The sequence below is a fragment of the Leptonychotes weddellii genome, chromosome 1 (assembly GCF_054177405.1).
Source record: "Leptonychotes weddellii isolate Sample4059 chromosome 1, ASM5417740v2, whole genome shotgun sequence".
NCBI classification, from domain to species: Eukaryota; Metazoa; Chordata; class Mammalia; order Carnivora; family Phocidae; genus Leptonychotes; species Leptonychotes weddellii.
This window is the reverse complement of record NC_138369.1, coordinates 151,865,124-151,933,344: the sequence shown is the minus strand read 5'-3', so window position 1 is coordinate 151,933,344 and position 68,221 is coordinate 151,865,124. Positions and strand designations below refer to the sequence as shown.

The 68,221-nt window shown below is 36.8% G+C and overlaps 3 protein-coding genes across 3 annotated transcripts; all 3 read left to right on the top strand.

The window, feature by feature from the left end:
* Positions 1-8,616: 8,616 nt before the first annotated feature.
* Positions 8,617-9,545, top strand: OR5H2 (olfactory receptor family 5 subfamily H member 2). The gene is given in 2 exon segments (XM_031027419.2): positions 8,617-8,929; positions 8,932-9,545. Coding segments are annotated over 2 exon segments (924 nt in total). The 5' UTR covers positions 8,617-8,619.
* Positions 9,546-24,959: 15,414 nt separating this feature from the next.
* LOC102747364 (olfactory receptor 5K1-like) lies at positions 24,960-25,952 on the top strand. The gene has a single exon (XM_031027423.2). It carries the CDS (start codon positions 25,023-25,025, stop codon positions 25,950-25,952), a length of 930 nt encoding a protein of 309 aa, XP_030883283.1. The 5' UTR covers positions 24,960-25,022.
* Positions 25,953-60,308: 34,356 nt separating this feature from the next.
* On the top strand, positions 60,309-61,277 carry LOC102745554 (olfactory receptor 5K1). Its single transcript, XM_006732680.2, has one exon. It carries the CDS (start codon positions 60,309-60,311, stop codon positions 61,275-61,277), a length of 969 nt encoding a protein of 322 aa, XP_006732743.1.
* Positions 61,278-68,221: the final 6,944 nt, after the last annotated feature.

The following is a 68,221-nucleotide window of genomic DNA, read 5'->3' as shown; positions in this document are numbered from 1 at the left end:
TCTTGGGACTTCATCAAGATAAAAAGCTTTTGCACAGCGAAAGAAACAGTCAACAAAACCAAAAGACAACCGACAGAATGGGAGAAGATATTTGCAAATGACATATCAGATAAAGGGCTAGTATCCAAAAATCTATAAAGAACTTCTTAAACTCAACACCCAAAGAACAAATGATCCAATCAAGAAATGGGCAGAAGACAGGAACAGACATTTTTCCAAAGAAGATATCCAAATGGCCAACAGACACATGAAAAAGTGCTCAGCATCGCTTGGCACAGGGAAATCCAAATCAAAACCTCAATGAGATATCACCTCGCACCAGTCAGAATGGCTAAAATTAACAGATGTTGGTGGGGATGAGGAGAAAGGGGAACTCTCTTACACTGTTGGTGGGAATGCAAATTGGTGCAGCCACTCTGGAAAACAGTATAGAGGTTCCTCAAAAAGTTGAAAATAGAGCTACCATACTATCCAGCAATTGCACTCCTGGGTATTTACCCCAAAGATACAAATGTAGGGATCTGAAGGGGTACGTGCACCCTGATGTTTATAGCAGCAATATCCACAATATCTAAACTGTGGAAAGAGCCAAGATGTCCATCGACAGATGAATGGATAAAGAAGATGTGGTATATATATATACAATGGAATATTATCAGCCATCAAAAGGAATGAAATCTTGCCATTTGCAATGATGTGGATGGAACTGGAGGGTATTATGCTGAGCGAAATAAGTCAATCAGAGAAAGACATGTATCATATGACCTCACTGATATGAAGAATTCCTTTTTTTTTTTTAAAGATTTTATTTATTTGACAGAGAGAGAGACAGCAGGAGCAGGAACACAAGCAGGGGGAGTGGGAGAGGGAGAAGCAGGCTTCCCGCTGAGCAGGGAGCCCGATGTGGGACTCGATCCCAGGACCCTGGGATCATGACCTGAGCCGAAGGCAGACGCTTAACGACTGAGCCACCCAGGCGCCCTGATATGAAGAATTCTTAATCTCAGGAGACACTGGGGAGGGTATGATGATAGTTCTTATGAGACACAAATATCTTCATGATTTTTGCCCATTCAGAGAGATATGCTTACATACAAATTTCCTTGTCTTCAATTTCCTAGTAATATTCCTTCAAAGTCTCTGATCATCCAAACCATTAGTCATGACTCATGGGTTGGTACATCTGGCCATTTCTCCTTCCAAAGTGAACAACCAGGTGCACTGCTCCAAGTTGTGTCATGTGGAAGATTTCCATTCACCTCTCTCTTTCAGGAATTTCACAGAGAGGGGTTGTAATGCTGCAGCTGTCCACTTTTGGATGATGTCTGCATTTTGTGCAGAACCATCTCTACACCAGGACCCCATCTTTTCCCCCCTCTGTCAACTGATCATAAAGAATTCCCCCCGAGACCATTGGTGCAGGCTAGGAGAGAGAGGCCAGTATAGCAGGAATAGGGGCCCTGAGCATTTAGGCCACTTCTTCATGCAACTGCTTGTGCCTTCAGGGTCTGCTCTGGCTCCTACATGCATACAGCAGTTTCATTTCATTGCACAGTGGAGTGCTCCTGTGAATGCCCAACTTAATGTCTTGATAGATAAAATAACACCCAGCTTGTAAGGGCAGATTTGGTTGCATGTTCAATTAGTGGCCCATGGTTAAGCCGTCAGTCTAAACTAAGAGCCTGTAGGAGGCCAATGGCTGTTTCTTAAAACTAGAGTAGTTATCCACTGAGGATAGCTGGGCTTGCTCCAAAATTCTAACGGCCTGCACTGTGGCTCACCTATAGAGGCCTATCAAAGGCTCCAAAACCTCCCTACTGCATCTGCCACTTCAAGCACCATTGGCTCTGCTGAATCACATGGCCCAGTTGGCGGAGCACCATGAACAGCAACTTATACTTGTTACAAAGCCTTCTCTTGTTCTGAGCCCACTCAAAACTAGCAGTTTATCTGGTCACTTGGTAAATGGGCCTGTGTAATACACCCAAATGAGAATGATACTGTGTCCAGAATCCACAGGAACCCACTAGGTGTTGTGACTCTTTTTTGGTTGCAGCAGAGGCCAGATGCAACAACTTATCTTTCACCTCGGAAAGGAAATGTCCACATGCCCTATATCACTGACCCCCTAGGAATTTCACTCAAGTACAGGGTCTCCTAATTTTTCTTTAAGTAGGCGCCATGCCCAATGTGGGGTTTGAACTCACAACCCTGAGATCAAGAGTTGCATCGTGTATGGACTGAGCCAGCCAGGTGCTTCGAATATTGTTGGATTTATTTCTCACCATCTGTCATGCACATTTCTTACCAAGAAGCATAGAACAGTTGCTACTTCTTGATCACTGGTATCAAACATCATAATGCCATGTGTGTAATGGGCCAATTTGATATCTTTGTGAGAAAGAAAGGCAATCAAGATTCCTGAGAAATATTTGCACATCATACATCTGATAATGACTTGTACTTGTATATATGAAGAATTCACAAAACACACTAATTAGAAAATAATTAACTCAAAAAATTAACTCACTTAAAGAATTGGCCAGGATTTGAACACATAGCTCACCAAACAAGATATAAAGATATCAAAACAGGACATAAGAAGATGCTTTATACAATGTGTCATCAGGGAAATACATGTGAAAACCACAATGAAATACCACAACACACTTGTATAAATGACCAAGAGAAGACTACTCGTACTAGAAGCAGCATCACAGACCTTTTGTGCTTATGTTGAAGCCACCTCTGCACATCAGCCTGCTTATTCCACCCTTCCTCTAAGTTTTCAGAATGACATTAATTTTATCAATGCTGTTTTCCCTCCTCTATTTTGGCTTTCACAAGCAAAATGATAAGGAAGCAAAAAAATTGATTAATCAGTCTGCCAAAACAGATGTTGTTTGCTCTCCCCTAGCTGCCAATCAAGTCCCATGTGAAGGTTGAACATTTTTCTACTCTTCAAATATCAAATCACAATGTCACAAATAAGTATATTTTTATTTTTCTGAAGGAAAGTTCATTGACAACTTACTTTGCTAATACACAAAAGGCAAGCCTGAACATGTTACCACCATGTTCAAAACCCCTTGTTTCCTTTAAGTTGGGGTAAAAAAACAAAATCTCTGAACTAGCTTCCAAAGGCATGAGTGATCGCACTCATGCTGGCCTCCCCAGCCCCATCTGGTTACTTCCAGCTTCTCCCTTTTTACTCTATCACACTGTGCTTCTCCCATGATCTGCGCTCTCTGAAAATCCAGACCCTCCAAGGACAAAGGCCTTGTGGATGACAAAAGCCCAGAGACAGCAATCACCATGTTAGAAATGAAGACCCTCAGGCCCTACCCAGACCTTCTCACACAGAATCTGCATTTTAACAAGATCTCTCTCTGGGAGATTCACAGACATTAAATTTTGAGAAGCACTGAGCTATGGCACCTCTCACTGTGGTTCTTTATCTTTGTTTCCCTTTTCACTTCCCCTGACCTTTGCCTACTAAGATTTTTCATCAGATTTCAGCTTCAACTGTGGAGTTCAGGTCTGGACTGTGAGCTGCAGTCTGGAATGTGAGCTGCAATTTCTGTGAGAAGGACAACTTTCCTTGGGGTTGGTTCCTGTAGGGAATCTAAACTCTGGCCTCAATAAAATCATGTATGATTAGCTCAGATAAGAACATATTAATCAAAGCACTCAGAGCAACACCTATTTTATAGATAAACTGGTAACATTTCTGGTGGAAAGCAGTGGCATAAAGTGCCATTTCTGGCGGAAAGCAGTGGCATAAAGTGCATTTTCTACTGTTGCAGCTAGAACTGTATACGTGACACGATGTTTATGATCTCGCAGCCTGTAATGCCCGATGGGACTCCTGGACTTCTTGTACAGATTCAAATCTGCAATGCCCAGAAGAACAGCTTAGTTTTGTCCTAAAGGGAACCCTTGGGTGCTATTAGGGGAATTTTAGCTCTTCATGCCTTCCTCTTCTGGCAAAAGCAAACAGTTGTTCAATTGGTTGACTCTTGTATTCAAGGCAAATTTATATAAACAGCATTTTGCTGAGTTTGGTAAATGAAGCCTCCAAAATGAATCAGTGTCCAAAGAGTCGCTGCCTATGTTATGGTCATTCCAGTGCCACTCTAGTTTTTTCTACTTTTGAAAGCCTAACACTTTGAAGCGATTTCCTCAGATCTCTTATAAGATATGGGTAAGACAGAAATTATTATTTTTTTTAAAGATTTTATTTATTTATTTGAGAGAGAGAATGAGAGAGAGCACATGAGAGGGGGGAGGGTCAGAGGGAGAAGCAGACCCCACGCTGAGCAGGGAGCCCGATGCGGGACTCGATCCCAGGACTCCAGGATCATGACCTGAGCCGAAGGCAGTCGCTTAACCAACTGAGCCACCCAGGCGCCCCAAGACAGAAATTATTTTTAAAATATTCATTATTCTTTATATATAAAGTTGAAATACTGTTAAGTTTATAATAATTTCATATTGGAATTACACATACCAAAAAAAAAAAACCAGGTGAATAATGTAAAGCAAATAGTGAATAAGTTATATATTTTATGTTTATAGCCATAATCTAGATAAGCAAAATAGCTCTGAGACTGAATTAATCTCTTTAACAATGTTTTATCATCCCTTAACATCACTATAATGACTTTATAAGTGTAGTGAACTAAAATGTAAAACATTTAAAATTTAAACTGCATTTAAGCATCAGGGCTTAAGGATTCCTACATAAATCTTCCTGGTCATTCTGATTAAAAGGTCCATTTTGTTTAACTGATCACATTTTCTGATTAAAATTTTTAAGGTAAGCCACTTGTATATTAACTCTATCCTTTATCCCACTTCTGATAATAATTTTTTTGATATATATATATATATATATTGCAAGAAATAGGCAATAAGTGTCCCCTTGTAGCTCCAGCATTTATGCCTTGGTAAGTACCACACACAAATTGAACTTGAGAATTTTCAATTGTTTAGTGATTTGGGATTGCATGGGAAGAAGTCCTTTCCAAATAAATATGCCTTTAATGACTGCAATTACTGGCTTTGATTATCTATGTCCCTTATACTTCACTCTGGTTTTTGGCTCAATTTTATTCTGCTAAGAAAACTGATGGAGAAAAAGTGCTCTCAAGTAAAACCAGCAGGATTTCTACAAAAATCAGTTCTAGTCACTATAATAAAAAATATAAAGCAATTTTTAAATATGAATGGAACTATCAGGCAGTGCTAGTATATATATATATATATATATATATATATATATATGAACAGCACAAAGTTTATAAAGTTAAACTGAAAAACTCTTGCATACACATATTCTATAGGAAAATACATTTGGAAATTTGAAAAAGAGAAAAAGAAAAGATTCCAATGTTGACAACTTTAAATGAAAACCAAAGTTAAAATAAACATTTACCCCCAAAACTCTCTGGGCCTTTCCTATTTTGTTGTTCATAGCCTTTCCCTGATGTCCGTCCTCTTTTTTCTCTGTAGTCTTTCTCACACTTACCCATCCATGTGTCTGTTATTCTCTGCCTATTTCTCTTCCTTCATCTCCTGATCTTTTTTTTTAATTTTTTTATTATTATGTTCAATTAGCCAGCATATTGTACATCATTAGTTTTTGATGTAGTGTTCAATGATTCATTAGCTGCGTATAACACCCAGTGCTCATCACAACACATGCCCTGGAGTTCAGAGTTTCTCATAGTTTGTCTCTCTCTCTGATTTCTTCCCTTTCAGTTTCTCCCTTCCCCTGTGGTCCTCCGTGCTATTCCTTATGTTCCACATATGAGTGAAACCATATGATAATTGTCTTTCTCTGCTTGAATTACTTGACTTAGCATAATCCCCTCCAGTTCCATCCACGCTTAACTGACTGTCACTCAGGCGCCCTCTCCTAATCTTTTCACCAACCTTTCTCCTTCTTCTTGTCTCCTTTCTCTTCTTGATGTCTTCCTTTCCATTTCTCTCTTTTGAAAACTTTATTAAAACAATATTAGGGAAAAATGTTCTATTTGTCCACCCACAGCAGACATCTAACAACTATCCTCCACATTCTTGGAGTATTCGATATCGTTTCCCTGCTCACTGTTGTGCAACTTGTTTCACATTCACTGCTCATTATTCTCTGGCCTCAACTGTATCATATGATGGAAACTGCTCACACTAAAGCCACTAAAAATCTCTTAGTTTCCATGCTCAGTCACACCTGTTCACTCCTTGTCCTACTAGAGCATTTATTTTAAAGTGATTGGCACCATAACTTTCTTTGTTTTTCTTGAGTATCTTCCTCTCTTTATGTTTGTGACACTCATCTGTTCTGTTTCCTTTCTCTTCTTGATCATTCTGCTCTGTATCCTATCCTGGTCTCTCCCTGTCTTTTATTGCTTGCAGTCAGAACTATTAGTTTCAACAAGAAAATATTTTTTGGAATGGAGTCTAATATAGACATGCTGGGAGATTAAAGGAATCAGCTGGGGAAAAAATGGGCAGCAACAGAAGGAAGCAAGGCAGTCTGTCAACAGCAAAAATCATGTCCCAACACTGGCTCCATGAGGGCTGCTGTTAGCGCTGCTGTGTGGGAATGCCACTGTTCACACTGACAGAGTCATTGGTGTGGGTGCAGGATGCATTTGCTGGAACCTTCATATCGCCTTGGCTGCCTTGGCAACTCAAATTCTCTTTCCCTTCTCCCTTTTTCTCCCTCACTCCAAATTCCAAATCCAGTGTAGATGGGTTTCAGTTGCCAAACTTACATTGCAATTCCCCTCACTGTAGTTGTTAGAGCAATAGGAAGGTCAATTGTAGCTCTTTTGGCTCCTAGAGTGGGTGGTAGACTGCCTGGCTCCATGATTATGTGGTAGAAAGAGGATTGGCTATCTAAAAATGACATATATCCTCCATAACCATGTTAATATACTTTGTCAGTTTAGTTCCTCACCCTTCTCTTCACTTTGTGTATTCTCCAATAGATAGGTCATACATAAGTATGCCTTGAGCTACCCCACTGACTTCCAAGTCATTGTATGTAGTAGACTTATACTACAAAGTATATACCACATGGATGTTCAGAGGACACTCTCTCTACAAACTGGCACTGCATCCTAATTTCAATGATTTTTTAAAAATTTGAGTACAGTTGACACACAATGTTACATTAGTTTCAGGTGTACAACTTAGTGATTTGACAAGTTTATACCTTATGCTATGCTCACCACAAGTGTAGCTACCATCTGTCACCATACATTGCTATTACAATATTGTTGACTATATTCCTTAGGCTGTGACTTTTATTCCTGTGACTTATTCATTCCTTAACTGGAAGCCTATATCTCCCACTCTCCTTCACCCATTTTGCAAATCCCTCCACCTCTTACCTCTCTGGCAAACAAGTTGTTTTCTGTATTTATAGGTCTAATTCTGCTCTTTGCTTGCTATTCATTTTTTTAGACTCCACATATGAATGAAATCATACAGTATTTGTCTTTCTCATTCTGATTTATTTCTTTTAATGGAGTAGCCTGTAATAGCCTATTGTGTCAAATGGCATGATCTTATCCTTTTATTTTTATTAACAGCTATAAATAATAAAAAATGTATATAAACACACACACACACACACAGACAACATCTTGCATATTCATTTGTCTATAGATAGACATTTAGGTTGCTTCCGTATATTTGTCATTCTAAGTAGGATGCAGTAAATGTAGGGGTACATGTACCTTTCAAATTAGTGTTTTCATTTTCTTTGGGTAAGTGAAAATCTACCCAATCACCAGGTGTCTCCTCTATTCTTCACTGACCTCCCCTTCACCTCCAATGTGTCACAGAAGTGGTGTCTCTACATTCTGAACTCTTCCATCTCTCTTTTCATCTTCCCCATCAATCCCAATGTCATTTTACCCATGGACAAGCCATGTGACACATATTTGAATCACTTGGGAAGCAAGTGTAAAATGCAGATTATTAGATTTCATTCTTGACCCACTAGATCTAATTCTAAAGAAAGCCTCACGATCTATATTTTGTACAAAAGTTCCTCAGAGAATTCCAAGTTTGAGAACCAGTGGACAGTAGTAACATCTTCCTGTCTAGTATTCATGACCCGACTTCACCTCCCTGCAGCCTATTTTCTACACTACTATATATTCATTTTAAAAAATCTTACAGCACCACTCTTTTTCAGTGCATGTTTCTTTCCTGATGAACAATGTTCAAGATTCTTCACATGCTATTCAACTCATTTTATTGCCCAGGTTCTTCAAGCTTCTTTCCCCTTCTTCCTACATCCATGTCCTAGATACAGAATTTCCCTTTCATATTCAATCCTATCCCATAAATTTAGCACTTACATACAATGTCTTTCATTTTCCCAATTCTGTTCATTGTGGAACATTTTAAAAATTGAAATAATTGCATTTATTTCCAAGCCCCCCCAACAATTCCATCTATTACAGAGGTAACACACAAAATTGAGAGGGTATTTCTGAGATGCATAATTTTATTTCAACTCTCCTCCCTATATTTCATGTTATAAATTGAATGACTTTTTGTTTTCATTTAATTTCATTTCAGGCAATACCCAGTGAGGACATGGAAAAAGAAAATGCTACATTGCTGACAGAATTGATTCTCATAGGACTCACATATGAACCACAGTGGCAAATCCCCCTGTTCCTGGTGTTCTTGGTTATCTACCTTCTCACTATTGTGGGGAACCTTGGTCTGATTGCTCTCATATGGAATGACTGTCAGCTTCACATCCCCATGTACTTATTCCTTAGGAATTTGGCATTTGTGGATGCTTGGTTATCATCCACAGTATCCCCCAAGATGCTGGTCAAGTTCTTTGCCAAGAGCAAGATGATCCCTCTCTCTGAATGCATGATACAGTTTTTTTCCTTTGCAGTGTAACCACAGAATGTTTTCTGTTGGCAACAATGGCATATGATTGCTATGTGACCATATGCAAACCATTACTTTATCCAGTGATTATGTTCAATGCACTAGGCATCCAGCTGATGCTTTTGTCATTTTTAGGTGACCTTCTTCATGCCATAATTCATAGTTCTTTTTTACTCAGATTAACCTTCTGCAATTCCATCATAGTACATCACTTTTACTGTGATATTATACCATTATTTAAGATTTCTTGTACTGACCCTTCTATTAATTATCTGATAGTATTTATTTTCTCTGGGTCAATGCAAGTCTTTACCATTTTGACTGTTCTTGTCTCTTACACATTAGTTCTCTTTACAGTCTTAAAAAAGAAGTCTCTACAAGGCATAAGGAAAACCTTCTCTACCTGTGGAGCCCATCTCTTATCTGTCTCCTTATACTATGGCCCCCTTCTCTACATGTATGTGCACCCTAGATCTGCACAGGCAGATGATCAAGATATGATGGACTCTCTATTTTACACTATTATAATTCCCGTGTTAAACCCAATGATCTATAGCCTGAGAAATAAGAAAGTCATAGATTCACTGAGAAAAATGTTAAAGAGAAATCCTTAGTATTCATAGAACATCTGTTCTTCTTCCATTAGAATATCATGAAATGTGCAAATTAGATGTTGCTATGTGTTGATTAGTGTTCAAAGGTTTTGGCAGTTATAATTGCCCTAGCGTTCAAATGACTTAAGGTGGGACTACAAATAATCATTTTTAAAAAAGATTTTATTTACTTATTTATTTGAGAGAGAGAATGAGAGAAAGAGAGAGAGTACACGATAGGGGGGAGGGTCAGAGGGAGAGGCAGACTCCCTGCTGAGCAGGGAGCCTGATGCGGGACTCAATCCGGGACTCCAGGATCATGACCTGGGCTGAAGGCAGATACTTAACCAACTGAGCCACCCAGGCACCCCCAAATAACCATCTTAAATATGTGTATATATTATTGAAAAACAGAGAATTTTATTCAAGTTTTCTTCATGTCATACTAAAATAATTAAGAAAAATATTTTACATGTTTTAATGTTTTGAACATGACTTCATAAATGCATTAAACACTGTAATAGTGTAATTCCTCTGAAAAAAATTTGAATTTGAGTCTTTTACAGACATATAGTTGTGTAGCTTGAAGCCTCACATCACATTTCACTCCACAGTGGGGTCAGGTTTGTGTTTGAGTGAACAGAGGCAAAAAAATATAATGAGTGATCCAATTACCGTCTACCCCTGTCCTTCCTCTCACCACTGGTTCCATATACAGCCCTGCTGATACCTCTAAGGGTCATACACTAAAACTACTCACATCAGTCATTTGTTATATTCTTGTTACTTCTACATCCTGTTGATATTCTTTTATTTCCCAAACATTTCTGTCAAACTCTTCTTCATAAACAGAAGTCTAAGTAATATCCCTCTTGAATAGATTTACAAGGATTGTCATATTTACCTGATCATGTGTATATATAGCATACGTATCTAGAGCTCTATATATGAATATGTGTATATTTAATGTCCATGTACATGAATGGATTACATAAACACATCTACATCTATATATATATCTATATCTATATTACCCTGCATTTGTGACCCTGGTAGTATTTGAGGTACTGCCCAGTGAAATCTTGATTTGACTCTGAAGTCTCTTTCCTCATAATTCTTCTACTGGACCCTGTGTTTTACCCCAAATAACTTACTGAAAGCCTTCTGGACACCTTCTTTTGATATATGTTCTTGTTCATATGGTTTCTCCACATAGAATGCTTCCTCAAGTGTGCCTATCTTCATGTACAATTGAAATGGTGTCCTTTCTTCAAGGTCATTCTTAAATGTTCCAGCTTCCTTGATGCATGTCCAGATTACATTGAAAAAGATAAAAATGCTCACTCATTTGAAATATTGCATATTTTATTTATTCTTTTAGGCCACTAATGGCCATATGTAATACTGAGTTTTCATCTGTAAGCTTTTTTATTTTTTATTTTATTTATTTTTACTTTTTTAAAGTTTTTATTTTAATCACCCAGTGCTCATTTTAAGTACACTCCTTAATTCCCATCACTTATTTTACCTCCCCTCCCCAACCACTTCCCCTCTGGTAACCATGAGTTTGTTCTCACTAGTTATTAACAGTCTATTTCTTAGTTTGTCCCTCTCACTCTCTTCCCCCTCCACTCTTTGCTTATTTGGTTTGTTTCTTAAATTTCACATATGAGTGAAATCATATGGTATTTGTCTTTCTCTGACTTATTCCACTTATCATTATATGCTCTAGCACCATCCATGTCCTTGAAATGGCAAGATTTCATTCTTTCTGATGTTTGAATAATATTCCATTGTATAGCTATATATATATCAATATACCACAACTTCTTTATCCATTCATTGATTGATGGACACTTGGGCCGCTTCCATATCTTGGCTATTGTAAATAATGCCCTTATGAACATAGGTGTGCCTGTATCCCTTTGAATTAGTGTTTTGTTTTCTTTGAGTAAATACCCAGTAGTGCACTTGCTGGATCATATGGCATTTCTATTTTTAACTTTTTGAGGACGCTCCATACTCTTTTCCACAATACTACACCAGTTTGCATTCCCTACCCACCTCCAACAGTGTAAGAGGGTTCCTTTTTCTCCACATATTCACCAACACTTGTTTTTTGTTTTTTATTTTTTATTTTAGCCATTCTGACAGGTGTGAAGTCATATCTCATTGTGGTTTTGATTTGCATTTTGCTGATGAATGATGATGAGAGCCTTTTTATGTGTCTGTTGGCTATCTGTATGTCCTTTTTGGGAAATGGCTGTTCGTGTCTTCTGCCCATTTTTTGATTGGATTATTTATTTTTTGGGTGTTGAGCTGTAAAAGTTCTTTATATATTTTGGAAACTAACTCTATATTTGATGTGTCATTTGCAAATATCTTCTCCCATTCTGTAGGCTGCCTTTTAGTTATGTTGATTATTTTCTTTGCTGTGCAGAAGCTTTTTATTTTGATATAGTCTCTGTAGTTTAATCTTGTTTTTGTTTCTCTTGGCTCAGGGAACCTATCTAGAAGAAAGTTGCTATAGCCTATGTCAGAGAAATTACTGCCTGTGTTCTCTTCTATGATTTTTATGGTTTCAGGTCTCACATTTAGGTCTTTAATCCATTTTGAATTTATTTTTGTGTATGGTGTAAGAAAAAGGTCCAGTTTCATTCTTTTGCATGTTGTTGTCCAGTTTCCCAACACCATTTGTTGAAAATACTTTTTTTCCTAACCACATTCTTGCCTCTTTTGTCAAAGATTAATTGATCATATAATTCTAGTTTTATTTCTGGATTTTTCTATTCTGTTCCATTGATCTATGTGTCTATTTTTATGCCAATACTATACTGTTTTGATCACTACAGCTTTGTAACATAACTTGAAGTCTGGAATAGTGATGTCTCTAGCTTTGCTTTTCTTTTTCAAGATTTCTTTGTCTATCCAGGTATTTTGTGGTTCCACACAAATTTTAGAGTTGTTTGTTCTAGTTTTGTGAATAATGCTGTTGGCATTTTGATAGGGATTGCATTAAATGTGTAGACTACTTTGGGTAGTATAGACATTTTAACATTTGTCCTTCCAATCCATGAGCACGGAACATCTTTCCATTTCTTTATGTCTTTAATTTCTTTCATTAATTTTTTTTTAATTTAAATTTTAGTTAGTTAACATGCAGTACAATATTGGTTTGTGGAGTAGAATTCAGTGATTTGACACTTACATACAACACCCAGTGCTCATCACAGTGCCTTCTTTAATACCCATCACCCATCTAACCCATTCCTACCTTCTACCTCCCCCCCATCAACCCTCAGTTTGTTCTCTATAGTTAAGAGTCTCTTAAGGCTTATTTCCCTCTCTCCTTCCCCCACCCCCATATAGTCATCTGTTTTGTTTCTTAAATTTCACATACGATTGGCATCATATGGCATTTTTCTTTCTCTGAGTGACTTATTTCACTTAGCATAACACATTTTCTCCATCCACAACATTGCAATTGGCAAGATTTCATTCTTTTTGATGGCAGAGTAATATTCCATTGTATATACATATATATGTATATGTATATATATATATATATATATATATGTATATATATATAGCACTTTTTCTTTATCCATTCATCAGTTGTTGGACATATGGGCTCTCTCCATAGTTTGGCTATTATTGATAATGCTGCTATAAACACTGGGATGCATGTACCTCTACAAATCTGTATTTTTGTATCCTTTAGGTAAATACCTAGTAATGGAATTGTTGGATTATAGGATAGTTCTATTTTTAACTTTTTGAGGAAACTTTAAACTGTTTTCCAGAGTGGCTATACCAGTTTGCATTCCCACCAACAGTGCAAGAGCGTTCTGCTTTCTCCACATCTTCACCAACACCTATTGTTTCTCGTGTTGTTAATTTTAGCCATTCTGACTAATGTGTGAGGTGGTATCTCATCATGGTTTTGATTTGTATTTCCCTGATGATGAGTGATGTTGAGCATCTTTTCATGTGTCTCTTAGTCATCTGGAGGTCTTCTTTGGAAAAGAGTCTATTCATTCTTCTGTCCATTTCTTAATTGAATCATTTGTTTTTTGGGTGTTGAGTTTGGTAAGTTCTTTATAGATTTTGGATACTAACCCTTTATCAGATATGTCACTTGAAAATATCTTCTCCCATTCTGTAGGCTGCCTTTTAGTTTTGTTGATTGTTTCCTTTGCTGTGCACAAGCTTTTTCTCTTGATGAAGTCCTAGTAGTTCATTTTTGCTTTTGTTTTCCTTGTGTCCAGTGACATGTCTAATAAGAAGTTGCTACAGCCAAGGTCAAAGAGGTTTCTGCCTGCTTTCTTTTCTAAGATTTGATGGTTTCCTATCTCACATTTAGGTCTTTCATCCACTTTGAATATGTTTTTGTATATGGTGTAAGAAAGTGGTCCAATTTCATTCTTCTGCATGTTGTTGTCCAGTTTTCCCAACACCATTTGTTGAAGAGACTGTTTTTTTCCATCGGATATTTTGTCCTGCTTTGTCTAAGATTAGTTGACTATATAGTTGTGGGTCCATTTCTGGGTTCTCTCTCTTCTGTTTCATTGATCTGTGCATCTGTTTTTGTGCCAGTACCATACTGTCTTGAACACTGCAGCTTTGTAATATAGCTTGAAATCTGCAATCATGATGCCTTCACATTTATTTCTTTTTTCAGGATTGCTTTGGCTATTTGGAGTGTTTTGTGGTTTCATAAAGATTTTAGGGTTGTTTGTTTTAGCTCTGTGAAAAATGCTGTGGTATTTTGATAGGGATTACATTACATGTGTAGATAGCTTTGGGTAGTATAGACATTTTTTCAATGTTCTTTCAACTCATAAGCATGGAATGTTTTTCCATTTCTTTGTGTCCTCTTCAATTTCTTTTATAAGTGATCTATACTTTTTAGAGTACAGATATTTTACCTCTTTAGTTAGGTTTATTCCTAGGTATAATATTGTTTTTGGTGCAATTGCAAATGGGATTGATTCCTTGATTTCTTTTTCTGCTGCTTTGTTATTGGTGTATAGAAATGCAACAGATTTATACACATTGATTTTCTATCCTGTAACTTTGTTGAATTCATGTACAAGTCCTAGCAATTTTTTTGGTGGAGTCTTTCAGGTTTTCTACATAGACTATTATCTCATTGCAAAGAGTGAAAGTTTGACTTCCCCGTCTATTTGGATCCCTTTTATTTCTTTTTGTTGTCTGATTGCTGAGGCTAAGACCCTCCAGTACTATGTTAAATAGTAATGGTGAGAGTCAACATCTTTGTCTTTTTCTGACCATAGGGAAAGGTTCTCAGTTTTTCCCTACTGAGGATGATATTAGCTGTGTGTCTTTAGTATTTGACCTTTATGAAGTTGAAGTATGTTCCATCTAACCCTACTTTTTGAGGGATTTTTTCAAGAAAGGATGCTGTATTTTGTCAAATGCTCATTCTGCTTCTATTGACAGGATCACATGGTTCTTATCCTTTCTTTTATTAATGTGGTGCATCATGTTGATTGATTTGCAAATATTGAACCACTCTGCAGCCCAGGAATGAATCCAGCTTGATTGTAGTGAATAATTCTTTAATGTACTGTAGAATTTGAAATCTTAGTATTTTATTGAGAATTTTTGAATCCATGTTCATCAGGGATATTGGCCAGTAATTCTCCTTTTATTGGGGTCTTTGGTTTTTGAATCAAAGTAATGCTGACTTTATAGAATGAGTTGGGAAGTTTTCCTTCCGTTTCTATTTTTTGGAACAGTATGAGAAGAATAGGTATTAACTCTGCTTTAAATGGCTGGTACAATACCCCTGGGAAGCATCTGGCCCAGTTATTTTGTTTGATTTTTGATTTTTGATTACTGATTTAATTTCTTTGCTGGTGATGAGTCTGTTCAAATTTTCTATTTCTTCCCTTTTCAGTTTTGATAGTTTGTAGGTTTCTAGGAACTTGTTCATTTCTCTCAGGTTGTCCAGTTTTGTTTTGTTTTTCACGATTTTATTTATTTGAGATAGAGAGAACCAGCAGGGGGAGGGGCAGAGGGAGAGGGAGAACCAGACTACCTGCTGAGCAAGGAGCCCAGCATGGGGCTCAATCTCAGGACCCTGAGATCATGACCTTAGCCAAAGTCAGATGATTAACCGACTGAACCACCCAGTCACCCCCTAGGTAATCTAGTCTGTGGACATATAAATAGTGTTCTCTTACAGTTGTTTGTATTTCTGTAGTGTTGGTTGTGATCTCTCCTCTTTCATTTGTGAATTTATCTATCTAGGTCCTTTCTTTTTTCTTTTAGATAAGTCTTGCTAGGGGTTTATCAATTTTATTACTTCTTTTGAAGAACCAGCTCTCAGATTCATTAATCTGTTCTGTTTTGTTCCTTTGTTTGTTTCTATATCATTTATTTCTGCTCTAATCTTTATAATTTCCCTTCTGATGGCTTTAGGCCTTATTTGCTTTTCCTTTTCTAGCTCCTTTAGGTGTAAGGTTAGGTTGTGTATTTGAGAATTTTCTAAGCAGAAAATCAACAAGAAAACAATGGCTTTGAATGATACACTGGACCTAGTAGACTGAACAGATAAATTCAGAACATTACATCAGAAAGCAGCAGAATACACATATTTTTTAGTTCGCATGGAACGTTCTCCAGAATAGATCATACATTAGGTCACAAATCAGCCCTCAACAAGTACAAAAAGATCAAGAGCATACCATGCATATTTTCAGACTCTAATTCTATGAAACTTGAAGTCAGCCACATGAAAAAAAATTCGGAAAGACCACAAATACATGAAGGTTTAAGAACATCCTACTAAAGAATGAATGGGTTAACCAGGAAATTAAAGAAGGAATAAAAGATATGTGTGGAAGCAAATGAAAAAGAAAACAGGACAGTTCAAAACCTTTGGGATGCAACAAAGGCAGTCCTAAGAGGGAAGTATATTGCAATACAGGCCTCCCTCAAGAGGCAAGAAAAGTCTTGATTTTGTATCCTGCAACTTTACTGAAATGATTTATCAGTTCTAGCAGTCTTTTGGTGGAGTCTTTTGGGTTTCCTATACAGAGTATCATGTCATCTGCAAATAGTGAAAGTTTTATTTCTTCCTCACCGATTTGGATACATTTTATTTCTTTTTGTTGTCTGATTGATGTGGATAGGACTTCCAGTACTGTGTTGAATAAAAGCAGTGAAAGTAGACATCCTTGTCTTGTTCCTGACCATAGAGGAAAAGCTTCAGTTTCTCCTCATTGAGGATAATGTTAGCTATGGTCTTTTCATAGACGGTGGTTACTATGTAACGGTATGATCCCTCTAAACTTACTTTGTTCAGGGTTTTTATCATGAACGGATGTTTTATTTTGTCAAATTCTTTTTCTGTGTCTATTGAAATGATCATATGATTCTTACCCTACTTTTATTAGATGTGATGTATCACGTTGATGGATTTGCAAAAACAGAACCATCCTTCCAAACCAGGAATAAATCCCACTTGATCATGATGAATGACTTTGTTAATATATTGTTGGATTTGCTTTGCTAGTATTTCGCTGAGGATTTTTACATCTATGTTCATCAGAGATACTGGCCTGTAATTGTCTTTTGTTGTTGTTGTTGTTGTGTCTTTATCTGGTTTTGGTATCAAGGTAATGCTGGCCTTATAGAATGACTTTGGAAGTTTTTCTTCCTTTTCTAATTTTTGGAATAGTTTGAGAAGAATAGGTATTAACTCTTCTTTAAATGTCTGGTAGAATTTGCCTGTGAAGCCCTGTGGTCCCGGATTTTTGTTTGTTGGGAGTTTTCTGGCTACTGATTTAATTTCTTAGCTGGTATTTGGTTTGTTCAACTTTCCTATTTCTTCCTATTTTAGTTTTTGTAGGTTATATGTTTCTACGAACTTATCCATTTCTTCTAGGTTGTCCAATTTGTTGGCATATAATTTTTTATAATATTCTAATCTTTTTTATTTCTGTGATATTGTTTGTTATTTCTCCTCTCTCATTTGTGATTTTATTTATTTGGGTCTTTTCTGTTCTTTTTCTTGATAAGTCTGGCTAGAGACATCAGTTTTATTGTTTTTTCAAAGAAATAGCTCCTGGTTTCATTGATCTGTTCTAGTGGGTTTGTTTGTTTGTTTGTTTGTTTGTTTGTTTGTTTTAGCTTCTACATCATTTATTTCTACTCCTTTTGCTGGTTTTAGGTTTTGGGTGTTGTTCTTTTTCTAACTCCTTTAGGTGTAAGGTTAGGTTATTTTAGGTTTTTCTTGAGGTAGGCTGTATTGCTACAAACTTCTCTCTTAAAGCAGTCTTTGCTGCATCCCAGAGGTTTTGAACCACTGTGTTTTCATTTTCATTTGTTTCCATGTAATTTTAATTTCTTCTTTTATTTCCTGGTGGATCCAATCATCTTTAGTTCATGTTATTTTACTTCTATGTTATTGTGGTCTTTCTATAATTTTTCTTGTGGTTGGCTTCTAGTTTCATAGAGTTGTGGTCAGAAAAGATGCATGGCATGATTTCAAGTTTTTGAATTTGTTGAGGCTTATTTTGTGGCCTAATATGTGATTTATTCCAGAGAATGTTCCAGGTACACTTGAAAAGAATGTGTATTCTGCTGTTTTAGGATGAAATATTCTGAATATATCTGTTAAATCCATCTGGTCCAGTGTGTCATTCAAAGCTTTTGTTTCCTTGTTGATTTTCTGCTTAGATGATCTGTCCATTGCTGTATGTGGGGTATTAAAGTCCCCTAGTATTATTGTATTTTTATCAATGAGTTCTTTTTGTTTGTTATTAATTGTTTTATATATTTGGTTGCTTCCAAGTTGAGGCCATAAATATTTACAATTGTTAGATCTTCTTATTGGATAGATCCCTTTCTTATGATGTAGTGCACTTCTTCATCTCTTGTTACAGTCTTTGTTTTAAAATCTAGTTTGTCTGAGGAGTGCCTGGGTGGCTCAGTTGGGTAAGCATCTGTCTTCAGCTTGGGTCATGATCTCAGGGTCCTGGGATCCAGCACTGAGCCAGGCTCTCTGCTCAGCTGGGAATCTGCTTCTCCCTCTTTCCCGCTCTCTCTCTCTATCTCTCTCAAATAAATAAAGAAGTAAATCTTAAAAAAATCTAGTTTGTCTGATATAAGTATGGCTATTCCAGCTTTCTTTTGACATCCATTTGCATGATGAATGTTTCTCCATCCTCTCATTTTCAACTACAGGTGTCTTTAGGTCTAAAATGAGTCTCCTAGGCAGCATTAGATGAGTCTTCTTCTTCTTTTTTTTTTAATCCATTCTGTCACCCCATGTTTCAGTTGGAGCATTTAGTCCATTTACATTCAAAGTACTTGTTGATACTTATGTATTTATTGCCATTTTATTACTTGTTTTTGGTTATGTTGGAAGATTTTTCTGATCCTTTCTTGTTTTTCTCTCACAGTTTGCTTGGTTTTTGTAGTGATATCTTTAGATTTCTTTCTCTTTATTCTTTGTATATTTATTAGTGGTTTTTGATTTCAGTTTACCATTAGGTTAGTAAAATACCTTCTGCATATAGGAGTCTATTTTCAGTTGATGGTCATTCATGTTTGAGCCCATTCTTTACTTCTCCCCATGTTTTATGTGTATGGTATCATATTTTACATCCTTTTATTGTGTGAGTTCTCTGACTGATTTCTTTATAGAAGTAATCATTTTTACTGCTTTTTTGTTTTTTTACCTTCATACTGTCATTTTTGGTTTTTCCCTCTAACTCAAAGAGTCCAATTTAATATATCTTATACATGTTAATCTGACTAATTCCAGCTCATGAAGGCAATTCTGGCCTCTTGGTCACATATTGTCCCAAAGTTAGGAGCTTTTCCTCTAGCAGAGTTTATAGCAGAGCAAGAAATTATTTTTTGAATAGTTTATTCTCCTGCAGAGAACAAAGTCTTGCTTTGAAATCAGAAGAGTATATGTTATGATTTTCCTATTAGAGTTTTCCATAAACTCTAATACTGGATATTCTATATCCAATTTATTTCCATAAACTCTAACTTGGATATTTTTTAATACTTTTAGTCTGCTGAGTCAGTGTGGACCTGCTGAAGAGCCCTTTCTTGTTCTGGGAAGTATCTGTGTATAGTAGCATTTCAACTTTGTAGGACATTAAGAGATATTTGGAAATAAATTCAAGAATTGTTGTATCATAGGGTGCCTGGGTGGCTCAGTTGGTTAAGCGACTGCCTTCGGCTCAGGTCATGATCCTGGAGTCCCAGGATCGAGTCCCGCATCGGGCTACCTGCTCAGCAGGGAGTCTGCTTCTCCCTCTCCCGCTCCCCCCTCTTGTGCTCTTTCTCTCTCTCACTCTCTCTCTCAAATAAATAAATTAAAAAAAAAAAAAGAATTGTTGTATCATAGTGCTAAGCTACAATTTAATAAGCCACATATCACATTTTTTCTGAATAGGATTATTATTTAATTAATAATAGTGTTAGTGGGGGGCGCCTGGGTGGCTCAGTTGGTTAAGCGACTGCCTTCAGCTCAGGTCATGATCCTGGAGTCCCTGGATCGAGTCCCACATCGGGCTCCCTGCTCGGCAAGGAGTCTGCTTCTCCCTCTGACCCTCCCCCCTCTTATGTGCTCTCTCTCATTCTCTCTCTCTCAAATAAATAAATAAAATCTTAAAAAAAAATAGTGTTAGTGGGGAGTAAACAATGTTTGAATAGTATTACTACATAAAACTAAATATTTTAATACCATTTCTTTAGTCTAATTCTTTTTGAATTTTTCTTGTTTTATAATACATAATATTTTAGTCTAGTGGTGCATCTACCTAATTTGTAGGTAAGAATATATATATTTAGAACATACTAAATGATCTTATTAATATGAATGTACACCAAAATGATTTGAAACATCTCCTCTAGCAAAGCCATCAGCAGATGAAAGAGTGTTGAAAACACAAGAGTAGATGAGATAATATGGGGAAAACTCCAGAATGAAATAAGACAGAGGTCAAGGATACAATCATAAAGAAGCATCATTCAGAGCAAAGAGGGAAACATGGCCCAGCATAAAAGATTGAGATGGAGCAATCAAGAAGACAGAAGCAGAGAGGATTACCATAAGAAGCCAGAGAAGACTTTCATAGTACCAAACACTACACTTGATTAGGAAAATAATTACATATTCTTAGGGGTTGGCATTTAAATTTGGTTGTGGCCTTGGAGATAGAGGGTTTTAGTGAATTGGCAGAGCAGAGAAAATAAATGGGAAGGAATCAAATAGGACAATTTCCAATCTATTTTCCCATTCCTTTTATATTACCTCTTGCGTTCTCCTTTTATCATGTATGAATAAGCCTCAACCACTCTAGTTTACTGTCCTTTTTTAAAAATTAGGTCTGGATCTTTTAAGTGTCCACGCTTTTTTACATGCTTCCCTCAGTCTACTGCTTTTCCTCATGTTCTTCACCAATTATTATCCTGCTTATCCTGTAACATTATCTGAAATTATATTTCCATTGGGAAACCTTTCTTTCTTCCTCTACGTCACCGTTCACTTCCCTCACTATATTTTTATATAACATGTGTACACTTTTTTAATTACAGTCTAAATTGCACACTAGTTAGCAATGTAAGTGCCTTTCTTTCTCCCCACTAGATGATGAGCTTCTTGGCAGGAGTCATATATAAAAACTAAGAACTTATCCTTACCATTTTCACATCCTGTGTACACATTCGTCATTATCTTTTCCAATACCCTGCATATTGAAAGTACTTGATAAAAGTTGAACAGAATGGAAATTTTAGCAATTAATGCAGCATGTATTGAGGATCTAGCTCAGTTTGTTGTCACGATCTCAAAAAGAATCATGACATGATTGATGACTTAATATTTAGTCAAGACTTTTACAACCAAGATACAGATGAGTCACACTTGATACAGTGGGGAATGCATTATAAAAGCAGTTAAGTATCATGTAAATCAGGAAAAGAAAAAATCAATTCCATTGAAGGACCTAGGAAAGTCCTCTTGGAGGAGATCTGATTTGAGCTCAAGGATGAGTACTATTGAGATAGAAGGAAAGAGAGAAGGAGTTTTAGATGAGGGAAACATTACAAGCAAATTAGCTGAAGCAACTGCACAGAGGGGCAGGGAAGGGATGCACATGGCCATGTGCCCTGAGGGAAGAGGAAGAAAGCAAAGTGATAGAGAAGACACAGGCTGACTGGAGCATCTGTGAATACCAAAATAAGAAAAATGTACTTGGGGGCGCCTGGATGGCTCAGTCAGTTAAGCATTTGTCTTCAGCTAGGTCATGATCCTAGAGTCCTGGGATTGAGTCCCAGAGCCCCATGTCCAGCTCTCTGCTCAGCGGGGACTCTGCTTCTCCCTCTCCTTCTACCCCTCCCTCTGCTCCTTCTCTCTCTCTCTCACTCACTCTCTCTCTCAAGTAAATAAGTAAAATCTAAAACAAAAACAAAAACAAGAAACCCTTAAAAAAAGAAAAATGGATTTGGTTTGAACACTAAGAGACCATTGCAAATTCCTGAGCAGTAATCATTTTTTTTATTCATTCAACAAATATTTTTTAAGCACTACAAAGTACCACAGTTCAAGGTGCTAGAAATGAAGGAATGAACATCACAGAGAAATCCCTTCCCTCTTCTGTCTATACTTAATGGGAGCAGTCAGTGGGCAACAAGTGACTGATTATAGACATACTCTATGTATAGTATTTTTATTAAATTAAATTTTATTAAATATACAGTTATTTATATGATTAGTGGAGTGAAGGGGGAAAACAGGGTAAGAGAGATAAAGGAATTGGGGGTAACTGAAAAGAACAGAGAAAACTCAGTAAATCATATGTGGGGCTAAATGGTAACAGCAAAGTTTCCATGAGCTTTTTTCAATACATGGGAACAAATTCAACTCAGAGTGAAGGAGTTGATGAGCCTAGGTAACCCTACCACACCTTTTGGTCTCCTCTCTAAATGCTAATCATCTTTCATAAACCATATGAATTTCTCCAGTAACTGTCCAAACCAACCTGAGACTCTCTTCTGCTCATTTTACATTTTATGCACAGGATAATGAATAGAATTGTAAAAATGATGTCAGTAACATAAGAATCAGCAAAATGATCACCAAATGACCTTAGTGGCTTTAGTGAAGGTCATTTACTTTAACCTCATTGTCTCACAGGTCATCTTTAATTTATGTCACATAGTTAATATGTTTTGGGAACTGAATCTCCCCATAGAAATACACTGATGTCATTGTAGGGAAGTCCCATAAGCATTTGATGGAAAAATTTAATTTTTCATTGTAAGTAACATAATTATTGACACTGACCTATTAGCAGTCTCCTAGATTTTCATTCTTTTAATCCCAAATGTTTCTGAGACCAAAATTTATATCCTGAAATTCTATGAGACTTAACAAAAGCAGCAACAACAACAACAAAAACAAAGTGATGTTATAAGACTCTTCTCAGAGCATTCAGGTAAAGGAAATATTCAAATTTATTTTTACTTTTATTATTAGCATCCATAAATACTTATTTATCTGAATTATTTAGCATTTTTTCATTGTTCTCAGATTTCAACTTCTCACCTTTCTAGCTCTTCTCACAACTGAAGGCTATGGCAAAATAGCATGAGATTGAAACTCAGTTCATGCTGACCTTTTCTAATTATAAGGTACATTTTCAAAATACACAGGTAAGAACGCAGGTTAATTCTGTTAAATAATTCAGGCAAGTACATTGAAAGTTACTTCTAATATACCCAAATAATTAAATGACTTATATTTAATATTTTAAAACAAGAAAAAAATGTTCAGCCTGTGCCTTTATTTTGATGTTTTGATTATGGAAAAATAAACCCATCTTGACCATAGAATTTATGTAATTAGACACATTGGTCAAAATACCCTAATGGATCACTAAGTAATGATAGAAGATAGCCTTTGAGGGAAAACAAAATTCGTTCTCAAAAATCATATTTATTTTAAGACTTTTTTTATTTATGCATTTGAGAGAGAGAGACAGACAGACAGACAGAGCACAAGGAGGGGGAGAGTCAGAAGGAGAGGAAGAAGCAGACTGCCGGCTGAGCTGGGAGCCGTACATGGGGCTTCATCTCAGGACCTGGAGATCATGACTTGAGCCAAAGGCAGAGACTTAAACATCTGAGCCACCCAGACACCCCATCTCAAAAATGATGCTAAGACTTAAGATTTTTCTCTTTTTCTAAGTGTTATAAAACTAAAATATACAGGCAAGCTTATTTTTATTAGCTTTTAAATTACTGTGATATACTTCTGAAAATCTTATATAAGTTTCTTAGGAAACAGGAAAATAGTAGATGGGACAATTCAGATAAAAGAATGATACATAATTTTTTTAATGATACATTTTGAAGAATTTCCTTTATAGTCTGTTCTTCAAAATTAGCAGTCTCAATTTGCAGAAACCAAAGACGTCACGAAGGTTCAGTGGTAGTATACTGATAACATGTTCACCTATCTCAGGTCTTTGAAGCTAGGACTGGAATCAATAATTTTTTGTCTCTATAGCATTAAACAATTCTTATAAGAAGTATAAGTCATAGCTAAACTCAAATGTCTACAATTCTAATATAGAAACTTTGCATACATATACGAGAAAAAGCCATGTAGATTATATACAAGCAACTCTAGATTGTGTTGGGTGTATAGGATATGCTTGAGGATGCAGGAAGTGAAAATCAGTGTGGTCTGGGGGCATTTTGTTAAAATCTTCTTAAGTAGTGTTATATGTAAACTATGCTTTATGTAGAGAAGTATTTAGAAATCTGGGCAAAAAGCAGGAATGAAGGCATGGACAAAATCAGTTTTTATGAAATGGATGTAATAGCAGGAAAAGGAATGAGAGAGGTGAAAATACATAGATATTTATTTCCTTGGATATCCAAAGTAATTTTCTTTAAAGATGAAAGTCCTATTCTTAATCCTTCGTGATCTTCATACAATTCCAAAAATATAAATTTAACCTCTCTGTTGTATGCTATTTTCAAGCATTCATTCCACTGGGAGAGTATATGAAAATTTTTTGCTCAGCTAAAAAATTGTGTATATTTGAAACATGATGGTAAATTTATTTTAAGGATCTTTAATACAAAAACTGACACTGAAATTATTTGTCAACAAAGAACCAAATATGGGTATGCTAGATTTGTGCACTATTCATGCATGAATTCATAAAGACAAACCTTTTCCACTGTAAGCATTCTTCTTGGAATTATAAAAATATTCATGGGAATGCTGATTTTCAGAGTGGAGGTTATAAAGCTGACATTTTAGGAGAATGAGTATCTCCTACAGGCTTGTGTGCCTGTATCCAGAGATAGTAAGGGAAGTTTGAAGAAGCTCCTCTCTTTGTTGTAAAAAGAAAAACTTGGAAGGACAATTATACACACTCTAAATTAGAATCTTATATCTCCAGAATTCCTATCTCAACAGAGAAGGTGGAGATGACTGAGGATAACTACTCCTTGACAACTGAATTTATCCTCATAGGATTTACAGATCACCCAGAGTTGAAGAGCCTTCTGTTTGTGGTGTTTCTTACTATCTATCTGATCACCATGATGGGCAATCTTGGCCTGGTGGCATTGATTTTTATGGAGCGTCGTCTTCACACACCAATGTACATCTTTCTGGGCAACCTGGCTCTGATGGATTCCTGTTGTTCCTGTGCCATAACCCCCAAAATGTTAGAGAACTTCTTTTCTAAGAACAGAGGGATTTCCCTTTATGAATGCATGGCACAGTTTTATTTTCTCTGCCTTGCTGAAACTACAGACTGCTTTCTCCTGGCGGCAATGGCCTATGATCGCTATGTGGCCATATGCAACCCACTGCAGTACCACACCATGATGTCAAAGAAACTCTGCATTCAGATGAACACAGGGGCCTACATAGCTGGAAACCTGCATCCCATGATCCATATAGGGTTTCTCTTTAGGTTAACTTTCTGTGGGTCAAATCAAATTAATCACTTTTTTTGTGATGTTATTCCGTTATACAGACTCTCCTGTGTTGACCCTTATGTCAATGAATTGATGATATTTATCTTTGGAGGTTCAGTTCAAGTCTTCTCTATTACCATAGTCCTAATCTCTTATCTCTGCATCCTTTTCATGATTTTCAAAATGAAATCCAAAGAGGGAAGAGGCAAAGCCTTATCCACTTGTGCATCCCACTTTCTCTCTGTCTCAATATTCTATGGTTCTCTTCTCTTTATGTACATTCGACCACATTCAGTTAAAGAAGAGGATAAAGATATACCTGTTGCTATTTTTTATACTCTAGTAATCCCTTTATTAAACCCTTTTATTTATAGTCTAAGAAATAAGCAAGTAATAAATGCTATGAAAAAAATTATAAAGAAAATTTTATAACATTTTAAAAGAAATATCATCCCCTATGGAAAATTAACTTAAATTTGATCAAATGTTTTTCAAAATCATGGAGTATTGAGAAAGTGGAAAATGACCACTTTAACATAAAATATTCAATTACTAAAACATGATAGTATAGGAGTCAAATAAGTTAAGCAAGCAGAGATTCTGCTATGATGTATTCCAAAATCTAAGTCACTAGCTCCCAGCAAGAATGAACTAAATAATTATTCTTGAGGTCACAAACTGTGTCCAAAGAAATTAGCTAAACTATTAACTAATTATTTCAAAGGGTAAGAAGTTACAATTTTCAACAAATACAATAAATACTAAGAATAGAAGTCAGTATATATAAAGATCACCTCCATTTAATATTGTTGACAAATGTCTGGAATTCCAAAGCACAATCTTACAAACTCTGGCACTTTCCAGGTGCTCAAGAATTAATCCCTTCTTAAACAAACACCATCTGTCAGAAGTAAACTGTATATATTTGATTCTTAATTTTCTTTGAGTTTATTCAAGAGAATATATTTGAATAATAATTCACACAGAATATCTATTCTCAAGTCAAGAATTTTCATCATTAGGAGGGGAAATTTTGTTATATATCTTTAACCACAATTAAAAAATATTAAAAACAAAAAAGAACACTAATAAATATGTATGATAAAAAAAGACTATGTTCATCTAAATGTTAGTCAATTTTACTCTTAAGTTCTGTGAAATACAGTAACTGTATACTGGAGATTTATTAATCTGTAGTTGTAATAGATGGTATTTATACTGAAACCCATATGGATTTGGATATTTTCATATAATTTGATTAGGTGTCCATCAAAAATGTAGTGTAATCCTGAATACATTAAACTAAATGAAGGGGTTTTTCTCTGATATTACTTATCTTGTTTGTTACTAGGAATTCCACCAACCTGTACTGATTCCAATGTAAATTACTGATACATTCACATCAATAACAAAAAGTTGGAGATGCTGTAAAGCATAAATGAGGCACAAAATAGTGAAAATTCTAAATACCTGAACAAAAATACTTATTGATCATTACATATGCAAATATGAAAGAAAAAAAATAGTTTACTGAGAATATGTTATCTACCAGGCACAAAGATAGACCTTTCATACATGTTACCTACCAACCAGAGAGACAGGATTTTTCATGCATTTTCTCAGTAAAAACCTCATATTTTGAAACATTGTGTAGCTTGCTCAGGTTCATCCAGGTGATTCAAATTGAGCTAGAATTTATATCAGTGCTCCTTGGGAGTTCAGGAAATGGAGATCCTTGTAGCCTGAGGTATTTAGTCCTTATGCAGCAGCAGAAGTAAGATGTGCCTTAAAAATGATTTTTAAAAATGATGTTTGGAGGAAAAAAGGAATGAGTATGACCAGTCAATGTGTATGGAGATAAGTGTAACACTGGTAATGGGGCGGGGAAGGAGGTGAAGCATGGACAGAGTCAGAAAGCTGACAAAACTGTTGTTAAAACTGTTGCAGAATATGGGAAATAAGGGTGGAAGGGGATCAGGTTACTGAGAATCTTAAATGTCACCCTAAGGAATCTGAATTTATATCAGAGGCATCAGACACCAAATTCTTCCTAGAACCAGGTAATATGATTGTATTTTTCAGAAAACTATCTGGCAATTGATTGGAATGAAGCTAGAAGCAATGAGGCTAACTTCAAGAATTTATATATTAGATGATGAGAGCTGAAAATGGAGGATAAAAGGAGAGGAGTGCACAGATATAAGCAACATTTTAAAGAAAAAATAATAAATTGTAACTACTGGATATTAGAATGAAGGCCTATCTTCTTCCTGCGAGTAACTACCTTGTTGTAACTGATTTCCTATCACTAATACTTAAAAAGGTACCTGACACAGTTGACCATTCACTATTTCCTTTAATATATTTTATTACAATCATCTAAGTTAATATATAATAGGTTTGTTATTTTTAAACAAGTCAATATATATTTTTAATTTCTTGGTTTTCATTTCTGATTTTGTAAATACTGTTAGCTATAACCCACATACACAAAGCTCTACAGGGTCCTAAACACTTTTTTTAAGAGTCTAAACGAATCTAGATACCTGAGTTAGATGAATGCTGTTCCTCTCTATCCATTCTCTATTTTAGAGTATATTTTTAGTTGTCAGATTCACATGCATTGATCCCTTTCCCTTTTCCAGGGGTACGACAAATTAGGTTTATGTATTTCTGTACCACCCATTCCAACCCTTTGCAACACTGAAGGCTAGAGGTCTGCTAAGGGAAGAGTCTGTGACTTATTTGGGGCCCATGAGACAAAAGAGGTAATTTTGTGGAAGTTTCTGGGATATATGTTCCCTTTATTTTAAAAAAGATCCACAAAAAAAGGTAGTCTTTCTTCCTCTGAACGTCATGCTATGTGGATAATGAAATCTGGCACAGTCTACAACCATTTTGCCATCAAAAGAGACACCAGCTTAGCGATGATGTCAACACATAGAGGAGGGCATAGCTGACCCAGTGTCCCTGGAATTAACCATCCTTTATCATTTTAAAATCCAATAGATCTGCTTACTGTTAACCTTGTTAAAATAAAAAATGCTTTTATTGCAACTGAATAAATATTAACTGATACATTCATGTCTCTTGCCTCATCTCTCATTTTCTGCTTTATTTTAATTTTCAGACACCCTTGTAGCTTACAAATAACTTTTCATCAGTATCCATTTACCTACTCAGCACATCTATCACATTTTTTACTTTTATTTCTATATTTTAATTTCCTATAACCCCACTGAAAAAATGGGGGACAAAGAGGTTTCATAATTTGTCCACAGAAATATTAAGGTGGAGCTCAGGGATCAAATCTAGGGATCAAATCCAAAATCCATGTTCTTAACCACTAAGTCATTTTATACACAACATAGAGAAGTGAAAGTAGCAATAGAGGAAAACTTTCAAGAAACTAAACTGTAGTGGGCAGAGTCAAATAAAATGTGAATCAATGACAATTTCCTCCAGATTTATTTTGAAAAATTTCAAACCTACAGAAAAGTTGAGAGAATGCCCATGAATTGTTTTTAAATCAAGATTATTGTCAATATTTCACTACATTTGCCCAATAATCCATCTGCAAATGTGTATATATACATATTTAATACATGTATGTATATGTGCCTATATATATATATAAGATTATGACAAATTCTTCAGCATATATCTCAAAAGAACAAAGATATTTTCTACATTGTCATATCATTTTTTTAAAGATTTATTTATATATTTGAGAGACAAAGAGAGCAAGAGAGAGAGAGCACGAGCTGGAGGGGGTTGGGGGAGGGCAGAAGGAGAGGGATAAGGAGCTCCCCACTGAGCAGGGAGCCCCAGGTGCATGGGGCTTGATCCCAGGACCCCAGGATCATGACCTGAGCTGAAGGCAGACACTTAACTGACTGAGCAACCCAGGTGCCCCTGTCATATCATTATGACCCCCAAGAAATTTAACATCGCCTAATATGATGTTCATATTAAAATATTTCCCAGTTCTCCCCAAGTTGTCTTTGATAGCAATTTATTTTTTCATCAAGAATTCAATTAAAGGCCACTATTTGCTTTATTATCATTCTTTAATCTTCTGTAATCTAGAGCAAACTTTTTTTTTCCTTTAATGACATTTAAAATTTTTAAATATTTCTGTCTGACATCATGTAAAATATCCCACCATCTCTATTTTTGTGATGTTTCTTCATGATTACATTAAATTAAATAATTCAGCAATCATGGGTGTGCTGTTTTTCTTCTTCCATCATGAGGCCGATCACATTAGCTTGTCTTGTTAACTGATGCCATTCACTGATCACTTCATTAAGGTGGTACCATCAGCTCTTCCTATGATACAGATAACTTATTTCCTTGCTATTAAAATCTAATCTGTAGGGTGGTACATAGACACCATGTGAATTTCTTGTTCCCTAATAATTTTTCATCAACAGTCTTAGTATCCAATGACAATAATTATTTGAATCAATTATTATCATTGGAAGCAAAAAACTGGTGATTGTTTTTCCCCAAGTGTTCTCTGGCTTCATTCTAGAAACAAGAACTTTACCTCAAAGACTTATTAATTTTTAAAATTTTTTCAAACACTTTTGGATTTATAGAAAATAATAAAAATAGTATAGAGAATTCCCATATATGACACACCCATTTTTCCATGTCATTAATATCCTACATTAGTATGGTACCTTGTTATAATTAATGAGCCAATATTGATACATTCTGATGAAATGAAATTCATACTTGATTCAGATTTCCATAGTTTAATCCAGGGTCCTTCCATCCAGAATCCCATTCAGCATATCACTTTATATTTAGTCATCACGTCCCTTTAGTCATCAGGTGTCTGATAGGTTTTCAGACATTCCTTGTTTTTGATGTCCTTGGTAAATTTTGAGGACTACTAATCAGGCATTTTGTAGATTGTCCCTCAATTGGGATTTTTCTGATGTTTTTCTCATGATTAGACTGGGGGGGATAGCTTTTCAGGAGAAAGATCACCAAGGTAAATCACCATTTTCATTACACGCTATCAGTGGCAAATACTATCCTCATAACTTGTAACTCTTGATGTTGACCTTGACCACCTGGCTGAGGTAGTGTTTGCCAGGTTTCTCCATGGTGAAGTTGCTCTTTCTCCACCTTCTCTTACTGTGTTCTTTGTAAGGAAGTCAGTATCCACAGCCACACTGACAGAGAGGAAAGAAATGGACCACCTTCCTGGGGCAAAGTATCTATATAAATTTGAATTTTTCTGCATGGAAGATTTTTCTGTTCACCTCATTCTTTTATATATTCAATGCTCTGTTTACATCAGCATAGAATCAGGATATTTATTTTATACTTTGATATAATTAAATAATACTTTTTTAATTTTGCTGCTCAAATCATTCTAGCTATGTCCACTGGGAGCTGTTTCCATTGCCTCCTGTGTCCCTTTGACATACACCCATCATTGTGTATGCAGGGTGGGTTTGTTTTTGTTTGTTGTTTAGCTTTACTTTCTTTTTTACTTTCTGGCATTACAAGATGCTCCAGGCTCATCTTGCATATTTATTTCCTACCCTTGTCACTGAATCAGCTATTTCTCCAAGTAGATCTAATTTCTTTGACTGGAAAATGGTATTAAGAACCAAGATCTGGGCATAGGTATGCTATTGTTTCTGCAATGTCACTGCTTCTGGGCCCTGACAGCTGGCAGAGTGAGAGTATGTGTGTGTGTTCCTGTCATCCCATATTCTTGCCAGAAACTGATGTTTATTTATTTTTTTTTAATTGTAGCCATTATTTTATGTATGCCATTATTGTTTTCATTTGCACTTCCCTATGGTAAAGAATGTGGAACAGCTTTTCATATGCTTATTTACTGTCTGTATTTCTTCTTTGGTAAAATGCTTGTTCAGACCTTTTGCCCAATTTTTATTGGATTGTTTGTGTGCTTTTTCATTTTTTATCAACAAACAACTTGGATCTTTTTATACAAGTCTTTTATATGAAATGTGTTTTCCTGGTACTCCCAAATGCACATGCTGATACACTTAGTGCTGTCTTTATTTCTCTGAGATTCTGTGCATTTCTCCTCATTCTTTTTTTCCTTCATCCTTTGGATTGTGTACTCTCTGTTGATATAACTTCAAATTCACTGATTCTTCCTTCTGGCAGTTTAAATCTACAGTTGAGCTTCTGCAGTGATTATTTTTATTTCAGTTATACTTTTCAATTACAGAATTTCCATTTAATTGTGGGTTTTTTGTACTTTTTCTTTGGTAGTCTTTATTTCATATAACATTGCAATCAGACCTTCCTTTACTTATTTAATCCTGGTTTCCTTTTGTTCTGTGAACATATTATGATTATTTTTAAGTTTTTTCTATTGAATCCAATATATGATTGCTCTCACAGGCAGTTTGTACTGTCTGCTAATTTTCTGGTGTATGGGTTACACATTTTGCCTATCTCATGACTTTGTTGTTGTTGTTGAGAACTGGGCATTTAAGATAATATACTCTAAAACTCTGGCTACTCATTCATCCTTGGATCCTGTTATATCCTTGTTTATTTATTTAGTGACTGGGTAGATAGTGTGTGTGTGTGTGTGTGTGTGTGTGTGTGTGTGTGTGTGTGTGTGAAGTCCATTTCCTCTGCAGTGTAAAGCCTCTGATGTTGCTCTCCAGAGGATGCAGCATGCACACAGTCACTTGGGATGACCATGGTTTTATCAGAGGTCCTCTTATCTCTTTCTTTGATCATATCCAGCCATTAGGCCCCATTTCTTCCCAGCAATAGCATGAGCTCTCTCTCTCTCTTTTTTGAATGCCTTGGGGAATAAGTTGTTCCACATTCATAAGAATTTGGGCCCCTTTGAAGCATGGTTTTTGAGGATAATGTTTGAAGCTCTTTCTAACTCGAGGCAAGCTCCTCCCTGCTCTCTCCCATCCTGAATTTTTCTAGGCAAACCAGCTGGATGTTTCACCAGCGGTTCCACCAATATCCTCCTAATCTCCTTTTGCCAATAAAGCCACTTTCTTTAAGGGACACCTTTGGAGGTCTCTGTTCTTAAGGCCTTTCTTCCCTTTTGGGTAAAATCTCTAAAACTCAACTCTCAGACAGGGGAGCAGTGATAGTGACCCTCTTCTCTCCATGTGATACCCTTGCCATAGAAGTGTGTCACTGGGTAGGTACAGCCTCTGATCTCAGCTTGCCCCTTCTGGTCTGGAACAACTGCCTTACAAATGAGCCGGGCACAAGGGTGATCAGGTCCTGGTATTTTTGTTGTGTCATGCCTGACGTAGAGTCTCTACCTTATGAGTGTGGGCTGGGTAGAAGGGATCTGCAAACTCTTGATCACAGTCACCTAGAATTTAACTTCCACCACACATAGCTGGAAGGAGGTGAGAAAAGCTGTAGGCAAGGCCCTCCTGGGAGGTAACACAGCCAACTACTAGGAGGTAGAGGGGATGTGGGGAGGGAGTTTTGTGCTCTCAGCTGCACCTGAGTAGAGTGGACCTTTACTCATACTGAGCTGGGAAGGCACAGGCAGAGAGTAAGTTATGATTCAAATGCTGTAGATTCTCATTGTTCTTATCAAATTTTAATATATTTTCTTGAATGAATATTTATTTCATTTGCTGCATGCCCTTAACACGATTTCCAGAGATTTTTTCTTTTCTTTTTCTTTTTTTTAGAGGGCATAAAAACCCACAGCCAGGAACATCATCCACTTGGTGCCAAAAAAACCTGTGGGCAGTGGGAGGGATGCTGGCACTATGAGCCTACCCAGAATGCTATGGCCTGAAACCAGAGTGGCTGCAGCTCCAGGTCCCAGCTCATGAAGAGGTGTGAGGTGGGCAGCAATCCCTGACCTTGGAATCAGCGGCCCTAAGATAGAGTAACAGAGATATGGATTTGCTGGTGGTCTCAGGCCTGTGCCCACACACTTCAGTTTTCACAGCTTAATATGGGCACAGAGCCCAAACCATAAGCCTTTCATGGCCACTGATGAGCACAGGTGTGTAGAGCAAAGTAGCAATGAGCACCATGTTGTTGCCCATCAGCATGTGCTGTCAATGTCAGGCAGCCACATGTTGCCATACTTCACCTCACGGTAGGCCTCATCATAGTGCAGGCTGAGCTGCATCTGCAAGGGGCCTAGGGAGAAAGCCAGAGGTGAACATGCCCCCCACGCTGGCTGCAAGCATCTTCTTGAGCACACAGAGGTTCTTGCAGCTCTAGTAGCTGTGCTCTTCCTCCTCCTTGTTGTACTTGGGGTACTTGCCCACCAGCTCATCCAGAGGAGCCCCAGGCCCACGGGGGGCCCTTAGCCAGTTCTACTCACTGCCGTGCAGCCCAGTGACCCCAGCCACGTGGTAGAGTGCAGCACCAGCTCCATGGCCTGACACGGCCAGAGCACTAGCACAGCTGCCCCCACTTCCCAAAGATTTTTAAATCATGCTTTTTAATATATGATTTTCACCATGTATGCTGTTCTGTTGAGGAACTGGGCCATGGAACGTCTCGTGCTGCCATTCTGAAGTGGACCTTAGCTATAGCTTTTTCAGAAATGTTCTTCATCAAGTTGAAGAAGTTCCCCTTCCAGATCTAAGTTACCGACTGGTTTTTACTCTGCTCTAGTTCTCTCAACCTTTCCCTGTGTCTCAATCCAGGTTCTGTCACTTAGTAACTGTGGCATATTGAGCAAGCTAATTCTTGCTCTTAATTATAAGTATTCATTAAATATTTCACATACTTATTCAAGATCACGTTATCCCCCAAAACTTCAAAGATTTTAATGAAGAAATATCAATCCCCACAACCACTTTCAAATCTTTTATCTCTCCTTTTGTTGTACGTGTCTGTATTTTTAAATCATATGCTTAACATTGCTATTTGTTGATTTTTTTTAAAGATTTCATTTATTTGTTTGACAGAGACAGAACTCACACAAGTAGGGGGGAGGGACAGAGGGACAGGGAGAAGCAAACTCTCCACTAAGCAGGGAGCCTGATGCAGGGCTCAATGCCAGGACCTTGAGTTTGTGACCTGAGCCAAAAGCAGACACCCAACCAACTGAGCCACCCAGGCACCCCACTATTTGTTGATTTTTTAGTTTTAAAAATTATTAAATTCATACATTGAAATATGAGAATTTCCACACTTAATTCTTCACATCTCCTCACCCTTTCAATACAGCTATACTAGAATTATAAGTTTATCAATATTCACTGTTAACATTATGACTGTATAAATTGTGTTCATAGGAAAAACACATAAGGTACTACAATGATGTTTCCTTTCTTCCACAAAATTTTCCTTTCTTTAGGGTTAATAATCACCTTGGTTTTCTTTTCTTTGAGTAATATTTTTTATCACTAATTCAGATGCAAAATTTTCTAGATGTCAAATAATCCATCAATTCCAGATTTTTCTTGTGAATGTTTCACCCTAGGCCCCTGCCTTTCTTCCCCAGTCTGTATTGGTGGTTCTCTAGGACTGTGATCAGTGACCATTAAACCTAAGTAAGGGGTAGCAACATGGTGGTTTTGCTATATAGGTCTTTGTTATATAGGTCTTTAAATTTTCATATGCTTTTCTGTGGTCGATTCAGAAAGCATAAGTAGGAAGAAGAGTGTCAGTTGGGTACTTAATATGTATACCTAAAGCATTTCCAATTCTTCTAATTCTCATATTCTCTCCTAATTATACAAAATTATCCTAAGAATCGTCTGGAAGAATAAATGCTAGCCACCAAATTTTAGAACACAAGGCAATATGGCAGACTGTCAAAATATACAAGGAGATATATGGAACTAAATAAAAGTACAGAAGTAAACCCGAATTGCTTTAAAATTTCAGAATATGTTAAAGGTGTAATTTTAAATTAATGGAGAAATGATGGTGATGGGAAAACGAGCCTGTCATTTAGAAATAAGGTTGGATTTTTATTCACTTCTTATATCAAAATATGTATGAACAAAATAAGTAAGAACCAAAACTGAATACAAGTAGGACAAGAAGGAATCTTGAGAAAGAACTTCATTACCAAAACACCAAATCTAGAAAGCATAAAGAGAATAACTGAAGTATGAGATTCTTCTGATCATTTGCCTGTTTGCCCTCAATCTATTTCCCAACTTCTCCTGTGTTTTTGTTTTTTTTGTTTTTTTCACAATCAAATGCCTTCTCCAAACTCTGTCTCCCAGATTCCTTTTCAAGTGGCTTCAGGCTAGATTTGGACAATGAGAGGTACTAATAAAGAATTCAAGAGTCTAGAGAAAGAAACGCCAATATTTCTTCCCTCTTTCTGTGCTATAGGCAGTGTCTCTAGTACAAGCTGCACCTCCTTATCAATTCCAGCTTCTGAAGGAAAACTCCGCATGTCACTGGAATCATGGATTCATTTAATATCACTCCTCCCCATAAGAACTTCCCACCATTAGTAATCTCTGGGTTGCCTTACTGCTCCATGTTTGACTTGTTGCTTTTGCAACTCTTTGGAACTGTTTACTGAATTAATTTTTTTTCTTCTAACTGGTGGGCAAGAACACAATTCTCCTAAGTAGACCATCTTACAATGACTATGTAAAACTTTAAAATTTCTATATAATTAAGAAAAAACAAAGTTAACAGCCAAATAATAATACAAGAAAAATATTTAAGACATTTACGAGAGAAAGAAAAAGATTAACACCTTTAATATATAAGTAGCTCTTACAATTGATATGAAAAAAGCAAACATTTAAATAGAAAGAAGCAGCAATGGACATACAAAAAAAAGGAGAAATACAAATAGCCAATAAATTTAAGAAACTATGTTTATTTAAATTTAAATTAAGGAAATTAAGGAGCATCTGGCTGTCTCAGTTGGTAGAACATGCAACTTTTGATCTCAGGATTATAAGTTTGAGCCCCTCGTTGGGTGTAGAGACTAAAAACAAAATCTTAAAAAAAATTTTTAAAAATAAATTAAGGAAATTAAAACATCATTGGGGTTTTATTTATTTTACCTTTGGAGATGAGGGGAAAGAAGAGCTATCAGTTTGGCAAAAATTAAAAGGGATGATGATAGCCAAATTATTGGGAATACCATGGAACAGGGACTTTGTCCAGACTGAGACAATCTTTCTGGATGGCAAATTAGCAAAAAAGATTTAAGACCTCTGAAATATTCATGTACTTTGATCCAGAGAGTTTACTTTTAATGGACCGGAGAAGAAGGATATATTTAAGTAGATATTACTTAGTAGCCTGTTCATGATAGGTGGAAATAGAATTAAGCAAGATATCCCACCAAAAGGGAATGAATTTAAAATGGTACATAAAGCCTCATGGTAATCCCAAAGCAAAAAACTACAATAGGCACACTAAAGATAAAAAGAAAGGAATCAAAGCATACTACTACAGAAAATCATCAATTCACAGCAAGATAGAAAGAATGGAACAAAAAGACTACAAAACAGCCAGAAAACAATAAGATGGCATTAATAATTCCTTACCTGCATTCTGTTATCCTGCACTATCTAGCAGACAGAAAAACAGAAAACCCTGCAAGCCCTGGATCAGTCCAGGCTGCACAGATCATGAATTTTCAATTACACCAATTAACTACCTAGAAGGCAACAAATCAAGGCCCAATCCTTATTAAAGGAATTTCTCATTATTGCAAAAAGCCTGGGCATTGAAAGAAAGATTGCCTAAAACTCAAAAGACATATACAGACCAAAGCACCTAAAGACAACTTTCTCTTTCAGAAAATTGGAAAATAAGAAAAAAATTCCACCTTTTGCTTACATGACAGAATAGGGAGGCTTCAAAGATAAAAGAAATTTTCCCACTACTATTAACCAACACCTTAGGAGAAATAGATCTTAACCATTGGGAATGAAGTACCATGAGCTCTTATAGACACAGGAGGAACACTATCAGTTCTTCACTACACCAGTCTCTCTTTTCCCCTTCCTCAGAGTACATTTCAAATGATAGGAGTTTCCAATACCCCTCTGATGCTTTTTAAATCCTTGTTTATTCCCTTTTTATTGGGACCATTGCTAGGCACTCATTCTACTCATTCCCACAGCTTCTGTTCATTCAGTGGGATGTGATCCCCTTGAGACTTATCCAGAAGGACCATATTTTTTTCTCTCAAAAGCAAGAAATATCTCTAGAAATAACACATCAACAAAGCGTTCTACCACAAACAGGTCAATACCAATACCTGTCTTTCCAATCATTCAAATTACACAGCATCTACTTCTTGACACTGTCCCCGAAATCCTTTGGTCTAAATGTTCTACTGACATTGGACACACACACTCTGCTCCTTTTATAACAATTCAGATTGACTCTTCTAAGCCCCTTCCCAATATTAAGCAATTAATACCCATTGAATGCTAAAGCCATTAAAGGGATTAAACCCACAATCAAGGAATATTAAATAAGGGTTTAATTATTCCATGCACTAGCCCTTGTAACATCCCAGTTCATCTCATACAAAAACCTCACGGAGGAGGACAGAGATTCATGCAGGAATGAAGAGCAATAAATAATGGTTATACCTTGGCACCCAGTTGTGCCAAATCCTCAGACTTTACACTCTGCTATTTCCCTCAATAGTAACAGTAATGGCTCTCTGTAGTACGTTTTGCAGTATACCAATGGATCCCAGAAAGCCAATTTTCATTTGCTTTCACTTGGGAAAAACAATATACTTGGACAGTCATGCCACAAGGCTACACTGAGAGCTCTATTTGTTTTTCTCAGATTTTAAAAGCTGTCATAGCTGATGTAATTTTTCCCAAAGACTCTACTTTGTTGCAACAGGAGGGTGACTTACTTCTTTGTTCCCCTTCAGAAGAAGCTTGAGAAACCAACAGTATCCACTTACTAATGCAATTGGCTACAAATAGACATAAGATATCCAAGAAAAAGCTACAGTTTAAAATGCTACAAGTCAAATATTTGGGACATGTCATTAGTAACCAAAAGCTTCTCCTAGATCCAGAAAAACAAAAACAAAAAACCTTTTTTTCCTTCCCCATTTCCCAAACGAAACAACAGTTACTCAGATTTTACTGGAATTGGATCCCTAATTTCTCTGCTATTGCTCAACCATTATATACCCTGCTTAAAGCTAATCAATCTGAGCCACTTCAGTGGACTGAACTAAACCAAAAGGGATTTGAAGAAACACAGTTTACTTGACCCTCCAGCATTGGGACATCCAAATTGTTAAATTACTTTTCTTTCTCTTTATAAACATGAAAGCAATGCCTTAGGCATTTTAACTCAAAGGTATAGAGACCCTTAGGATATTATGATCAGCAGTTAGACTCTGTGGCCAAAGGACTGTAATCCAATGTAAGAGCCATAGCGGGAACTGTTAGCCTGCTGGAGAGTGTAGAAGAATTAGTCTTGGGCTCCCTTTTGACTATTGATGTTTCTCATTCTGTAGAACCTCTGCTAAGTCTCACCATGTTCAATATCTGTCTGCTAGCAGATTAATTTCCTATGAAATCCTCATACTTTTACTTCCAAATGTCACCAGCTCCAGGTGCCATTCTTGACCCCAGCTACTCTTCTCCCTCTTTTTACTGATTAGACTCCTCATGACTGTATTGCAATGACTGACCAAGTACTAACCTCCAGTCTGGATCTTGAAAAAACTCCTATTGGCAATGCTGAGTTATTTTGGTTCCCAAAGACTCTACTTTTTTCCTCTTCAGAAGAAGCTTGAGAAACCAACAGTATCCTTTTACTATCCATTTACGAGATGGTTCTTATTTGAAAGAGGAAACGAGGGAATATTAGGCCATGTTCTAACTTCAGCTACTGAAGTTACTGAAGCAAGCCCCATACCAGAGGCTTCTCTGGCCCAAGAAACTGAACACTTTGCTTTAATGCAGGCCTGCCTCATGGCAAAGGATAAAATGGCCAGCATGTACAGCAGACAGGTGATATGCTTTGGGGGCTGCACAGTAGTTTGGAATGCTTCAGAAGCAGAGGATTTCTAACTTCTACTGGGGAAAAATTAAATATAGTTCTTATGTCTTGAAATTACTTGATCAACTCAGCAACCCCAACAACTACCTATAATTGAAGTTCATGGTCATTATGCAACAAAAGTAGAGGAAAATTAGGGCAATCATCTGGCAGATGCTGCAGCAAAAAATTGTGACTTTAGAAAATCATTTCACATTAAAATTGTCAACCTTAACTCCCTTTGAGACCTTAAATAAATTCCTTTTGTGTGACCTGAAACAATTAATTAAGGATATTCAACAGAATGTCACTACTAATGAAATAAAGAAGTAGATAGAATCAAATTGTAAATTTGATCCCAACACCCAGCTTTGGTACAGCCCAAAGAGGCAGCCTGTCCTCCATGATTGCCTACAGAAAATGATTTTAAAATTTATCCATGAAATGACCCCTTGGAACATGGATAATGACAGATTGAGGAAAACAGTATTTTTGGAACCCATCTTATAAAACTACAGCAGAAAATTACCATTGTTGTTTTATTTGCCACACACATAATCCTGGGAAGTCTAGTCATAGTTCCATGACCCATCACCCATTACCTTTAGGACCTTTTGAAGTTTGGCAATTGGATTTTATCCATATACCCCCCTCACAGGAAACAAGTATGTACTTGTAATAGTATGCATGCACTCTCATTGGGGGGAAAGCCTGTCACTGCATCAGCAGTAGCCCAGGGTATCATTATTAGAGAAAATCATACCTAACTAGGGAATTCCATCTGAATTACATAGTGATGGAGGAATTCATTTCACAGGACAAATAATCAAGGCACTCTGTGAAATTTAATCTATTCTACAGCATTTTCACTGCCCCTACCATCCTCAATCATAGGGTGAACAGAAAGAATCAATAGCATAATTAAAACACATTTAGCTAAAATTATAGAAGTTTTTAATTTACCCTGGCCTAAGGCTCTGCCACTTATGTTATTAAATCCAAGATCCACACCCTTTGGGAAACATATACTATCTCCCTTCATCACAAGTGGAAGACCTATGAGACTAGACTCTGGGGCCTATGAGCCCAAAGGAGAAATGCTTGAATACTGTAAAGAACTGATAAAGGCTTTAAAGAAAAATGCATTCTTGGTGGAAAAACCTTCTCACAGCATACTCCCATGAAGACCTCCTCCACCATGTTCTACAGCCTAGAGATTTTGTCTACCAAAAAAGACATCTCCACAAAGATACCTTACAACCCTGATGGAAAGGACCCTACTGGATACTGTTAACTAACTCTTGCACAGCTAAATTCAAAGGCACTGACTTTTGGATCCATGTTTCTCATTTAAAGAAAGCTCCAGCCCTTCAGTGACATCAGAACCAAAACTCATTAGTGACTCAGAGTTGAAGCAGAAGACATCTGTGTACACATCTGTTCCAAGACACTGCAACAAGTTCTGTTTACTTTCAAATCCTTTTTTTGTTCCTTATACCAATAACTTGTTATTTTCTTTATTACCCTTTTCATAATCATCTTATTGGGGAAGCTCCTTTATCTACTTTTCTATGAAGGAATATGACACCATGTGTAACATGTATCCTGTACTCCTTCTTATGGACCTGTTCACACAAAGTGAAGAAGTCCAAGAATGGATTTATACTTGACATTTAAATTTGGAGAGCATCCCTTAGATTCTTTGTGAAATTAGTTATGAAGGACTATTGAAACATTTGGGGTATTTGTCCTAATAAGTATTTTAATGCTTTTTGCTATATAACACAGTAGGATTTTTTTGTTGGTGGTAAAAATCCTATAGTATTGGGGAAAAAATACTATTTTCATATAGGTTATTGCCCTACAGACTGAATCTCTTGCCTGTTAATTGCTCTAGCCTGCCTGGAACTCATATACTAGTCAACATATCTTTGTCTAAGTTCTCCTTACAATGGTCTCTGTTGTTTGGAATAATTCTAGCCCCTGGGCTAACATTTTATTTTTTCTTGTGACCCTGATTGCTGATGGTCAAGCCTTATCACATCCTTTTGCTCTTACCCTGCAAAAACTTTCTGATTCTGCAAATCCGACTGTTGGATTTGTGTCAGAGCAAACCATACTCTTAATGTGCCTGAATTAATAACTTGGCTTCTATCCTTAGAGGGATGGAAAAACTTCACTGATAAAAATGTAGGATTCCCTTTTTGTGTCTTAGAAAATATTCATCAACTCCATCTGGAAAACATTCCCCAAATATAAATACCTTCTATTCAATTGCCCCTACTCATAAAGGAATACCTCTAACTCAGATTTGGGCATTGACCAATACTCTTTTCTTATGTTTTGAAAATATAAATGGTACAGGTAAAACATCAGGTTATCTTTTACTGAATATTTGTAACTATGCACTTTTATATGATTCAGATGATCATGAACTTGCTCCACATTGGAGTCTATACAACTACAAAATGCTTCTTGGTAATGTATCCTTGTGGTAGGGAAATGAGATCTATAATGGAACTGGATATTGGGAAGCAATATCCCCCTTAACGGGACAATGTGGGACATTGATTAAAAAAAAAATCTGGAGAATAGTAGAAACTTAATTCCTCCTATCTCCATCCCAGAAACTTCCCATATGTTAACCTGAACTGACTCGCAATATTGCTTCAATATATAGAAATATAAGATGCTCTTAAGATCACTGACAGAATTCCTATAGCAGATTACCATGTGCTCTGCAAAGATGATTACATTTTCATCATGAGATTTCTTCCTTTGAAATTGATAAAAGAGTCAGAGCAAAGGGACCCACTTATGCCTCATCCCTAGAAGGTTTGGGATTTTATTATTTATGTGGCACCAATATTTACTCCACTCTTCCCATTAAATGGGAAGGATGTTGTGCGATTGTTGCTCTTGTTCCTGATGCCACCATTAGAAAAATTCTTCCTTCCACTGCTCATGCACCAAATCTGAGATCCTTCTCATATCAGTTAAAAAGACCTCAGTGAAGCTGGGAAGGTTTATAATTTTGGATGGACACAAAGCAATTAGAGATAGAAAGGGCCTTGGTCATGCCTTTGGGTGAGCATTCTTTCCTTGGATTAGAGTAACAGCCTTGAAAAAGGCAATACATAAACTTCCCATACCCATGGCTACCACCACCTTCAATGCTTCTGTTCAAGCATTTGAGTATCAACAAACTCAAGTTGGTAGCCTGGTAGAAACTACCCTACAAAATAGAAGGGCACTTACTATCTTAACAGCCCAAGGAAGAAGCACTTATGCCCTATTAGTAGAACGTTGTTTTCATGTTAACTGATCTGGCAGGATAACACAAGAACTAAAATCTGTAAAACAAATATCAGCTTATTAGCTGAAAGGACACATGCCAGGACTTGGAGATTATATTAATCTCTTTAGTTGGTTACCATCAGGAATAGTATCATGGTTAAGAACGATAACACAAAGTGGTTTATTACTATTATTCTTAATAACATGCATATTATGTTAACCAAATGCTTGCTAAAAATCGTAACCTCTGCTGTAACTCACTCAACAATGCAGCTTATGTTTGCTCAGATGACCATATTAGATGCTTTTTATCAGGATGGATTTTATGGACTGGAAAAGTTGGAGTGTAATTAAACCACTCTGGCCTCAGGAGACTAATATTACTCTATTGATTTTTTTCTCCAGGAAATTATTGGCACGGGGGAAAAATGTGAAAAGAGTTGTCAGCAATTACTATATTTTTGTACTTTGGACTTGATCTTGTTAAAATATGAAACTGTACTGGCCTGGCTAACTTGCCAACAATTGATGTAGAGTTTACTTCCTTAGATTTGTTCTCTCACACTAATAGCTTATTGAGCCCTTAGATACCTAGTAATCCAACATTCTTAACAATTTCCTAGGTTAATGTGTAATGTCCATGAGGCTTTTACAATATTGCTAATTGCTCTTCTTATGCTCATCGCCTTGCTAAGAAAGAGCCACCTGAAACCTCTACAAGGGCCTGATTATGGTTATTCTATAGGTCGGTTATTCTGAGCCTCCATGTGGTTTAATAAAGCCCTCAGATGAGGAAACTAAGAACCATTTTCTGATTGCTTCCTTGTTGCTCAAATTTGGCCTAAACCTAAATGACAGTGACTCCTTGAAATAATCACTAAGGATTAAAAACTCCCTCCCACCCCTCCCACCATCCCAATGTGGGATATAACTTTTTGGGTAAATCTATAGATGATTGGCAATGCTTTCAGAAAAAGATCTAGATGGAAAGGGGAAAACATGAAAGGTGAAATTGAAACCATGCCCTATTGGGTGAAAGAGGTTAAAACTGTCACCAGCAAGATCCCCACTGGCCTCCCCTTCTTCACAGGAATGTTAACCTTATCTTTTAGAGGCAAACAACAGGAAGAGCTCCAGCCAGCCTAGGCCAGTTTAAGCTTGACCACTGAATCACACCTGCACAGATGGACCTTGGAATGTCCCACACCTACCTCCACCTCATTATAATGTCAAAAATCTCTGCCCAAGGAGGAGCACAAACTTCATAACATACACTTGGTGTAGTCTCTATCTGTAACTCACCAAGGAGTGAACTCACTTGGTTATAAAATGAATCGGAGTGACTCATCTCAAGGGGTATTTTTAAAATGGAGCCAGGAGGTGAGTTAGGAAGTGGATGAACCATGACCCATGAACTGGGCCAAACTGTAAATATTCCAAGAACTCAGCATGCAATCTGCTATAGCGAGAGATTTGCTGAATGATGAACTTAGCAACCAATTTAGCCAAGATTAGTTTTCTGCCATCAATACCACTCAAATTCTTTGTAAACAACACGTTCTTTTAACACCTTTGACTTTTGTTCCCTCTGGGGACACATTTGGGTTGCAACTTGAATCTGTGCTCTCCTAATTGCAATTCTGAGACCTCACATAAAACCTTTTATTTCAGCTCTGCCTCTTTTCTCAGTTGACAATATACGTGAAAGTTGCTAAGAGTAAACTTTGTAAGTTCTCACCACACACACAAAAATGGTAATTATGTGAGAAGATAGAGGTGTTACTAACTTATTGTCACGATCAGTTCACAATATATACATGTATCAAATCATCATGTTGTACAGCTTCAATTTACCCATTGTTACATGTAATCATATCTCAATAAAACTGGAAACAAATAATGGTCCCAATCCATTATGTATGTACCTGGGGCTGTTCTTCAGGGGAAAGGTTCTGGAACAAGCACCATGGTCTCTTGAGATGAATTCTTAGAATCTTGCTGCTACCGCGAGGAACTGGCCCCAAGGATATGCCATGAAATGAGGCATTGAGGTTCTGTGACCCTGAACCTTGGCAGACCTCAGAGTAGGGGCTCCTCATGCCAGTCCAGAAGCCCACATAGCTGACCCATGGCCTTCGGCCTCCTGGAAGGAAATACAGAGACTTCCGGTCTGGCGCATGCATAGTGCATTCCCGCATGCTCCTCTCAGGGAATCCTGCCCCTGCATAGCTTTTGGGCAAGAGCCTGGTTCCCCTACACCTCGCAGGTCCCCTGGGTTGAGGGGCTTTCGCACTGTGACTCTGACTGGGGCTTTGGATGAGACTTCAACAAGGATTGGGGTTTGCTTGATAGGTGGCATGAGCCAGACTGTTAACACATCAGAAAGAAGGAAGGGGCTTCTACCACCTGAGCACTCAGGTGTTTCTCATACCAACGGTTGAATTATAATGTAGATTGTTTCTTGTTGCTAGAAACGAGGTTCTTTCTAATACCCTCAAGTTAGGGGCACCTCGGTGGCCCAGTCCAGGTAGGCATCTGACTCCTGGTTTCGTTCAGGTCATGATCTCCCGGTGTTGGGATCGAGCCCCATCTCGGGCTTGTTGCTCAGTACTGAGTCTGCTTCACACTCTCTCTCCCTCTCCCACTAACTCTCTCTCTCTCAAATAAATAAATAAAATATTTAAAAAAATACTGTTAAGCTAAAACACTCTATTATGATTCCACCTTCCTAAATAAATATGAAAAATAATTCTTAAAAGACACATGTAAGTGATAATAGTAGTTGTTTTAGGTAGCCACCGTGTGTGTATTTTTTAAATTTCCTTTTATATGTTTCTGATTTTTATGTCTTTTTTTCATTCTTTCTGAGTGTGTATAAAAGTAGTAATTTTATAATAAAAAACTTTCATTTTGATAAATATAAACTCATAAAGAACTGGAGCATATTGATCTTATTTTCTGTGTCCATAAAACTACCTTCACTTCATGTTCTCATGGCAGGGTCAAGTGGACATATCTGGACAAGTCAGGTTGGCTTGATTCAGCACCTGATCCCGGGTTTGAAAACCAGCTTGAGTCAATGTGATGGAGTGAGTGTAGTGCTCATTCAATGAAAGAGGAGTCAGTCTATTTCTCCCAAACACTGAGGGCTTGAAATGGCCAGTCATAATCATCCTACTTCACCTTCTCTGGAAGTGCTTTGATTCTGGGCCCATTCAGAACTCCAGCAGGAACCTAGGTAGTAAGAGATGAGGTTGAGCGACCAGCTTTAATGAGCCTAGGAACATCCACATACACTTACACAAGTTGAAGAGAGACTAGGTAGGAGAACAAAGGAGAGAATAGAACTGTTATTTTTTTTATTACTATTTTTAGGTAAATGCTACACCGAAGGTGGAGCTTGAATTTATAATCCCGAGATCAGCAGTTGTGTGCTCTACTGACTGAGCCAGCCACACGCCCCAGAACTGTTACTACTTTTACTGAGGCTTTTGTAGTTAGAAGCTCTCACAACATTTTACAAGAGAAGGAGGGCAAGAAATATTTGTCCACTAGAATATTGTGGTTTGATGATGCCCAGAGAAATTCAGGCCAATAACACTTCGAAGTCCTTTATTGGAGAAGCCATTATCAGTTTAAACTGAAAAGTGTAGGCCACTAGTGTGGTTTTCCTCACATTGGAGTGTTGTCATTTTCTTTAACAAAAAGATTGATTATCAGCCTTCAGGAGATATTTTCTAGGGTTTTTTGTTTCATACAATGAAAGTGTGATCTTTGAAAAATGAACTCAGCCCTTCTTGTTAATGATGTCTTGGGACCAAAGGGCTGCGTCAACACAAAGTCTCTTCTCATTCATCACACTAATGTACCTTTACTGGAAATCCCTATCTATTTCCTAATAATGTCCATTGTGCATTGTTTGAAAACAAAACAAAACCTATTTGCAGTTACGGAACTTATCCAATTCCCAGTCTCTTAGGGCCAAACTTTTAATAAAGTCTCTAGTGAGGACATTCAGGTTTACTAAAAATTTCACTGGGTATTATTAATTCATGCAAATCTCCTCAGCTAACCAGTTAAAATTAAAATGAACCAATTCATATACAGACATTAACGATTTTAGCAGCATGCTCTAAAAAATGAAAAGACACAAAAGCACTAAACCAGACAACAATAATTACAACAAAGTTAGTATGCTAGTATAATAAGGTTTCATAGTGTCTATAAAAGTATCCACTAGTAATGAAAACTATTCCTGGTTGTCCTTCATACAGTGTTCCTATCTTGAAAGAACTGTACACTGGTGTGGCCAAGCTCTCTTACATTTTCATGAGATAAAATTTTAACATTTTTCTATAGTACCAGCTCAGTGCTATGTTTCATTCCTGACCATCTATTTGCTGTAGGCAACACCCTGCTTTACAACGCCACAGTACCCAATCAATTAATATCTGATGGATAGTACCATCTCATAATGTACAGTCAGTTGTACAGAAAGTTAATTTTACAAATTAAGCAAAATATGAAAAAAGAATTTGATTAAAGTTGATCTTATTGATCTCCAGGTTGTGACCCCCTGTGCGGAGTCTGAAACATATGAACTGAGAATCATAGGACATAGTACTGAGTGACATAAGAAACCTTATAAGAATCCATGGAGTTTGATGGCAACTTGATGACAAATTGGATATGGAAAGTGAAGACAATGCAGTGTCATAGATGATCCTGAAGATTTGAACCTGGGGATGCTGAATGTCTCCCTTTTGCTCTTAGGATACACTTGAGAATATTGACCCTGGACTATGAGTTCCTGTGATATCTGACCCCTGACTCCCATTCTAGCCTCATTTACCACTGCTACCCCCCTAATTTACTGTACTATACATGCCCTGGTTTCTCAGTTCCCAGAATACACCAGGATACTTCCCAACTCAGAGCCTGCAAATACTATCTATGGCATAAATGCCATTTGTCTCACTTCTTCCCCTATTATCTGGTTAATTCACATATTGCCAAGGCTTCAGCTTACTTGCTGTTTTGTCTGGGAAATTTTCCCAACTTCTACCCCCCAGATTGGGTGAGACCTGTATTATATATAATTTTCATCATAGCACTTAGTACAGATGTAATGACTCTCTCTACTCCACCATGAGATGATAAGCTCCACAAGGGCAGTGACCACGTTAGACTAGCTCACTGCTCATCCCAAGAGATTGGCTTCAGCTTACGTATTGTTCCCTCAGGGATACTTTTCCTCTCCCATCTCCTTCATTCTGTGACAACCTGGGGGAGTTACTAGGGAAAGCTCTTTCTTGGTACCAGTAATTTCCTTTTCAATTGTGGTGAGTTTGAGGCATGATTGGATATTATGGAAATATCCCACAGGCATCAGTTGTGTGGAGTGATCATGGCTGTAGATGAAGATTTGGAAGCCAGCAGCATCCAGCTATGAGTTACTAATTTCTGAGAAAGAAGAAAGGGTCAGAAATGGAACTTCAAAAACTGCTTCTGTTGAGATGGAAACCGTGTTAAGAATAATAAAATGGTTAAATTTTCAAATATTTTTGAGAGGTCAAAGAGAACAAAGGCTCTGGAAAGATAATTGGACTCAATGGATAGGTCACGGGGGAGTGCAGTTCTTACAAAATGATGGGAATGAGATCTTACAGACAATTTAAGAGAGTTAATGAAAACAGCAGGTGTAGAATGCTTTTTAAGAAGCGTGGTGCTAAAAATTGAGAGATATGGGACAAGAATTAAAGAGGTGACAGTGAGGTCAATTAAGTTTTCCAAAATAGAGCAGAACCATGCAGCTTTAGGGAGAAAAAAAAAACACCTTTTACAATGGGAAAGTCTGGTCAGTTGAATCTTTTGATCACTCTTTTTTTATTAAGGAACACTATTTCCTTGGCTTTTACTACACTGCACCAACTCCCCTCCACTCCCTTTAGCTCCCTCTCCTCTCTTTTCTTCTCTCCCCCCACCCTAGAACCATGCTTTCCAATTGTAGTCCCTCAACACATGGCTAGTGAGTACTTGAAATGTATATAGTCTGAATTATGACATGCTAGAAGTGTAAAAATCACACCAAATTTTGACGGCTTAGAAGGAAAATAAGGTAAAATACTTTCTTAATAATTTTATATGGATTATGTGTTGAAATGATAATATTTTAGTTGTATTGAATTAAATAGAGTATATATTACTAAAATTAATTTCATACTTTTTACTATCTTATAATGTGCGTCCCCTGCCCACCTCTCCACCCTCTTTTGCACCATTTCCCCCAACTGTCTTTGCTTCACTTGACCCTCTTTCATTACCTTGAAATTGTCATGCTCCCTCCAGAAATAGGGGCTTTGTGTATGTTTTCCTCACAACTCACCCACTCTACCTTTTCCTGGGAAATTCTGTTTAGCCTCCAGAATTCAGCTCAGTCATCACTTCTTCAAGGAAATCTTTCCATCACTCCCCCCCCACTCCCCAAACCACTACCAGTAATGACAGTGCTGGTGGTACTGGTGATGAGTGATGACAACATGTAGAATTATTGAGCTCTTGCTAGATACTGGGATCTCTTATACTGTTTTAAACATAATTCATTAAATCTTCAAAACTACCTCTTTAGTCCCCATTTTCAGACTATAATCCATTGTAATATCCATTTTTCTGATGTGGAAATCGAGCCACAGAGAAGTTAACTAATCTTCCCAAGATCAGTTAGAAAGTGCCATAGCCGGGATTCAAAATTAGGCACTCTGGTTCCAAAGCTCATGGGGTTAACTACTATATTATACTGCCTTTTAGCTTCTCTATTATGTCTCATATCTCCAATAATCTGATCTTTGCAATAGTGAAGTTGTAATTTTGAATTAATTTAGATGATTATTTGGTTAATGTCTGTCTCCCATAACTTTTTCCCAATTCTGTACAGAGAGGGGAGGCAGATACCATATCTGCTTTTGTTTATTGCTTAACCATAGTGCCTAGCAATGTGGCTGGCATAAAGTAGACATACGATATATTAGAATACAATTATACAAAATAAATGTGTCAATATATGAAAGAACAAAGGAAGGAAGGAAAGAAGGAAGGAAGGAAGAAAGGAAGGAAGGAAGGAAGGGAGGAAGGAAGGAAGGGAGGGAGGAAGGAAGAAAGGGCAAGTTGTTCTGTATCTCCAGTTATGGATTTCTCTACTGAGTACAGCTTAATCCACTACTTTCTTTCAATTCCTATATCTGTCTAAGGAAGTCTGACTTTGACAACAACAAATTCAGAGATCCTGTCTGGTATGTACTGAATGGCTTAAGAACTTCTGAGCAGTTAATTTATTATGAATAGCTGATTCATTCAATATTTATTTCAGACAGAGGATGTCAAAACTGGATCAACCATTAAGTAATCTCCTATAACAGAATTATGACTACCAAATTCTCTAATTACACCCATACTGCAGCCAGACTTGGAGCTACTTTCTATTCTTCCAATACTTCATGAGATTTCATGACTCTGATACTTTGCTTTCCAACCTTTCCTGCCAAGAAAATGTTACATATCTTTCAAGGCTAGGATCAAATGGCCTCTCCTTGGGTAATCTATAATAAAACACCCCCTAGCATTTTTTGTTGTGTATGTGTATTTCTTATAGAGATGCTGGGCCTAACTGAAGGATATTTTAATATGATTGCTCAGTTGAGGATATGTCTATATTCTTGTGGTTAAGGTTGGAAGCTCCCCCTGAAGGGTTGGATGTGCAGTGTTGATCACAGGGGGAAGAGTTAAGCCCTTGGATTAAGAAAATAGGAGTGGCACTCCTGCTTGCTCTTTTGTCTCTCACATTTTTAGAAATAGATCTCTTGGGGATGAGCCATGTCTGAACTTCTAGGTAATAAAGAAAAGACAACATTTGCCTTTTAAATCTGGAGATAAATAAGGAGGCCTTGCTATAGGAAACCACAAATACAAGATGAGCAACTCACTCATATAAACCAGATTATCAAGATCAGCAGGCTTCAGACTATCAAAACACCCTGATCTCTCACAATCAGTTATGAGATGTATCACAAGAGTTTATAATAAAGTACCATAGTTTAATATGATTTATATTTTTATATTTTTAAAATATAATTAGAATAAATTCCAGATTACCTCAGTAATACCATTCTCACTCCTTTGCATTACAATATACCATCTTGAATGTGAGAAAACAAAGAGGAATCGTAGCCAGCCATCTGGCAATTGCTCATTACTGGAGGAAGTCCAGAGGAGTGTCAACATCATCTCCCAATTTGCTTTCTCAGTGGGGAGAGACGGTTGAGAACTGCTCTTCTAGTTGTATATTAATATGTTTTGTTTCCCATTGGTTATCTCCAAGTCTAGTCAAGACAGGTACAAATGATCCTTCATAATTTCTGTGCTACAGGGAATCATCTGGGCCAGAGTGAATGGGAGAAGAATGTCTTCTTGTGGCCACCAAGGGTTTGGCAGCAGTGGTGACTACTTCCCCAGGGAGAAAATGAGAATCTGGAGAAAGGTTTGGAGGCTGTGGAGATTTGCTCTTCCCACATAGACAGTTGATCTCTAAAGTATTATTTTATTTGGAAAAGGACAGTTTTCCTATAGAAAACCTTTTTAACATGGCCAGGTTAATTAAGTCACTCCCATCTGTTCTGAATGTGGATGTGGGGAGACCAGCTAGGAGGATATGGCAATAGTTCAGAATTAGGATGGATGATTATACTATAGATTCTATCACTTTGCATTCTAATTGTTTACATGACTGCCTCCCCAGTACGGTAAGTCACAGCAGAGAGGAATTAGGTCTTATCCTGCTATGAATTACCATTGCTTATTAGCACTATGCTTGGCATTATAACAAGCACTACCAACTTTTGATGATGAGTAAAACATGACTAGAAAAGCAAAACAACATTCATCACATTAATTAGGGTCTTTTTGTTGTATTCACTTTTTTACATACAAAAATCTTAATTTAAACTCATCTTTATTCCACAGCTGTAATCTTACATGGTATGTAAGGGGCACCCAAACATTCATTGATTAATTTATCATTCTTGCCATATCAATATTCAAAATGTAGCATACAGAATAAAGCAATGAGTCACACACAGAATTGTTTTTCTAAAACTCAGATTTGATAGTCAGCCCCTTGACAAATTTAGTCAGGGCCTACTAAATGAAATTCAAGCTCCTTGATTTGGCATTCTGACCCCATCATTTTTAGGATACTTCCTGTAATTTCAACATTACTGCATTTTACACCCACCGGGCATTTTGTATGCTAGATAATCTGGTTTAATCCAAAGCAGAAAGTCCCAAAGAGCTCTCTCGATCACCCTTCTCTCTTCTGCCTTCCCACTCTTCCTAGATGATCTCACTCAGTTCCAAGGCTTTAAATATCCATATGCCAATGACTCCTAATCTTCATCCTTATCTTTCATACTCAATTGCCTGTTTGACATCTCTGGATAATTGATATGCATCTCAAACATAACATTGAGAAAACAAAACTCATATTTTTACCTTCACACCCCCACCAAGAAAGTATTTCTACTCATGTCCTTCAATTCAATAAATGTTACCATCTTCCCCTTAGATGCTCAAGGCAAAAAAAATCTAGGCATTTTCCTTGTTAGCCCTTTAACCCCCTCACATCTCCCTCTCATATCCAAATCATCAGCAAATCCTATTGACTCATCACCAAAACACAATCTAAATTCATCTACATTCCTCCATGTCCATGACTACCATCCTAATTCTGAACTATTGCCATATCCTCCTAGCTGGTCTCCCCATATCCACTCTCATCCTTTATGATCCATTTTCTGAAAGACTGATAGAGTCTTTGTCAATAAAATGTAAATAAGGTAATGCCATTTTCCTGCTTGAAAAACTCTGGTTTGGTAGGCAGAATAATGACTCACTAAAGATGTCTTCTATCTTGATCTTTGGAAATTGTGAATATGTTACACTACATATAAAGGGGAATTAAATAACCCTGGATTATCCAGGTGAGCCCAATGTAATTTTTTAAATGTTGAAACAAATCAGAAGAGTCAGAATCAGAGTGATGCAATGTAAAAAAGATTTGACTGGCCATTTCAGGCTTTGAAGTGGAAGGGGGCCATGAGGCAAGAAATGCATGCAGACTCTAGAAGCTAGAAAGGCAAAGAAACAGATTCTCCCCTATAGCCTCCATAAGGGATATTGACACTCTAATTTTAGACCACTGGGACTCATTTAGGACTTCTAACCTCCAGAACTGTAAAAGAATAAATTTGCGTTATTTTAAATTACTGTTTGTGGCAACTTGTTACAGCAGCAATTGAAAGCTAATACACCCTCCCAAGACTTCTCATTGCACTGAAAATGAAATGCAAACTCTATACTCTGTGTTACAAACCCTACAAGATCAACTTTTCAATCCCATCACCAACTACTTTAATCTGGCTTTTATGGGTTCTTCAAACAGGTAAATCTTATTTCTGCCTTAAGGAATTTTCACTACCTTCTCTGTACCTATCATGCTCCTTCCCAGACTGCTATGGCTGGCTTCTCACGACTCCTGTCTCAGATTGACAGCTAACTTTTTCCAATAGAGCTTTTCAAACCATCTAATCTAAAGTAACTCCCAGCCAGTCTTTTTCACATTATACAGTTTTACCCTCAGCATAGCACTGACTAATTTTTGCTATTTTTCTTATTTACGTATGTATCTGCTTCCCCACTCTCCTTTTAGAATGTAAGCTCCATGAGAAGAGAATCTATAATTATGATGGCTCAGAATAGGCACTATAAAGTATTTATCTCATGAATGTATGAATAAATGGAGCAATAAATGGCCCCTAACATTTGTGGTACTGAACATGAAGATGTTCCAAAAGTTTTAAGTAAGGATGTAATTTTTCATAAACTTGTAAGAAAAAAGTACATTAATAATTAATGAGCTGCACGATTCTTTTCACCGACTCCATGAATCTTTCACTGACCCCATTGTTTCATGGGTTAAGAGTGGAGTAGTGAGGAGTGGAGCCTGGTTGGTTCAGTCGGTTAAGCGTCTGCCTTTGGCTCAGGTCATGATCCCAGGTCCTGGGATGGAGCCCCACGTCGGGCTTCCTGCTCAGCAGGGAGTCTGCTTGTCTCTCTGACCCTCCCCCCACTCCTGTGTTCTCTCTCTCTTTCTCTCCTCAAATAAATAAATAAATAAAATCTTAAAAAAAAAAGGTAGTAAGCTACAAGCAACATTTGCCATTCTTCCACAGTTCCTTTGGTAGAGTCTCTTCCCCCGTCATTTCTTACCAAGCTCTCATTGTAGGAGGAAGCTTCCTCATGCTGCCACACTGACACACACCTAGTTCTACATTGTCAGAGAAATGTGGTCCTCACCTGAAGCAGTCACACTGCTCTAGAATTTGAATTCTGAGGGGAGGGATTTTTTTTTCTGCTTTGTTCTTCGTTGTGGTCTTAGGGTATATCTCGGGAAATATTCATGACCCTGATGTTAGTGAGGTTGTAATCAAGTGGAGAGAAGCCAGAGTTAACCTATGAAATGCCATGGGAGAGTACAAGGCAAATATTGAGACCTGGGAGGTATTACATGGGTAATAAGCACTTAGGAGGTTGGGAAGAAAACAGATGAGTTTATCCTAAGAAAGCTATATGGACGTTTGGTCTGAAGATTAAAAAGGGATAGGATTTTCACAGATGAAAGAAAATGGGGGATGTAATACAGATGAGGCAAAAGGCACAAAATGAAGAATGAAAGTGACTTATTCAGAGAACCATGAAGAGAAGTGCTTGGCATAAGAATGGTACATGGGGAGCACAGAATATATAGAGAGAAAACAAGCTTAAATGATAAAGAATTAGGACAATCAAGATAAGTAATTAACCAAACAAATTGAAATTGAGGTTGATGGGCAATGGAGATTCATTACACTGTAAATGATGGGAGAGTCCTACATAAGGGAGTAGTTTGAGGAAAGGAGCTTTTTAAGAAGCTGCTTCTGGATTTGCAAAAAAAATTAAAGTTATTCTAGTAACTAAGATGTAAGATTAAACACATTATGAATATATTTTCAAAAGAAGATTCTAGAAGTTGTATATTGATTTTTTAAAAAGGTGGAAAAGGCATCACTTTACAACCCCTACTCACTCCACACCTTCTCTCTGTGGCAACAAATCTTAGCTTAGCTTCCACTTCTTGTATAAGCCTTTACTGACCAATCCAGTGGGAATTTTTTCTTTCCATTTAGGATTCTTTTTTTTTTTTTTTAAGATTTTATTTATTTATTTGAGAGAGAGAAAGAGAGCACAAGAGGGGGGAGGGGAAGAGGGAGAAGCAGACTCCCTGCTGAGCAGGTAGCCCGATGCGGGACTCGATCCCAGGACTCCAGGATCATGACCTGAGCCGAAGGCAGTTGCTTAACCAACTGAGCCACCCAGGCGCCCCTCCATTTAGGATTCTATATTCAGATTGATGATAAGGATAAATGGTATAAATGCAAATAAATTAAAATCAAAATATAGCCCTTAAAATTTGTTTTGGAAATGGGCATTTGCTTTACTCTCCAGATCTCAAAGGATACATTTAATTATTCCCATTCAGTATGTCTGTAATGTTTTAAAAATTAGGTCTCTCAGGCTGTACCCAATGCCAAGTAAATCCCCTCAGAATTATTTAAATATTTAAACCATTCTCTGTTAATGACATAAATATTATCACTGACCTGTTGGTAGAAATATTTCCCTAACCATTCAAAAGGATAGAGTTTTATTTCTGGATCTACTTTAAAAATCAGCACCAGACAACCAACTAGCTTTTATAAAACTCTTAACAGGGAAATCCAGGTGAGCGAGTATTTAAAATTTTTTTTTGTTGGAAATATTAACCCCCAGAAACATTTCTTTAAATTCTTTAAGGTTTTTTGGTTGCAATTCTTATCTTTCAATCTTTTAAGTTCTTTTAAGTCTTTAATGTAAAGTCTATTGTGTAAGAATTAGACAAATGACTATAATTCATTTTTATCACTTCTGAATTTAAGAGAAGCCTAAATTTACCAAAAATAAATAAGTAAAGGTGTACTTTTATAGTTATAACAGAAAACATTGACAGTATTTTTGAAACTTCTTTAAGTAATATGGTTTGCAATATAACTTATAACTTAACAGGTGAAATAGATTATTAGTCTCTATAATGAAATGATGTTTAAACTGTGTTGGACATTCCCTATATATTAAACAAATCATATGAGAAAGGAATATACAGTTAACCCTTGAACAATGTGGATGCTAAGGATGCTGACCCCATGTATAATTGAAAATCCACATATAACTTTTGACTCCCAAATCTTAACTACTGATAGTATTAGTTAACCAGAACTACTCACTAGAAGCTTTTCTGACAACATAAACAGTCGATTAGCACATATTTTTTATGTTATACTGTATTCTTACAATAAAGTCAGCTAGAGAAAAGAAAATATACTAGGAAAATCATAAGAAAGAGAAAACACACATTACTATACTGTATGGAAAAAAAATCCATGTTTAAGTGGGCCTGCACAGCTCAAGTCTGTGTTGTTCAAGGATCAGCTGTAATTTTAAGCCATTCTTTTAAAACCTTGATGTAATTTGAGGGAACTTTCTAGTTTCTCTTTTGATTCTTAGAGAAATAAAATATCAGTGTAAGACTTATTTCTCTCTGACTAATTATAATCAACTAGGAAAACTAAAGGAAATCTTACTATTTTATGTAACTTCAAGCTGGTAAGTGTAAGGCATTTATTGAAAAAATTATTCAAATTATATAGGTTTAAAATACTCATTTTTAGACATCAGGTTTCCAAAAGTAAGTCATTTAATGAAAAACGAATTCAAAATATAGAGACTTCAAATGTTCTTCTTTTTAAATACTGTTCCTAAAGGAATCAGTCCAAATTAGTCTGAGATTTAAAAGTTAATAATATTTTCAGGAAGGCAAAAGGGAAGAGATCTTCTTACATCTCTCCAAAATGCCTTTCCTCTGTTCCCGGAATACAAAGTGTGGTTATGGTCAATGAATATCCAGAAAACTATCAATGTGGAAATGTCCAGAGGATCAATTGATCTAAGAAAGTATGTAGCACAGAGCAGGCATTAAGAATACCAGGTCAGGGGCGCCTGGGTGGCTCAGTCGTTAGGCGTCTGCCTTCGGCTCAGGTCATGATCCCAGGGTCCTGGGATCAAGCCCCGCATCAGGCTCCCTGCTCCGCGGGAAGCCTGCTTCTCCCTCTCCCACGCCCCCTGCTTGTGCTGCCTCTCTCGCTGTGTCTCTCTCTGTCAAATAAATGACTAAAATCTTAAAAAAAAAAAAAAAAAATTAAAAAAAAAAAAGAATACCAGGTCAATGAACAAATGATTCTTGAATTAACTAAAATAAGCAAAGGTAGATTGAAATAAAGTATTCTTCAATAAATTAGAACTCTGTTAATAAGGAAAAATGTAAGGGATAAATCATTGATATTTCTAAAATATACTCAAAGTTTAACAAATTATAAAAGCTTAAAATATCATGGAAATACTTGACACTGAAAAGAGTAAAACTTTACACCAAAGAGTCATTGCTTTACATAGAGACAAGTTTCCTTAAGAATACATTACCACAAGATGTGAATATATTCCTGAATGACTCTAGATACATGCAAGATTGCCAGCAAATTATTATTTGTAACCGTGAATGTCATGATCACAGAGATGGAGCAGATACTTCCTCAATACATCCATCGTGATGCTATCCACAATAGAACTGTAAAGTGCAGAAAACATTAATTAGATCCTTAATGATTATTGCGGGGTAATAAGTTATAAAACTGCAGACCTAGAGCATATCATTGAATTTATTTAATAAAAATTTTGTATTCTGAAGTGCCTGCGTGATTCAGTTGGTTAAGCAACTGCCTTCGGCTCAGGTCAGGATCCCAGCATACTGGGATTGAGCCCTGCAGAGCAGGGAGCCTGCTTCTCCCTGTCCCACTGCCTGCCCTTCCCCTGCTTCTGCTCTCTCTCTCTGTCAAATAAATAAATAAAATCTTAAAAAAAATTTTTTTGTATTCTGATTATAAAAGCAATATTCATTGTAGAAAATTTGAAATAGAGGAAAATATAAAGAAAAAAGTGACCTATAATTCCCATTGCACAGAGAAAACCAGTATTAACATTTTGATGTGTTTCTGTGTTGCCTTTCCTTTATATTCATAGTAAGTATTTATTTCTAAAGTAGGATTATTCCATATATGAACATTATATTTTATTTTTCACATGTTTTATCATGTCTATTTTATCATTATATTAAATATTAAATAATGATTGCACAATATACCATCATATGGATATTCACACTTACTTAATCATACTGAGCAAATGTTTACCATTGAGGTGTTTTGAATTTTTCACTATTATAAGTAACTTTACAATGGACATCATTATATGTAAGTCTTTATCTGAGGTTCTAATTATTTCTTTTTTTTAATTTAATTTAATTTTATTATGTTATGTTAGTCACCATACAATACAACATTAGTTTTTGATGTAGTGATCCACGATAACTATTTCTTCCTGCGAGACTCGTAGTTACTGGTCACAGGGCATGAACAGTTAAGAGTTTCGTTAACTTATTACCTAATTATTTTCCAATGATTGAACCAATTTAAACTTCTACTAAGCATGAATTTGGGTTCCCATCTCACTGTATTTTAGACAACAATAAATTGTCATTTCTTTTTTAAAAGATTCTATTTTGATAACCAAAATTAATTTGCCTTCATAACTTAAAATGATGTTGTTTTGATTAATAATGAAATAAAACATTTTTATTTTGTTAAAATTGTATTTCCTTTCAGATTTTTCTGTTCCTTTCCTTTTTCTTTTTTTAGTGATTATTCCTGCTGATTTCTATAAGCTATTTCTAGAATAAAACTATAGAAACATTATCATATTTATTGCAATAATTTGCCAGTTTGCATTTCACATTTGATTTTACTCATGATGTTTTTGACATATAGTTATATAATTAAATTTATCAATTTTTAACCCTTAATATTTCTCCAATTTCTTCTGATAGCATTTAAATTTCTTATGCATATATGAATAACTTTACATTGAATGCATAAATAGTATTATAAATAACCTGGAAGATTTTACATACAGCCTCATTTTTCCTTTTCCCTCTTCCTCTCTCTCCTGCCTGCTTCCAACCACATCACTTTCCCTTCCCAACCTCCAGGGTTTTAAAAACCTCATAAATAGCACTACTTTTTTCCCAAAAAGCATTTTATTTTTAAATATATATTCTATTATCATTGATGATAGTAAATTGCTAAGAATTTGCAAATGAAGGGGCACCTGGGTGGCTCAGTGGGTTAAGCAGCTGCCTTTGGCTCAGGTGATGATCCCAAGGTCCTGGGATAGAGCCCCACGTCGGGCTCCCTGCGGAGCCTGCTTCTCCCCTGTCCACCGCTCCCCCTGCTTGTGATTACTCTCTCCCGCTCTCTCTCTGTGTCAAATAAATAAATAAAATCTTAAAAAAAAAAAAAGAATTTGCAAATGCATATAATCTTTTAAAAAATTTTTTATGGTGATAAAATACACGTAAGAAAATTTTAACCGTATTTTAGTATATAGTTTAGTGACATTAAGTATATTTATATTGTTTTGTAACCATCATCACTATTTCCAGAATTTTTTTACCATGCCAAAATGAAACTCCATACATATTAAACAATAACCACCCATTTCCTCCCTCTTGCCGACAACTATCATTCTACTTTTTTTCTCTATGACTTTCACGACTTTAATTCATGTAAGTGGAATCATACAATATTTGTCCTTTTGTGTCTAGTTTATTTCACTTAACATGACATCTTCAAGGTTCATCCATATTTTAACATGTGTCAGAATTTCATTCCTTTTTAAGGTTGAATAATATTTCCTTGTACATATATACCACATTTTGTTCATCCATTCATTCATCAATGGACATTTGGGTTGTTTCCAGCTTTCGCTATTGTGAATAATGCTGCTTTGAACATTAGTGTATGAGATAGTTTTCTCAACATCATTCTTAATCAGTACGTATACAATAACTGAAATTGTTTGGGAACACTGATGCTAATTGTTGACCCTTGAATTATGAATCAGCTTTACCTAACCATATAGAGAAGTTTTTTTGCACTGAACATTCCTCTTAAGACCTCAAAAGCCATCCCTGTGCATATAATCTGGTATTTTTCTTGAAAATATGCTGGAAGAATGTTAAAAGAGTAGCTACACATGTAATAGCTTCAGGAGATTGATACTACCACAGAACCGGGCATGGGCCATGTCCCACACAACCTATGAAAAGCCTTATATAATATGCTCCTCATCCTTCTGAACCCATTAGCTTAGCAGTCAAATTGGGCATATTATAAATTAGCACCTCATTTCTCCATAATTTTTTTCTCAACAGAGAAGTCAGGAATGGCTGAAGAAAATCATACCATGAGAAGTGAGTTTTTCCTCACAGGATTTACAGATCACCCAGAGTTGAAGAGCCTTCTGTTTGTGGTGTTCTTTGCCATGTACCTGATCACCATGGTGGGGAATCTTGGCCTGGTGATACTGATTTCAAAAGAGGATCATCTTCACGCACCCATGTACATCTTTCTGGGCAACTTGGCTATTGTGGACTCTTGCTGTGCCTGTGCCATCACTCCTGAGATGTTAGGGAACTTCTTCTCTGAGAACAGAATGGTTTCCCTCTGTGAATGTATGGCACAGTTCTATTTCCTTTGCACTGTTGAAACCGCGGACTGCTTTCTCCTGGCGGCAATGGCCTGTGATCGCTATGTGGCCATATGCAACCCACTGCAGTACCACACCATGATGTCAAAGAAACTCTGCATTCAGATGAACACAGGGGCCTACATAGCTGGAAACCTGCATCCCATGATTCACGTAAGGCTTCTATTTAGGTTAGCTTTCTGTGGGTCTAATCACATTAACCACTTTTATTGTGATATTCTTCCTTTATACAGACTCTCCTGTGTTGACCCTTATGTCAATGAGCTGGTACTATTTATCTTTTCAGGTTCAATTCAAGTCTTCACCATAGGCGGTGTCTTAATATCTTACTTCCACGTTCTCTTTACTATTTTCAAAATGAAATCCAAAGAAGGAAGGGTCAAAGCCTTTTCTACCTGTGCATCCCACTTTTTATCTGTTTCGTTATTCTATGGATCTCTTTTTTTCATGTACATTAGACCAAATTTGCTTGAAGAAGGCGATCGAGATATACCAGCTGCTATTTTGTTTACAATAGTAGTTCCCTTACTAAATCCTTTTATTTATAGCTTGAGAAATAAGGAAGTAATAACTGTCTTAAGAAAAATTCTGAAGAAAAAACGATTTCATGAAAGTTGGAAACAAATGACATCTACTGTGACATAGTGATTTAAAAGTGGAAAATACTTCCAAGTGAAATTACACAGAGAAAATACACAAATTACATGTAAAATATTGGAATATAGCATAATGAAATCAATTTAGGAAGAAATATATATGGGAGAAAATATATAGGAAAGAGAAAACTGTGATAAATCTTAATTCAAAATAACAAAAAATTCAAAACCAAACTTGTAATTCATTCAAGAAACAGCTTAGTGTGTTGTCACGCTCATGGACTATGTCTGCATCAGGGATTGGGATTATCAGCCCCCAAAAGGAAAACAGCAAAACTATCAGTTGCACATATAAAGGAGAATTCTATTTAACATTCACAGCCAGTCCACGTTAATAGCTTGGAGCATGAGTACTCCAGTTAGGCTAAAAGACTTGAAGGGCATGTAAACCTTCAACCAATGAGATCACTCACAACCATGAGAGACAAAGTTGAAGCAAGTAAATTTTGAGGAAGCAGTTTTAATAGCATTGTGGGGGGCACTATAGTTAGGATAGAGGTAGTAGGAAAATGAAGGTGTCAAATAAAAGTGAGTATTATATTTCCAAGTTAAAGTTCCAACGGAGTTGAATAATTAGGCACAGAATGTCAACTTCAAGAGTAGTTATCTTCAGAAAGAGTTATTTACTCCCATATGTACACTCATAAAGATGCCATAACACAAAGTTCCAGGCAAGTAGTCAAACTTCATGTAAGATTTGAAGAGCCTCCATTGTCAGTGAGTTACATTCAATTTCTCTATTCTCCTTCTTGAGAGGTGAGGAAAGGATTCAACAATGAGGACAATACTATATTATATATAGACATGAACGTATGATTTTTGAATTGTGGGTAGGGCTTATCTACAATAATTCCTTATTTTTTTTTTCTTTTCACCATTGCAAAACCTGACGTTGTGGAATGTAAGTAGAATTAAATGATTTTATTTATTTTTTAGAATTAAATGATTTTAATGCAACAAAATGAAAGAATTACTTTTCATTTATTTATTCAACATAGATTTATTGAGACCTTGCTATGTGGAAGCACTACTCTAGGTTCTGGGATATCTCAGTTACCACAATACCAGCTTTTCCATCTTCTTAATTAATAGAACATTGTCATGATTTTAATGACTAACTTCTGGATCAAGGAGAACCCATATGAAAAAGAAAAATTCCCCCTTCTACCTCTTCTCTTAATGCTCTGAGGTCACATCTAAATTCCCAAAAGGCAATTGTCGGGTTACAGCTCTGGTCCAGGCTAGCCAGCACAGAAGCGGACTTCACATGGAAAATCAACAGGTTGAGTCTATTTAGAAAAAGTTGTGGGAACATAGATGCAGTATTTCCAATCCCCTAAGTCATGAGTACAAACTTATAATCACTTTGTTTCCATTTGTAACCTCCAAAAAATCTAATCTAGCTAATTCCATATAATTAGACATTTCAAGATTTGAAATTGATACATTTCAAGATTTTCTTGGTTGTTTCTAATTTATTTTATTTTTTTAAGATTTTATTTATTTATTAATTTTAGAGTCAGAACACACAAGTCGGGGGAGGAGCAGAGGGGGAGGGGAAAAGAATCCCAAGCAGACTCCACACTGAGTTTGGAGCCCAATTCAGGGCTCCATCTCAGGAGCCTGAGATCACAACCTGAGCCAAAACCAAGAGTCAGAGGCTAAACCGACTGAGCCACCCAGGTGCCCCTTGTTGTTTCTAATTTAAACCTCATCAATTTAGTATTTGCCCAACCCTACCACCATCCTTCCTTGAATGCATCTAAATGTATAGGTACTTGTCTGATATGGCATTAAAATGGTGTCATGTTGGGGTGCCTAGGTGGCTCAGTCAGTTAAGCATTTGCCTTCAGATCAGGTCATGATCTCAGGGTCCTAGGATGGAGTAAGGTGTTGGGCTCCCTGCTCAGCGGGGAGCCTGCTTCCCCCTCTCCCTCTCCCTCCCCCCAACTCATGCTCACTCTCACTCTCTGTCAAATAAATAAATAAAATCTTAAAAAAAAACCCCAAATGGTGTCATGTTACAGATTGAGCTCTGTCCCTGTTATATCCCTTTGAGATGTTTGATCCTCTTTGACTTTCTGGTTATCTCTTGGTGCCACTATCAGTTTTGATTTCTATGTTTATATCCAGTCCCCAGGCTAGACATGGAAGCATGATTTCACCTAAAACATTTACTTTTTAATTTCACAAGGCTTCTGTCAAGTCTGCTATCTTGGTCTCTCTTGCTCTCTCCCTCTGCTAATTTCTGAGTAAATTCTCTTGACCTCTCCGTCTAGGATATTTAAGAGGATGGAAAAACTGGTATTTGGGTAATTGATATACCCCAGCACCTAGCTGAAGGAAAGGTCTACAAAAAGGCTGAAGGGCATCATTTTTACACTTCTGATGACATGCAGTATGGGTTCAATGCGTGAAAGTTATCATGGGTCCCTCTGGAAGGTTCCTCTTGCCATATTTCTCCAAACTTCAATGGCCGTTCGATTGTCTCCTCATCTCATTCCCAGAACACCCCCCTGGGAATGTAAGTCACAGAACACCATCTCAGCAAACACCAATTATTTCCCTCTGACTTTCCTTTTATCCCTCAGCTCACTACATCTTTATTTCTAGGTGATACCTAGCTCTTACCTTATCACACATGCTGCCCAAATCTAATTTTATGAAGTATATTCAGACTTTGGAACAATCCTTAAAAGCGAGGCTTTCTCAATCTATTCTTCCTGTCTGGATTTTCAAGGTTATGCTTACGGAAAATAGCAAGTGAGATTGACATTGCTGTGGTCTAATCTTTCTCAAAGTAATAAATCTGGGCTGTACAAGCTATTGTCTGAAATGTCAGAAATGATCACTGGGCAGAATAGAATCACAGACTGTTTTCATCTAAGTACTGCTGGATATAGGAGGAAAAGTCTCATAAAATTAATCCTTTTAAAATCTTGACCAATATTCCACAGTAAGTGGAGAAAAGAGATTTGTTTAGGACTTTACTTTAAAAAACAAAACTAAAACTTATGGAAATAAATGTTATCTTACACTTAACCAAAATTTAGTTATAATCACAAATGTGTACTAATTTTACAAATAATGAATCAAGTGTCAAGTGTTTTTCTTGGCCTTATTCTCCAGAAGAATAAAGTATGATAACTAGATACAACCTTTACTTAACTTTTGAACTCAAGGAATAATGATAATGAATATTAATAATGGAGCAATTTTGTAAAATGTCAGTCTCCACCAATTTTCCCAATGGTCCCTCCTAATTCTTATTGTACAAATTCTTATCCATTGAATTTGTCTTTATTTTTCTCATTTATTGTTCACTTTTTAATTGTTCTAACTCTACCAGGTCCTATTTGCCAATGGGACTTTACATTTCCTACAAGTAGTTCTCTAAGCGCACATTCAACAACTATATGAAGTCTATTGCATCTTTCTCAAGATTGTTTTACATTGAATTTGAATAATGTTTACTATATCAAAATATCAGTAAATAATATGTTGGCATGATGGATGAAGACAGTAGAGTTAAGCAGGGATGAATGTGTAAAGGGAAATTAATTCTGTTAAGTGGTTAGTTCATTCAGGAATATTGTGTGTTATGACAAGTCTTACCTCCTTGAGGAAGCATTGCCACTTCAGAGACTTACAAACCGATACTATGATAACAAGAACCTTTGTGTTGGTTCATCAGTTGACACTGAAATGTGACCTCATTATGTATACAAAGATTAACATTTGAGCTAATTTGTAGGTATTTTTAATGCTGGCAATTTCACATTTTAATTATTGGGGTTTTACCTGAATCCTAATATGCTATTTCCTGTTACCAGGCTGAATTCAACTATCTGAGTATCCAGAGTTTGGTTACATGAAGAATATTTATTCTATACATACACCTCTATGCAAGTCATTTACCTCTCCTTTATAGACCATTCCTTCTTAGGATTATATTAATCCTCACTTAATACCCATTTTTTTTTTTTAAGATTTTATTTATTTATTTGACAGAGACAGAGACAGCGAGAGCAGGAACACAAGCAGGGGGAGTGGGAGAGGGAGAAGCAGGCTTCCTGCTGAGCCGGGAGCCCAATGTGGGACTCGATCCCAGGACCCTGGGATCATGACCTGAGCCGAAGGCAGTCGCTTAACCAACTGAGCCACCCAGGCGCCCACTTAATACCCATTTTTAACCCAGAAAAATTACTCTGAAGTAGACAATGCTTCCTGGCGCAGGTCTGCTTTATCAGTGAACCAATTTCATCACATGATTTTAAATATTGCTTCATAAGTGATGCTGATTAAGTATCAGAGAAGCAGAATGTAATATCTATAGCCCATTCAACTCTGGAAATCATACTTACTGTTAAAACTTTAATTCAGTTTAATATTATAACTCGCAGGTTATATTTATAATCTGTCAAGATGGGACTATATTTGGGCTGTGTGCAGGGGAGAAAAAAAAACCCCTATGTTTTAGTGGATAATTCTTCCTACATCAGAGCAAATAAAATATCTCCTTGCATACTTGGATGTGCCTGCATCTTGTATGTCTTTCAGAAATTTAAAACTAATATAATGAATTATTTCTATTACTTTAACGTTTTTATTAATCTATTTATAAAACAAAATTTTAACTAAATAAAGACATAATTATTCTGTTTATTTTTCAAAGAAGGTAAATTTGCTGGTGGATTGGGTTATTTCATTCCTTGAAAAAATATTTGTTAAAACGTCTGTAGCACTGGGGGTGCCTGGGTGGCTCAGTCGTAAAGTGTCTGCCTTCAGCTCAGGTCATGATCCTGGGGTCCTGGGATCGAGCCCCGCATCGGGCTCCCTGCTCAGCAGGAAGCCTGCTTCTCCCTCTTCCACTCACCCTGCTTGTGTTCCCTCTCTCGCTGTGTCTCTGTCAAATAAATAAATAAAATCTTTAAAAAAAAAAAAGATGTCTGTAGCACCAGACTGGGTACATGAGGTAGTAAAGGAAGTATGCTGTGATGCAAAACAATATAAACATACAATATAGCACAGTAACTATATTTATTCAAAAATATTTTAATGTGTATACACTTAATAAAGTCCTAACTTAGTGCCATCTTCTATAGCTCATAAGACATAAGTAAAAGAACATAGTAAAAGAAAAGGGAAAAGTAAAAGAACATGAAGGGAAGAGCAAGATGGTGGAGGAGGAGTACACCTAAATTTCGTCTGGTCCCAGGAATTCAGCTAGATTGTTATCAAACCATTCAGAACACCTACAAATTCAACAGGATATCAAAGAAAAGAATAGTAGCAATTCTATGAACAGAAAAGCGACCACTTTCTGGAAGGTAGGACATGCGGGTAAGTGAATCCGAGGCAATATTCAGGAAGATAGACCATGCGGGGAGGAAGCCGGCTACCGGCAAGTGATAGAGCATTGGAACACAAAATCAGAATTGTTAGAAGTCTGCTCCACTGAGGGACATTGCTCCAGTAGCTAAGCAGGGGGTGGAACCCTCCCTGGGACAGTGTGGTCTCAGGACCCTAGGAGTCACAGAAAGACCTGGGGGTACCCGAGTGGCAGAGCTCCCAGGTATTGGAGCAGGGAGGCTGGCAGCAAAGATGGAGCGGAGGAGAGGGCTCTCAGCTCAGGGTTGCCATAAACTGTGATCCGCAGCACAGTCGGGCCACTGCTCTTCAAGCAGGGACCCAACAAGCAGCAGATCTGGGGAGACTCCCCTTTCTCCCCCGTGAGGATTGGCACGGAAGCCCACTACAGGAATCTGCTGGGTTTGGAGACTCCAAAAGGGGTCGTGTGCCAGAGATAGAAACGTTCAGTCACAGGCCAGGTAAGCGTGGAGTGCGGCCGGGAGACCGGTGAGACAGGAATGATTGACTGCTTTTCTCTGAGGGTGTACTGAGGAGTGGGGTCCTGAGTTCTCGGCTCCTCCGGGGCCAGAGATTGGGAGGCCGCCATTTTCACTCTTGTCCTCCAAAGCTGCACAGAAAGCTTTCAGGGAATAAAAGCTCCTAGAGCAAACCCAAGCCGGTTTCTTAGCCTGTCCCTGGCAAGGGTAGGATAATTCCGCTTCGGTGAAAAGACATTTGAGAATCACTGCAACAGGCCCCTCCCCCAGAAGATCAGCAAGAACATCCAGCCAAGACCAAGTTTACCAAACAATGAGAACTGCAAAACCCCAGAGCTAGAGGAATACAGCACATAGAATTCATGGCTTTTTTTCCTATGATTCTTTAGTCTTTCAAAGTTAATTTTTTAAATTTTCTTTATTTTTTTTCTATTTTTTTAGTTGAGTTTTTCTTCTTTCCTTTTTCAACCAACATCTTATCGATTCCTTTTCTAAAATTTTTTTAATTTTCATTTTTACAGTCATATTCTATTCCTTCATTATATTTAACCTTATTTTTTCTATATATATCAGTTTTTCTTTCTTTGAAATTTTGGGATACAGTTTCTTCTAAAGACCAAAATATACCCTAAATCGTGTATGACTTTGTCCTAGTCTCTTGCCTGATCACATTCTCTCCTTTTTTTCTTTAATTTTTTTCATTCTTTCTTCAATCAACTTCTTATCTATTCCTTTTTTAAAATATTTTTAAATTTTCATCTTTATAGTCATATTCCATCCCTTCATTGTATTTACCCTTATTTTTCTACATATGTAAGTTTTTCTTTCTTTAAAATTTTGAGGCACAATTTCTTCTAACAGAACAAAATACACCCAAAATTCAGTGTGTGGCTCTGTTCTATTCACCAGCCTGATCATATTCTTTTTTTTTTTTTTCCTTTCTTTTCCCCCTGGTTTCAGGTCTCTTCTGATTTGTTTAGTGTATATTTTTCTAGGGTTGTTGTTACCCTTTTAGCATTTTGGTCTCTCATTCATCTACTCTTCTCTGGACAAAATGACAAGACAGAAAAAATCACCTCAACAA

What these genes read in the sequence shown, in the direction of transcription:
- LOC102747364 (XM_031027423.2), top strand. Translation starts at nt 25,023, where the DNA reads ATGACTGAGGATAACTACTCCTTGACAACTGAATTTATCCTCATAGGA.
- LOC102745554 (XM_006732680.2), top strand. Translation starts at nt 60,309, where the DNA reads ATGGCTGAAGAAAATCATACCATGAGAAGTGAGTTTTTCCTCACAGGA.